Source organism: Furipterus horrens, unplaced genomic scaffold (assembly GCF_987537825.1).
Source record: "Furipterus horrens unplaced genomic scaffold, mFurHor1.1.pri manual_scaffold_17, whole genome shotgun sequence".
Taxonomy (NCBI): Eukaryota; Metazoa; Chordata; class Mammalia; order Chiroptera; family Furipteridae; genus Furipterus; species Furipterus horrens.
The window spans coordinates 94,278,222-94,350,310 of NW_028327187.1; the positions used below are offsets into that span (position 1 = coordinate 94,278,222).

The 72,089-nt window shown below is 38.3% G+C and overlaps 1 protein-coding gene and 1 pseudogene across 1 annotated transcript; both read left to right on the plus strand.

Moving 5' to 3' along the window:
• Positions 1-7,608: 7,608 nt before the first annotated feature.
• Positions 7,609-8,158, plus strand: LOC149991620 (ferritin heavy chain pseudogene; annotated as a pseudogene).
• Positions 8,159-19,786: 11,628 nt separating this feature from the next.
• SAMD10 (sterile alpha motif domain containing 10) lies at positions 19,787-49,969 on the plus strand. The gene is given in 4 exon segments (XM_090264118.1): positions 19,787-19,829; positions 49,338-49,425; positions 49,427-49,491; positions 49,494-49,969. Coding segments are annotated over 4 exon segments (672 nt in total).
• Positions 49,970-72,089: the final 22,120 nt, after the last annotated feature.

The following is a 72,089-nucleotide window of genomic DNA, read 5'->3' on the forward strand; positions in this document are numbered from 1 at the left end:
CCATTTATTAACATTGAAATAAATGAGGTTTAAAATCATTTTGGCAGAAAGCTACTAAATAACCAGATACAGACCTTAAGTATTCAGAGATTGTTTGTTTGCTTGTGTGTTTGTTTGTTTTCAGAAAAATGGCAAAAAGCCTTCAAGAAATAAATTCAGGACTTCCAGCCAAGATGGAGGCATAGACTGACATGATCCATCTCCCTCTACAACTAAGAAGGAATACATCTACTGCAAAACCAGAAATAACCATCAGTTCCAGAAAATAAAGCTACATGGAAGTTCAATGTATGAAGTTATAAACAAGTGGTGCTCATCCAGACAGGTAGGAGGGGCAAAGCCTGGGCAGAGAGGTCAATCTATGCTAGCAGCAGCAACTGCGGCAACAGCAGCAGGATGGCAGTAAGCACAGATGCCCTTATTTAAAAAGAGGTGAGAAACACCTGGTAGCACCCCCAGCTGCAGACCAGACCCATCAGCTCGCGATTCTGGGGAAGGCAGACCCCCATTGCCTCAGGCTATGAAGGCTGGAGGGGGTGGGGACAAAGGAAGAAGCTCCCAGTCTCTCAGGAGAGAGTAAATGGCAAGAATCCATCCTGGACCCCTGTCCCCACACACAAAACACCACAGCGTGGTGAGAAGGGTTGCCTGGTAGTGATGAGTGCACGGGGCTCTGCCCCCTATAGCGTAGGAGGTGTGACAGCCCCGCCCAGGAAGCAAAGGTAAACACAAAACTGTCAGGATGGCACACATCATGATAGAGAGCCTAGTCAGGTAGCTGATCAGATAGCAAATATCTGATCTAGCAGATCAGCAGATAGGAAGTCTTTCTGAGGCTCAGAGCTTTGGTTATAAAAAAGCTTACAGACTTAACAGCAGATCATAAACAAGACGGGGAAAGAATGAAGGCTAGTCCTGCTGAAATGAATGAAAACAGATATGAAACTAGTGGTGAGGGAAAGAAAACCACAAATCAAATCAACAAATTGGAACATAGGGAAGGAACAATAGTCAACTAGTGCAAAAAGAAGAAACAAAAACTGAGGAAAATGAGGAGAGGCTCACAAACCTATGGGACAGCTATAAGCAGGCAAACATCCGAATCATAGGGTTGCCAGAAGGTGCAGAAGAACTAGAAATTGAAAAATTATGGGAAAAAATAATGAAGCAGAACTTCCCTAACTTGGGAAAGGAAATAGACTTATAGGTCCAGGAAGCACAGAGAGTTCAAAAACAAATCGACCCATGGAGAACCACACCAAGACACATGATAATCAAAATGTCAAAAAGTAAGGATAAAGAGAGAATCTTAATAGCAGCAAGAGAGAAGAGAATTATGTACAAAGGGGTTCCAATAAGATACTCAGCTGATTTCTCAAAAGAAACTCTACAGGCAAGAAGGGACTAGCAAGAAATATTCAAAGTAATGAAAAGCAAAAACCTACAACCACGATTACCCTATCCAGCGAAGCTGTCATTCAGAATAGAAGGGCAGAGAAAGTGTTTCCAGGACAAAGTAAAACTGAAGGAGTTCATCAGATCCAAACCACTGTTATATGAAATGTTAAAGGGACTTGTTTAGGAGAAAAAGGATCAAAACTATGAACATTAAAATGAAAACTGTATCACAACAACCAATAACAGAAGCTAGGGAACCGAAACAAAGGCAAACTAAGGAGGCAATGAGAGTGGGAAAAGAATTATATATATGGAGAACATTTGGGGGTAGGTCAGCAGGGAGAGGGAAGGGGGAAAGGGAGGGAGATGGTACAGGAATTAAGAAGCATAGTAGGAGGGAGTGGAGTAGATAGGAAGATGTTGAGAAGAACTATGTGCACAACCAATGGGCATGGACTAAGTGGGGGAACAACTGGAGGGAGGGGCGTCACTGGGTGGAGGGGAACAAAGGGAAAAGAAATTGGGACAACTATAACAGCATAATCAATAAAGCATATTTTAAAAAAGAAATAAATCAAAAGGAGACTTTATTTTTCAAGTATGAACAAAAACTGAAGAATGAAAAGCTCAGACAAAAGGTAATAAATGTGAATAACATATAGGAAACACTATACAAAACCTACTCTAATGAGTGGTGTTTTTCACTGAGTTTTAACATTGGCTAGTTGACATAATTATATTTTTATGAATGAGAAAATTAGCAAATATTTAATTAAGAGTGTGAAAGAAAAGTTTGGGGAATTAAGAATGAAATTACTCATGTCAACTCATGAAGAAAAATGATTACATTAAAAAATATTTTTTCTATTAAATTGGGTCAATATGATAGTAAGTCACACAATCACCAAAAATTTTATAAGGATTATGCTTTTTACCTAATTTGTTTGGAAAAACCTACACTTGATTTTAGTGAAACAAAATACCTACAGTTTCAGCCAAGACATTCGGTATCTTTAGGCTAACATAAATGCACCAAATATATTTCCCTAAACATAACTGTCATGTAGGAAAAGGTATGAGAACTTCTGTAGAAACTTCTGTATCTGTGGCAATAGAAGGAAAGATTTTAAATAAAATATTATTGAATACATATGAATATTTCAAAGTATATTAGTATACATTCTAATATCAATTCATTAACAACTATTTTTATATTGGAGATATATATTCTGTTAGTGAACAAAGTGAACTGAAACAGACTCTTGGGCCCATGATATTAAAGTCAATGTCAGTTGCAATCATTCAGCACAAAGGTGGACATATCTTAGATACTAAATAGTTATTGATTAGATACATGGTGTGTTTATGCCGTTCTAACTCAGTGTTCTCTATCAGTATTTTTTCTTCTGTTTACATCTAAATGAAATACAACAGTGTAGTGACGACCAGAGGGAAGGGGGTTGGGGCTAGGTGGAGGGTAGCAAAGGGGGAAAAAGTGAGGGACACCTGTAATAATGTCAAGGATAAAAATAAAGTTAAAAAAGAAAAAACAAAAAATTATTGGAAGCATTTTCAGGATTATCTCTATCTCTTTATAGCCCAGTACAGCCACACAGATACAGTGTGCACAATTGCACATGTCTTGAATCATGCTGAGTGTGACTGCTGCTAGGGTGGCATGTCCAAGTGTAAAAAAGACAGTTCTCCCATGTCTGCTATTATAGTCACATTGACTTATTTTACCAGCTTCAAAGACTAAAGTTTCCTTTTAAAGTGATAACTGGGAAATGAAAAATATTTTAATAGAATTAAACATCAGCACTTTCTAACTTCAGCATCTTCAGTTACTGAAATTAGTGAGACTTTTAATGGAACTTCATGAAATCAGAATAAGTACACCAGAGTCAAGTATCACTTTACTTTTCACAAGTTAATAAAAAAGAACACAGATGGACAGTATTTAAATAATGCCTTCCACTACCTGAAAGCAACTTACTGTATGAATCATCCTATGAACTAAAGTGTGTCAATCATTTCATAAAGAAGAGTGGTCCAGACTGAGATGGTCCATATATATCAGAGTATAAAGACATAGCATTTGAAAGAGAACTTGAATCTCAGCATACAGAGAAGAGACAGTAAATCTACTCACAGTGAGAAGTCATTATGTTTAAGAGAAAAAGTATAATCTGAAGCATAATTAAAACTTCTCAATTTTAATCTTATATTTTTATTTGCACATATTTACAAATTGTTAGTTTTACAGCTATAAAATCATACCTTTAAGCATAGTTTCTTATACCTAGTTTTATTTTTGTGCATATTAAAGTAAAATTACAAGAATAATTCATCACCAATGATGAATTGGTGTCTTTGATTTTTTTTTTCCTTCTAAGGGGAACCCAGTTTAAACACTTTAAACATCCACTCACTGTTTTAATTTGGAGAAATAATGAGACATAATGAGAAATAATAAAATAAAGCTTTCAATAAGGTCCTCAACATTTTAATTAATGTTTCTGAGCCCCTACTATGTGAAGTATAGCATCAAAGAAATTAAACAGTCTTTGTCCTAAAGGCATTCATGGTCCAGCCAAACTTTCCAAACTACCAAGAGAGGAATCCAGATCAGAGTGTCTCTCTCTGCTATTTACAAGATGTGTGATTTCTTGAGCATGTTACTTACTTAAATTCACAACTTCTTTATCTGTAAAATATGGGTGATAATAATAAAAATTAACTCAGAGAGTCTCTGTAATAATGTAGAGTGAAGAGCCCAGAGACAGAAGGATAATATTAAGAATTGATAGATAATACTGACTTTGGATTGCTTTTCACTGCTGCTTTATTAAATGAGTTTTATATATATACACACACACACACACACACACACTCACAGAGTGAGGTAAGTCATCAACTGCTGCTACTTATGATCTGCTTCCTTGCGAATGTATCATAGAGCTTACTGCATGGATTAATTCTTAAAGAAAGAACATTAAATAACACTCAGCTGCAAAAAAAAAAAAAAAGAAGCATATATGAGGAGTTTATAGGACAGGATTTTATGTTAGGACCTATAAAAATACTTGACATATAATAAGTGCTCAATAGAAATATATTGAATGAATGAATGAAAGTTAATCACTGACACTGAGTCAGAACTTATTGTCTAGTATCAGCTATGTAACTATTAGTTCTGTAACATTTTTAAATGAAGGGAACTGTAAATTAAAAGAGAGTTTTCACAGATTACGGCACTAGAATTTCTATTTGTTGACTTGGCATTTATTATGAATAATACTGTCATGGATAATTTTATATGTCAACTTGACTAGGCCAGGGCATACCCAGATATTTAATCAAGTATTATTCTGTGTGTGCCTGTGAGGGTGTTCTTCCATGAGATTAATATTTGAAACAGTACACTGAGTAAAGCAGATTATGTTCCCCACTGTGGGTGAGCCTCATCTAATCAGTTAAGGCCTAAATAGAACCAAAATGCTGACCCAACTCTGAGTAAGAAGGAACTCCGCCTTCTCAACTGTCTTTGAGTGTGAACACTGTTTTTTTCTCCTGCCTTCAACTTGAACTTCTTGGGTCTTGAACCCATTGGCCTTCGGACTGGACCTATAGCATCAGCTCTCCTGGATCTCAAGTTTGCTAACTGCAGATTTTGGAACTTCTCAGGCTTCATAATCACATGAGCCAATTCCTATTTTACAGATAGACAGACAGATAGATACTATTGGTTCCGTTTCTCTGGAGAATCCTAATACTAATACAGTATAAAAACTGACCACAAACATTTCAAAGAAACATTTATCTTATAGTAATATTATATATTTTTAAATGATCTGCTCTTACATTTTCTCATTACGCATTTGTATTTACTTTTATATTCCTCATTAAAGAAAAACTGTGTGGAATACTTTTGTTTATACATATGTATATTTCCTTCATGAAATTTTGAGTCCCAGCCCATGCTTGTTTATTGATTTCCCTTAGAAAATATATCTTTTAAACCTTAGAGTAAAATTATAAGGATAAATTGTTACATAATATTGGAACATAGTGAGAAACATTCTACAAAATCAAGATTTCTTCTATTTAAATAGATTCTTACAGTGAGGTCTATAATGAAATCTCCCAAAGAAATTTTGAAAGTACAATTATGTTAAGACTAAATACTGATGTAAGGAAATATAGATTAAATTTTACCTCATTGAGAAACTTATCAGTTAGTTCTCTACTGTGTCTAATGTATGATTCTATCATTACAATCAACTCAACAAACAAACATTGCTATTATTCCACTTTTTTACAAAATGAATACTAAGATGTCTCTAAAACTGATTAGAGAAGTTTACATTGTAATATCTGATCCTTTGTTTTCTTCATAAACTCTGATGATAAAATACCATAAGCTTCCAAAGAGAAGTAGACACCTCAAAAAAGGTACAGTAATCAAATCCATGGGAATAAACTTTAATTAAAAGAAGTAGGCATTTTATTCATAATTATCAATGCATCTGAGAGCACATGTAATATTCTATCCCTCTATCCTGTACCTTGAAAACATAGACCACATTTGATTCTTCCATGTATCTCCAGAATCATAGTGTCCAAACATATTTGGAGTATATGTATGGTGCTTGAATTAGTCATGAATAAATAAGTCATAAATACCTAGGTTGGTCTTACGTCTTCCACTATAATATCCTTGAAATGTAAGAATATATTTTCTCTTTTTAATTCCCACATGTGTACTATCTTGTATGTATTTACTTGGACAATAAGGGGAGAAAGATGGCAATGTAATGTTATGTTTTTGTTTTGATCTGCTTGTCCACCAGAATAAGAATCCCATGGGAATAGACGTAGTCTCTCTTTATTACTAATATGTGCTTAAACCCTAAACTAGTGCCTGGCCAGTATTAGATATTCAATAAATAATTTTTGAATGAATGAATGAATGAGTGAAAGGCGACTTGAGATCAGTGGCATGCTCAACCACTCTGGCTCGTTCCTTACAACATAACTGAAAGCTTTAAAACAAGGCTTGCTGAGTGTCAATGAAAGTACAAATGAGGCTGGAGGCGATGAATGCAGCCACGTGGTTAGGAGCTTTCGCTAAGAAGGCACCTAAACCTTGCGTTTCCTCCCAGAGGAAACTGAAGCCTGTACTTACCGAAGAGGAAAGAAACTGCAAGCCAGTTAACACGCGTGAACGCCTCCAGGATGCCCGTGATGGGATCACCGAAACTGTCCACACTGGGGTGCAGACGGGCAGAAGGAATGTGTTTCTAGGGCTGTGCTGAAAGATTAAGAGTACAGAGGATAGAGGGAGCGAAGAACAAGTTCAAAAAGAGTAAAAGACAGAGAGGAGCGAGGAGTCCCTGAGACTTTGGAGGCCATGCTCTGCCTTCAGGGAAGTGGCAACTTCATCATGAATAGAAGGAGAAAATGGAGCGCACAGGAGTAATACCGTCTGGGAACTGAGTGAGGCTATGGGAACTGTCCTTCTGGGGATGCGAAGTCATTCAAGCAAAGCTCTGTGATAGTAAATGTAACCACTGATACCACAAAAGGGCCAAGTTTAATGAAGCAATCACATTAGGACAATATCCAAATAAGTTCCTCAAAGAAATTGTGCATGCCATGAACTCAAAACAGTTGCACTTATATTCCTGACTAACATTTTTAAATATCGTATGCGCCAGATGCCCAGCGCGGAGAAGCCCTGTCAGTCAGGCTGGGATGGAACGTGGAAAGTGCCAATGCTGCCGGCCTCCTTGGGGCCCCCTCACGACCCGCAACCCTGGAAAATGTCAATTCCGCCGGCCCCCTTGGACGCCCCTGGGACCCCTTCATGCCCCCCCACCCTGGAAAATGTCGATGCCACTGGCCCCCTTGGGCCTCCCCCATGCCCTCCCCCGAAAATGTCAATGCCGCTGGCCCGCTTGGGCCCCCTTGAGCCCCCGCCGCTGGCCCTGTACCGGATGCTCCCGCCCCCTTCCACCAATGCACTTCCGGCCCCACCCCAGAGCCAACCGTCAAAGCCTGCGGCCTAACACTCCAGCAGGCCTGCCTCAGCTGCCCTGAACGCCTCCTGCCGGGACACCCCAAGGCCTCGCAGTCTCCACCTTCGGCCCCGCTGCTGCCGCCTCGGCTTCCGTGCCGCCTTGGCCTTGGAGCCCCGCACCTGCAGACATGGAGATCCAACCCGCGCCCTTGTACGTGCGCCAGAACTACCACCCGCTGTGTGAGGCATCCGTCAACGAGCACATCGGCCTGCGGCTCTACGTCTCCAACGTGTACTTGTCCATGGCCTTCCACTTCGACGGCGGAGGCGTGGCCCTGAAGCAGTTCAGCCAGTTCTTCCGTCGGAGGTCAAGCAAGGAGAGGGAGCACGCGGAGCAGCTGATGGAGCTTCAGAACCTGCGCGGGGGGCCGTACCAGACTACAGGACACCGGCAATCCGCAGTTTAAGGGATGGGACAGCGGTCTGAGGGCCCTGGAGTGCGCCTTGACCCTGGCGATGAAAGTGAACCAGAGCCTGCTGGATCTGCACCGCCTGGCCACCGGGAAGAAGGACGCCCACCTGTGCCACTTCCTGGAGCGCCACTTCCTGCACCAACAGGTGGTGTTCATCAAAGAGTTGGGGGACCACGTCGCCATCCTGCGCAAGAAGGAAGCCCCGGAATCTGGCCTGGCCGAGTACCTCTTCGACAAGCTCACCCTGGGTGCCAGCAAGAACTGAACCAGGACTGCCTCCCCGACAGCCGCGGGGGGACTTCCCCTGGTCACCGAGCCCAGCGTGCCTGTTGCCACAGGGCCCTTGCAAAATGTTCTCTTCATTTTTACGTTTGAGTTTTACCGCTTCTTCCAACAAAGTTATTGATTCCTAACGAATAACGGTCTTTGGATGGTTTGTGAGTTCAAAATCCTCACCTTTTAAGTTTAAAACAGGTATGCAGGAGTCCCTTCACTCACCCAACCCCAATCATGTGCATTTTGGGATCTCCAAGGATGGAGGGAGGGGCTATTCCCTGGGACCCTGGATGGAGGGAGGGGGTTTCCCCTGGACCCTGGATGTAGGGAGGGGGTATTCCCTGGGACCCTGGATGGAGGGAGGGGCTGTTCCCTGGGACCCTGGATGGAGGGAGGGGGTTTCCCCTGGACCCTGGATGGAGGGAGGGGTATTCCCTGGGACCCTGGATAGAGGGAGGGGGTATAGCCCTGGACCCTGGATGGAGGGAGGGGCTGTTCCCTGGGACCCTGGATGGAGGGAGGGGGTTTCCCCTGGACCCTGGATGGAGGGAGGGGTTTCCCCTGGACCCTGGATGGAGGGAGTGAGTGTTCCCTGGACCCTGGATGGTGGAAGGGGGCATTTTGTGGACTCTGGATGGTGGGAGGAGGTATCCATGAGATCCTGGATGGCTTGAGAGTGTATCCTGTGGCACGCTGGAAAATGCAGTATTAATCAGCCCCTCGTAAACTGTATGGTTATGGGGGTGGGGTGAGGTGGATGGTGTGGGGCTGGTGAATGTTGATGCATGTCCATGCTAAAGGTGTAAAGCCTGGCCTTAAAATTATAGGTGTGCTTGACCCTAGAGAAAGAGTGAAGAGAATGGGATTGGGCATGAATAAAAATAAAGGGTTTCTTACATTTAACAATATCTGGATAGCAATATGGAGAGCCCAGAAGCCACCCTGGCATAGTACCTCTGACAAATTCATCCTGAGCAACAGTAATGATAGCTGAACCTTAGGTTGGCTTTCCCATAGACATGGGAGTGACTGCCCATGGTCACCATGCTGGCCATGCATAGTGTCCTTACAAAACATCGAAATACAGTTTTTTTTTTTTGCTTCAGTTGTACTCTTTCTTCCATTAAGGTAACATGGTACCCCAGACCCCAAAATATCTCCATAGGACTGAAAAATATCAGGTCAAGGCTGAAGGTCCAATTTCTGATAATGAATATTAAGTTGAAAAAATTCCCCTGCATGTTATCAGTGACTCACTGCTTTGAACAATGTAGAGAGTGGGGAGAGCTGAAGCTGGGAGACCAGTTGAGAGCTCTTGTAGCTGGCCCAGGTGAAAGACAATGGGGGTTCAACTATTGTGGTGACTGAGAAAATGAAGCGATGTGGACAAATTCTGGATGGATCGGATGAGTTGACAAGCTTTGCTTATGGACCAGAGGTGAAGAGTGAGAAATGAGGAAATTAATATAGGTTCGGGTGCTTAGAATTGAATACCTGGATTGATAGTAGTGTTATTAATTAATTTGGGAACATTTGGCAAGGGGCATACATGGGGTAGAAGGGCGGGAAAGCCATATTACATATAATCTGAGATGCCTATTAGACATCCAAGTGGAACTATCATATAGATAAATCTGAGGCCATTAAGCTCTTTATAGACTCAATGTTTCAAGTTTGCATCGGGGCTAGGTGTGTAGGCACCCTTGGCTTAGCAACTAGCAAGACTTTGTATGTATAGAAAAAAAATATGGGTTCATCATAAGCTATATTGTTTACACACTCTAGGCAGAATGAGACACTTGCCAATTAGGGAAGGTGGGAACACTTCCCAATCCAAAGTTCCCAGATACAAGGCCCAAGATCCAACCTCACACAGAGGCCTTTCTAAAGACAGTGGTGTCAGTCCTGCTATGTTAACTCATTTATGCACAGTCAGTGTGACAGCCTTGGTTCCCATGCTGTCCCCCCTCCCCCACCTGCTTGCAGCTGCTGGGAGTTTCCCATGATAGTCAGTGCATCAACCCAAGCTCTGTTTGGTCTTGATCAGCCCTCCAACTTATAGCTACAAGATAAATGACTGAATTCAATAGTTTCTTTTTTCTTCCTTCTATAAAACAGCCCCCTCCTTCCCTAGGAGTCCGAAGTCAGAGCCATTTGCGGCATGGATTCCTCCCTGCTTGCTAATTCCCTCAATAAACTTCTTTTTGTCTGCTTGCTGTGTCTTCATGGTTCTCTGAGCAACTCCGTTCTTACAAGGTGTTATTTACCCAAATGGGCATTTATCACCTACTCACAAGTAGGATGAGCACGATATAATAATAATTGGGGATACGTTGGCTGCCTATGCAGCCTGTATTTCTTCTGGAGTCGAGTGATTCCTCTGAAAAGTATGATTTAGTAAATCTTTTTTTTTTTCTTTTCTTTTTTATGTGGGAGCTGCTTTATTGAAGGGTTGTAGAAAATCTACTTAAAAAGATGAAATCCATCCAGCAAAATTCTAGTTCTGTTCTGGGAAGCCAACAGTCAGGAAGGATGTGTCCCTGCTGGTGATAAGGGTCCTCTCAGAGTCCACTGGGATCACCTCATCCACAGTTAGTCATGCCAAGGAAAAGTGGCTGCCACACACAGTGATCCCGATGTAGAAACCCAGGCGAAAACAGGCATTGAAGCCAATATTCTGACAACAATCTAAGCCAATTTAAGTTTATTTACTCATTCTTCATTGAACCCTTTCATTTGAGCCCTGTGAAGAAAGTTGAGACCTATTAATTACAGGTTACATAGCAACATCTCTTTCACATTTCCTTTCCTGTCAAAACAGACACTATATGTAGGAGGCATGGATTCTCAGTTTCACTTGATGGTCTTCATTAATACTATTGTAAATCTATGACTGTCTACAAAGCATTTGCATATGCATTATCTCACTTGATCTTCACAGCAACATTAGGAGCAATAAGCTCTATGGGAATTTAAATTTGACCCTGGGGCTCCGTTCCAGTACAACTTCTTGCAGAAGGTGGAATTTGAGTTGAGCCTTGTGGGAGGAGGCATGAAATGCACTGTTCAGGGAGAGGACTGCATCCCTCCACACCTAAGGCATGTGGCCCTGAACACAGTGCTGTTGGTGTCAATGCAAGTGCACAGACCATGCCTCCCTCTTCTTCCCTTTTACCCATTTCCTGTGGATGTGCCATGTCCTCTCCTCTAACTACTGGAACCCTGTCCCAGGCCTCTTTCCATATGGGAACATGGCAGAGGGTTGTGTGGGGCACTGCCTAGACTGGGAGTTTGGAGACTGAAAATCTAACCCTAACTTGCAATAGCTGTATGGTATTTGACCATGTAAGCTATTAAAAAGGGAGGGTGGTTGACAAGTTTATTCTTTAGATGACTTCTTTCAGTGTGGGGCTATTTACAGATATGTAGACAGGGTTAGGGAAGGATGTTGAGGCACCTAGGGACCTTCAAGAACAGCAGCCTTTACCATACCTGGAAAGAAAATAATATGGGACTTTGTAGAGGTAGAGCGGAGGGATAGTAAGGGGTGGGGATAGATTGGGAGAGTTGTATGTTGAAGGTGTTTGGAAACGGGGACATCTGTCCTAGAATCCCCCAGATGATATCTCATAAGCCACCACTTACTACTCTGCCTAGAGTGAGATTGATCAGATCTCAGCAGCCACTGCATCATGAGCACTAAAGATTAGGTAGAAGGTGTCTGCCTTTCCCCTCCCCTGTTTTCTTTTTTTTTTTTTAAGTATATTTTATTGATTATATTGTTACGATAATTCCAATTTTTTTCCCCTTTGCTCCCCTTCGCCCAGCACCCCCCTTCCCCGACAATCCCCTCCCCAAGTTCATGCCCATGGCTCACCCTTTCATATATTCTTCTTCTTTTTTTAAAATAATTAATTAATTAGTTAAATATTTTAACAATAAAAAAATAACAATCCCTCCCTCTCAGACTTAAGACCCTTTACAATCTTATAAAGGACAATGGACGAAGGTCTCGAGCTCCTCTAGCTGCTTCAAGCTGGACATGGTCGTCGTCCTACCTACCCGTGGGTCAAGAAATCCCTAATAAGAGTGGGGACGTGGAGGGGTCCCCTCCCCTGTTTTCATTGAGTAGTGGCTCATGGATGTGGACGCCATGGACGCCTCCACGTACCTCTTGCATAAGTTCTGAAATCATAGCATCTTGAGGCAGACACAGTCTCCCGGGAGGAGTGGGGAATGGACCAGGAGACCCGAGGCTTATCCTTCCAACCCCATTCTCCACCGTGACTTCATGACATGTCCCTTGTTTTTCCTCACTTAATACAGTCCTTGCTATCCAGCTCCCCCAAATTCATGTTGATGGACTGTGCACTTTTGTTGATTACCCGCCTTTCAGTTTGACATCTGCACCGCTCCTCACAGCATGACATTTTCTGGGGAAACCACATGAAAATCTAAATGTCAGTTGTGTCTCCGTCTCGACCACAGATAGAACCACTTTTCCTGTTATACCATACAGGTCCCTGGGGAGGGCCTGCACAGAGAAGCCACCCAATATTACTTGTTAAAATTTAAAAACAGGTTTAAGGGCACAATGTATTTCAACTGGCTGATTTGCAAAATGGATACTCTATCAGAGGATTGATTACCAGAGAGCATTTGTGTACAGGGATAGAAATAAAGGCCATTTAAATGAATAAAGAATCAAATTAATGGCAGCTAGAACTTTTCACTTTGCAAAAAGAGCAACCAAGTCATGCTTTAGGGAGTCTGGGGGATATATTCCCTCTGTTCCTGAACCCACTGAAAGTCAGTCTCTGTTCTTCTCTGTGTCCCGGGAGGTGGAGCCCCACCCTGTGCATCACCTCGGTTCCTCTGCACTCTGGCTTCTGTGGCATTTGGCCAATGGGAGGTGCCAGTGGAGCCTGGAGGGCAGGAAGGGAGCAAGGTCATGGAATGTACTCCTCTCACCTCTTCCTCATTAGAGCAGTTATGGCAGTGGCTGTCCCCTCCACAGGCACAGCTCCTGCCAGTGACCCCTCCTGCAAGGCTCCCTGTCTCATCCAGCTGCCAGAATGCCCATGAACGTGTATAGATGCTAGGCCACATGGCCTCACAAATTAGCAACCATTCACATCTGGAGGATGGCTGGCTTGCATTGGTGAGACGCTACCTGATGTAGTGTGGAGAGAAGAGGACACAGGCAGGGACACTACAACTGGAAAGGGGAGGCAGATATTATACCTCAGCCTCAGGGAAGCCCGGACAAAAAGGCACTTGACTCTCAAGGGTCAATGGGGTATGGAGATCAGGGACAGAGAGGATCCTGGACAGGATGAGTCTCCTGACACTCCACTGGGCCCAGCTCTCCCATGGTGATGTAATTCACAGGGACACAGTCCAGCAGGGGTGTCTCTGAAACTGAGCCCGAAAAGGTGAACACATGCCTGTTCAAGCTCATCTCTGAGTCAGGCACCTGTCGGGGCTTCCTAATGTCCCTTATTCTGCTTCACTCGTGGTCTTTGTGATGAGCGTCCTCCCTCTCCTTTCAGGAGACATTTGGGGTAACAGACAGGAGATCTGTGAGCGTCCCTCAAGCGCACCTGATAATATAATTGTTTGGTACAAAATAGGGGGATGTTAAGAATGATATAGAAAAGGGTGAAGCCGAAGAACTTACATGCAAGACCCATGGACTTAAATAATGGTGGGGTGATTGCCTGAAGGAGTTGGGGTGCTGGATGGAGGGGAGCAAAGGGGAAAAATTGGGACAACTATAATAGCATAATGAATAAAATATAATTAAAAAATCAACAACAACAAAAAAGACTTCAATTTTTAAACAAATGTGTACAGTTGTTGCTGAACATAAACAGACTCCCAATGGCAGAAATAGTTTGATCTGAACAGATTGATGCAATTACTGTGTACCAAGCCTCTTACTGGACTTGGGGGCCAGGGAGTGGAGGCTGTGGGTGTTTTCTTGGTTCTCTCTTCCACCTGGGCTTTTCATCTGCTGGGGACACACCAGTGCTCTTTGCACTTAAATCCCTGTTTGCGGAGCTCAGAGCACTTGCTGAGCAGCCTGCTAATTTACCTCTCTGTTGAGGTTATTTATTGTTTCCCTGGCTAAGGGCTGAGGGACTGATGTTTATCAGCTTTATGCCCTTGTCTACTGGTGACTGGACTACTGCCCACAGTCAGAGAGAATTGTTCCCATAGAGCATCAGGGCAAGGCCTGAGGGCACTGAGTAAGGATTAGCATTTTAGAATGATAATATTCTCAGAGACATTATGCATTATAGAGGAAATGGATGATTTTCCTCTTGGCTATATCAAATCTAGCACATCTCTATGGTTCACTTTGTTCCTTAGATGCATGTGATTCACATTTGTACTTTTCACCTTCTCTGGTTGGTGTATACTGTCACATAGTGACATTTACTACAAAGGTTTTATCTTACTGAATTTCCAAGAGCTGAAAGCTATTTAAACAGGTAATTAAAGGCATACATATTATTTTGGATGAACTAACAAGCCAGTAGACAGAAACTGTTGTCCTGTACTCTCTATGTTGTCCTGAGATTTGCAGGTATCTGGGAAATGGTGGGTGGTCAATTTGCTGTATAGCAGTTGGGATTGACCATAAAGCATTTTTTCCTGAAATAGGTTTTAACAGAAATGTTTTTAGAATAAAATAGTCTGTATATTTGTTTAAAATATCGTTGGGGACTACTTCTGAGCATTGGGGTTGCAGTTGGGCACATGGAGAAACTAAAATAATATTCTGGAAGATCAATACATTGTCTGTGTCCCGAAGGGCAAATCAAAGTAGCAAGGAAGGATTGAAATCCAAGCTAGTGTTAGAGAAAAAAAATCAGAGGCCCAAAGAGGTGTTTCTCATTCTGTAAAAACCCATGATACCAAACTTAGATTTAATACCTGATCTGATTGCACTTTCAACTTCTCCCAGAAACATAATTTAATCAGCCAGTCTGAAAGCTTGGTTTCCTTTCAGAGTGGTTGTTTGACCCACTGCAAGTCATATCAGTCTTTCAGGACTTTAGTTTCTTTACCTTAAAGAGAGTATTGAATTAACAAACATCTGTTGAGCACCTATTATATGTCAGGAACTGTCAAAACTATTGGAGAATGGTGGATCATTGAAGCCACGCGTTAGCTTCATGAAATTAAGGTCCAGAAGAGAAGACAGCATTTTTATAACTAATAAGGATAGATATATGATAGTAAAGTTTGAACAAATACTGTAGATGAGGAGAAAAATTCCTCAAGGTCCCTTTCATCTTTGTAGTAATAGTGGTTCTGACTGTTCCTTGAAACCACCAGAGGGGGCAATACAAACTTTGTTCTCTAAGAATTGGAGTTTTCTCCTGTCAAATGGTCCCTCAGGGACCAGTTCATGGATTACTTTTGTTTTTCCCACCATGGAACTTTATCACAGCTGGATTGGCCTCCCAGTCGGCATTTATCAAAAGCATTTAATGGCAGATAAACTAGCAAAGAACACCTGAGATAAGGGATAACAGATTAGAAAATATTTTGAGATTTAAAAGAAAACAAGAACCTAATATACCAAAATTTATGAGATGCATTTAAAGTAGGGCTCAGAGTAAAATTTACAGCTATAAATACCTACATTAAGAACAATAAAGATCTCAAAAGAATAATGAAACTTGCCACCTTCAGAAGCTAGGAAAAGAAAACCAAACTAAACCAAAGCAAGCAGAAAGAGGAATAAAAAAAATTAGGGTGGAGATAAAGAAAATAGGGAACAGAAAACAACAGAGAAAATCAGCAAAACAAAAATCTGGTTCTTTGCATATATCAAAAATGGACAAACCATTAGCTACACAGACTAGGAAAAAAAAGAAAGACTTGTATTTCTAAAAATATCAGGAATATAAGTAGGACATTACTCCTGACCTTACATAAATAAAAAGGAATATAAGAGACTGTTATGAGGTACTATATGTCAACAAGTTATGTAAGCTAAATGGAAAGGATAAATTTCTATAAACACAAACTACCAAACTTTCTGTTTTAAGAATTAACACCAGCTCTTCTCAAACTCTTCCAAAAAATAGAAGATAAAGGAATACTTCCTAACTCATTCTATAAGTTCAGTATTACCTGATGCCAAAGCCAGACAAAGAAAACTACAGAAAAATATTCCTTATGACTATAGATGTAAAAACACTCAACAAATACTAACAAACTGAATCCTGTAGCATATTAAATGAATCAAATGGGATTTATCCTGAGTCCAAGAATGATTCCACTTATGAAAATCAATCAATATTATATAGCATATTAATAGATAGAGAAAAACCCACATAATTATCTCAATATATGCAGAAAAAGCATTTGAAAAAATCTACTACTCTGTTTCACGATAAAAACACTCCACAACCTAGGAATAGAAGGGAATATTCTCAATCTGAAAAAGGGCATCTGTGAAAAATCCACAACTAACATGACACTGGTGAGAGACTGAATGTTTTAACCCTAAAATCAGGAATGAGACTAAGATGTCTTCTGTCACCGTTTCTTTTTAACACTGTGCTAGAAGTTCTAGACAAAGCAATTAGGAAAGAATAATAAATAAAATACGTCTTTTCATATGTCTATTGACCATCTGTATGTCCCCTTTGGAGAAGTATCCAGTTAGGTTCTTTGCTCATTTATTAATTGGTTTGTTTGGGGTTTTTATTGGTGTTAGGGTTGAAAGTTCTTTATAAATATTGGATATTAACCCCTTATCAGATGTATTGGTAAACATGTTCTCCCATTCTGTGGACTGTCTTTTTATTTTGTTGACGTTTACCTTTACAATGTCACTAATTATCAGATTAATGCAAATTAAAATCACAATGAGATATCATTTCACAATTGTCAGAATGGCTATCATCAGTAAGTCAACAAACAACAAGTGCTAGTGAGGATGTGGAGAAAGGGGAACCCTCATGCACTGTTGGTGGGAATGCAGACTGGTGCAGCCACTGTGGAAAGCAGTGTGAAGATACCTCAAAAAAGTAAAAATAAATCTTCCTTTTGGCCCAGTAACCACACTTCTTGGAATACATCCGAAGAAACCCAAAACACTAATTTGAAAGAACATAAGCACCCCTATGTTCATTTCAAAGCTACTTACAATTGCCAAGGTATGGAAGGAGCCCAAGTGTCAATCAGTAGATGAATGAATAAAACAACTATGGGACATTTACACAGTGGAATACTACTTGGCCGTAAAAAAAAAATGAAGGAAGTTTTACCTTTTGTGACAGCATCGATGGACCTGGAAAGCATTATGCTAAGTAAAATAAGCCAGTCCAAGAAAGACAAATACCACATGACTTCACTCATATGTGGAATCTAATGAACAAAGTGCATTTCTCAGAAATAGCTAATGACATTGATTAATGTCATTAATAATGAAAAAATAATGACAGACTCATAGATGGAGATCAGGATGACAGCTAAAGGTTGGAGGAGGGTTAGGGGGTGGAGGGATTGAGCAAAAGAAAAAGGACTCATGGACATGGACAATAATGTGGTGATTGCGGGGGGAGGGCAGTATAGGGGACTAAATGGTAATGGAAAAAATAAAATAAAAATTAATTAAAAAATAAAATAAGCAAAAGAAATAAAATGAATCCAGATTTGAAAGAAAGTAGTAAAACTTTTGTGTTTGCAGATGACACGATCTTATATATAGAAGCCCCAAATAATCCGCAAATACTATTAGAGCTAGTAAATGAGTTTAGCATAGTTGCAGGATTCAAGAACTCCACAGGTATCTGTTTTATTTCTATACACTTGAAATGAACAATCCAAAAATGAAATTAAGAGTACAATTCCAATTACAATAGCATCAAATAGAATAAAATACTTAGTATTAAGTTTAACCAAAGAAGTGCAGGAATTGTATACTGAAATTTACAAAGCATTGAACTTAAATAAATGGAAGAGAACCCTGAGTGCATGTATTGAAAATTTTAATTTTGTTATGGTGGGAAAACTCCCCAAATTGATCTTCAAAATCAATACAATCACTATCATAATTACAAATGTGGTTTTTGCATAAATGGACAAGCTGATCTGAAAATTCATGTGGAAATGCTAGAGGCACAGAATAGCCAAAACAAACTTGGAGAACTCACATGTTCTAATTCCAAAGCTTACTACAAAGCTACTGTAACATCATGGTACTGGTATAAGGATAGAACATATAGGTTAATGGAACAGAAGTAGAAACGTAGCAAAAACTCATACATCTATAGTTAATTGATTTTTGACAAAAGTATCAAGACCATTCATTGAGGAAAGAATAGTCATTTTAACACATGGTTCTGGGAGAAGTGGATATCAACATGCAAAATAATTAATTTGATCTCCTATCTCATACTGTGTACAGAAATTATTGCAAAATGGATCAAAACCTAAATATATACATTTAGCTATATCTAGCTGCAAATATAAAAATCTTAGAAAGAAATATTGGTGTAAATATTGGTAACCATGAGTTAAGCAACAGGTACATAAATATAACAAAAGCACAAATGATTAAAGGAAAAAAAAGTTAGAACTTCAATGAAATTAATACTTTATGAATCAAAAGATATTAACAAAAAAGTTGAAAGACAACCCCAAAAATGGGTGAAAATATTTGCAGATTATATATTTGATAAGGGCCTAGAATCTAGGATACATAAAGACCTCTTTTCCCTCAATGACAGATAAATAGTCCAATTGAAAAAAAGGTCAAAATGCATGAATATGCACTTCTTCAAAGAAGATAAACAAATGGCTGATAATCACAGACAAAGATGCTTGACATCATTAATTTTTAAGAAAATGTAAATCAAAACCACGATAATGTACCACCTCAAACCTACCAGAATGACTATGACAAAAGAAAACATAAGAAGTATTGGCGAAGATGTGGAGAAACTGTACCCCTCATACATTGCCAGTGTGAATGTAAAATGGTGCAACCCCTGTAGAAAACATTTATCAGTTCCTTAAATTTTGTTAACAAAGTTCTCGTTATGACCCAGTAATTGTACTTCTATGTATATGCCCAAGAGAATTTAAAACACACATTCACTTGAAAAGTTAGATGTAAATGTTCACAGCAACATTATTCATAATAGCCAAAAATGTATGCTAAGTAAAAAGCCAGATTCCAAAGGCCACATATTTCATACAGTAATCCCCTCTTATCTACAAGGAATAAGTTCCAAGAAACCCAGTGGATTCCTGAAACTTCAGAGTACCCGATATATTCTGTTTTTTCCTATACGTACATGCCTGTGATAAAGTTTCATTTATAAATTAGACATAGTAAGAGATTAACAACAATAACAAAATAAAACAATTACAAGAATATATATAATAAAAGTTTTGGGAATGTGGTCTCTTTCTCAAAATATCTCATTTACTGTATGTATTGTGTGGATACACTAAACAAAAAGATGATTCACATCTTGGGCAGGATGGAATGGAACAGTGTGAAATTTCATCATGCTACTCAGAATGCGAACTTAAAACTTATGAACCGTTTATTTTTGGAATTTTCCATTTAATATTTTGGACCATGGTCAACGGAAACAGCAGAAATCAAAACCATGGAGAAGCGGGTACTGCTGTAAATCCATTTATGTGACATGTCCATAGAGACAGAAAGTAAATTAGTGGTTACCAGGGAAGAGGTAATGGAGTGACTGCTTAATGGGTACAGCATTTATGTTTGGGGTAAGGAAAATGTTTTTGAATTATTTATGGTGATGATTGCACTACATTGTGACTATAATAAAAACCACTGAACTTTATGTTTTAAATGGTTAAAATGGGGAATTTTATGTTGTATGAATTTTATTTCAATTAAAAAGAAAACATAATTGCCAAAATGATAAAAAAATGTAATTCAGCAAGTAGATGACCTCTTTGAAAAAAAGAAACAATATTAATCAATAAACCTGCCAAGTGAATATGAAAAATGCACCACTTTCTGCAAATCTAGGAAGAGAATGGGCATTTTAAATTCTCCATTACACTGATGCTCAGAAGAAAAAGTAAAGGCATCTCATTTTATAAGAATTTAATTCAGGAGTGCGAAAACACCTCAGCCCGGGGACAATAGGCTCCAATCACGGGGCAAGCTATCAGGCCACCTGCACATGCAGGGACGCGTGCGTGAGGACACCTCGGCTGGCTCCAGCGGGCAGCAAGGGAACGCGCCGTGCCGGCAACCGCGGGCGCACACCATTGCGGCAACCGCGGGCGCACACCATTGCGGCAACCGTGGGCGCACACCAGTGCTGCAAGAAATAAGAACCTCTGAACCGCCACACTAGACCAGCTGCAGACGCAGAAAAAGAAGGCGACACACCAAGGCTATAACGGAGTACAAAAATCCCTTTTATTTTCCCCATTTTTTCTCTCTTTCTTCTTTCTTTCTTTCTTCTTTATTCTTTCTTTTCTTTTTTCTTTCTTTCTTTCTTCTTTTTTCTTGGGATTTTATTTTTTTTAATTTTTTTAATTTTTTTCTTTTTCTTTTCTTTCTTCTTTCTTTCTTTCCTCTTTTTTGTTGTTTTTTTTTCCTTCCAAAAGAAAAACAAACTTTATCTCTAACGTGTTGCGTATAACCTCTCCTTCTCATCCTTCCTCTTCAATCGTTGTTTATTTGTTTCTGTGTCTAGTTTAGCCCCCCTATCACTCTAAGTAACAGAATATAATTACTATATAAACCCAATACAATACAATCCCACTTTCTTACTATATTATGCATTTTCCATCCTTTTCTTCTATTTTTATTAACATACAATGTAAATATTACCTACTGGCTTGCATAGTCTCAACTATTATTAATCCATCACCCCCTCTACCAAAAATTATATTTTTCCTCCCTAAAAACAACTCTTATCTATTCTTCTTATAGTATAAAAGCTCTAATCTCTTTACATTTATATTAATACGGGCTCGTTGGCAGACGATAGTGGGATAGAGGGTGGAGGATTTTTTTGAGGGTGTGGGTCTCCTGCCTGGGCTGTGTGTTTATGTTTTTCACAGCATCTCCACAAAAGGACTCAAGACAAAGTGGATAGAGTGACTCCCAACCAACTAGCCAGAAGGAAGATCCTACCAAAGAACATCTGAAATATAACCAGACAGCATAAACAAACGACATAAAGGGTAACTCAAGAACATCAGGCTCAGGAGATCAAAGAGACTGCACCACTGAAACCCCCAGATCTCCCATAAAAAATCTCATACCACAAAGGAGGGAAGTCAAAGCAGACCATCCCCCCCCAAAAAAACAAACAAATAAATAAATAAATAAAAACAAGAAGAATCCAACATGGTAAGATGCAAAAATAACCCCTCAATGAAAAGAAAAGAGGAATCCTCAGAAAGAGAGATAGATGAAATAGACATAGCCCAAATGTCAGACATGGAATTCAAAACAATGGTGGTAAAGAAGCTGAATATACTCGACATCCTTAAAAACAACTATGACAACCTCCAAGGAAGTTACCAGCAGCTCCAAGAAAATTACAGGGAACATGCAGAGAACTTGCAGAGAACTATACCAGCATAAAAAAAGACATAGAAACTGTTAACAAGAACCAGGAAGAATTAAAGAATTCAATCTCTGAACTGAAAAACACAGTAGAATCAGTCAAAAGCAGACTAAATGAAGCAGAGGATCAGATTAGAAGTTAGAAGATAATGTAGAGAAAAACTCCCAGACAATACAGCAAAATGAAAAAAATTTAAAAAAATATGAAAAAGATGTAAGGGAATTACAGGATAGCATGAGAGGATATAATATCAGGATCATCGGAATTAGAGAAGGGGAAGAAAAGGAGCATGGAATCGAAAAACTGATAGGAGAAATAATAACAGAAAATTTTCCGAACCTGACGAGAGAAAAAGTGATACAAATTCAGGAAGCACAGAGAGTTCCAATGAAGAGGATCCCCCAAAAACCCACTCCAAGGCATATCATAATTAAAATGGCAACATTTCAAGACAAAGAGAGAATCCTAAAGGCAGCAAGAGAAAAACAGCAAATAACATACAAGGGAGCTCCGATAAGGCTATCGACCGATTTCTCAACAGAAACATTACAAGCCAGAAGGGAATGGTCAAAAATATTTCAAGCAATGAAAAACAAAGGCCTACAACCAAGAATACTCTACCCAGCAAGGCTCTCATTCAAAATAGAAGGTGAAATAAGGAGTTTCTCAGACAAAGGAAGACTGAATGAATACATCTCCACCAAACCAGCATTGCAAGAGATGCTAAAGGGTGTGTTCTAATAAAAAAAGAAGAAAAGAACAAGAGAGGAGAAGAACAGAGGTACAAAGGGCAATGAATAAATACACGTCAATAATAACCTTAAATGTAAATGGATTAAATGCTCCCATTAAAAGACATAGGGTAACGGAATGGATAAGAAAACAAGACCCACATATTTGCTGTCTACAAGAAACACACCTCAAAACAAAAGATTTACACAGACTGAAAGTAAATGGATATAAAAAAATATTCCAAGCAAATGGACCGGAAAATAAAAACCGGGGTAGCAGTCCTCATATCAGACAAAACGGATTTCAAAGCAAGGGGAATAAAAAGAGACAAAGAAGGACATTTCATAATACTTAAAGGAACAATCCATCAAGAAGATTTGACATTGATAAACATATATGTACCCAACATAGGAGCACCCAAATACATAAAGGAAATATTGAAGACCACAAGAAGGATATCAACAACAACACACTCATAGTAGGGGACTTCAACACTCCATTATCAACAATAGACAGATCATCAAAGCAAAGAACACCAAGGATATACAGGAATTGAACAACACACTAAACCACATGGACTTAACTGATATATATATAGAACTTTCCACCCCAAAGAAGCAAAATATACTTTCTTTGCAAATGCACATAGGACATTTTCAAAGATAGACCACATGATAGGACACAAAATAAGCCTCAACAAATTCAAGAAAATTGAAATCATATCAGGCATCTTTTCAGATCACAATGCCTTGAAACTAGAAATCAACCTCAGAGAAAAAAATCAAAGACACCCAAACTCATGGAGATTGAATAACATGCTATTAAATAATGAATGGATTAACAATGACATCAAAAAAGAAATCAAGAAATTTCTAGAAACTAATGATAATGAGCACACAACAGCCCAAAACCTGTGGGACACAGCAAAAGCAGTCCTGAGAGGGAAGTTCATAGCAATACAGGCATATCTGAAAAGGATAGAAGAATCTCAAATAAAAAACCTAACCATAAAGCTACAAGAACTAGAAAAACAACAACAAAGAAAGCCTAGAGCAAGAAGAAGGAAGGAAATCATCAAGATCAGAGCAGAACTAAATGACATAGAGACTAAACAAACAATCCAAAGGATCAATAAAACTTGGAGCTGGTTCTTCGAAAAAATAAACAAAATCGACAAGCCTCTAGCCAGGCTCATCAAGAAAAAAAGAGAGAAGACCCAAATAAACAAAATCAGAAATGAAAGAGGAGAAATCACGACTGATACCACAGAAATACAAATGATAGTTAGAAATTACTACAGACAACTGTATGGCAAGAAATTTGACAATCTAGAACAAATGGACAAATTTCTAGAAACATACAACCTTCCAAAACTGAATCAAGAAGAAGTGGAAAGTCTCAACAGACCAATAACAAAGAAGGAAATTGAAACAGTAATCAAAAATCTCCCTGCACACAAAAGCCCTGGACCGGATGGCTTCACAGGTGAATTCTACAAAACCTTTAGGGAAGAACTAACTCCTATCCTCCTCAAACTGTTCCGAAAAATCCAAGAAGAGGGGAAAATCCCAAACTCTTTCTATGAAGCCAGTATTATCCTAATCCCCAAACCAGGTCAAGACACAACAAAGAAAGAAAACTACAGGCCAATATCACTGATGAACATAGATGCTAAAATCCTCAATAAAATTTGGGCAAACAGGATCCAGCAATACATCAAAAAGATCATACATCACGATCAAGTGGACTTCATTCCAGGGATGCAAGGATGGTTTAATATTCACAAATCAATAAATATAATACAGCACATAAACAAAATGAAAGACAAAAATCACACGATCATATCAATAGATGCAGAAAAAGCATTTGATAAAGTACAATACCCATTTATGATGAAAACACTCAGCAAAATGAGAATAGAGGGAGCATACCTTAACATAATTAAGGCTATATATGAGAAGCCTGAAGCCAACATCATACTCGATGGACAAAAACTAAAAGCATTCCCCCTGAATTCAGGAACTAGACAAGTTTGTCCACTCTCTGCACTCCTATTCAACATAGTGTTGGAAGTCCTAGCCACAGCAATCAGACAGGAAAAAGAAACAAAAGGCATCTAAATTGGGAAAGAGGAAGTAAAAGTTTCATTATATGCAGATGACATGATAGTATACCTAGAAAATCCTATAAACTCCACTAAAAGACTACTCAATATAATAAGTATTTGGCAAAATCGCAGGGTACAAAATAAATATACAGAAATCTAAGGCATTTCTGTATACCAACAATAAAATATCAGAGACAGAGACAAAAAAAGAAAATCCCATTTACTATAGCAACAAGAAAAATAAAGTACCTAGGAGTAAACTTAACCAAAGAGATAAAAGATCTGTACACTGAAAATTATGCAACATTGAAGAAAGAAATTAAGGAAGATACAAATAAATGGAAGCAAATACCATGTTCTTGGATGGGAAGAATCAACATCATTAAAATGGCCATACTACCCAAAGCAATTTATAGATTCAATGCAATCCCTATTAAAATAACAATGACATATTTCACAGACCTAGAACAAATACTCCATAAATTCATATGGAACCAAAAAAGACCCCAAATACACAAAGCAATCTTGAGACAGAAGAACACAGCAGGAGGAATCACAACATCAGATATCAAACAATACTACAAAGCCGCTGTAATCAAAACAGTCTGGTACTGGCATAAGAACAGACATATAGATCAGTGGAACAGAATAGAGAGTCCAGAAATAAACCCAGGCCTCTATGGTCAACTAATATTTGATAAAGGAGGTAGGAACATAAAATGGAGTGAGAAGAGCCTCTTTAACAAATGGTGCTGGGAGAACTGGATAGGGACCTGCAAAAAATGAAACTAGACCACCAACTTACACCACACACGAGAGTAAACTCAAGATGGATCAAAAACTTAAATGTAAGCCGAGACACCATAAAAGTCCTAGAGGAAAACATAGGCAAGAAAATATCAGATATCGCACGTAACAATTTCTTCACAGGTACATCTCCTAAAGCAAGAGAAATAAAGGAAAAAATAAATAAGTTGGATTACATCAAACTAAAGAGTTTCTGCTCAGCAAAAGAAAACATCAGCAAGATGAAAAGGAAACCAACCATATGGGAAAACATATTTGCCAATGACATCACAGACAGGGGACTGATTTCCAAAATATATAAAGAGCTTATACGACTCAACATCAAGAAAACAAGCAACCCAATTAAAAAATGGGCAAAGAACCTGAACAAACACTTCTCCGAAGAGGACATACAGAAGGTCCATAGGCACAGGAAAAAATGCTCAACATCATTGGCCATCAGGGAGATGCAAATAAAAACCACAATGAGATACCATTTTACACCAGTCAGAATGGCCATCATCAACAAATCAACAAACAACAAGTGCTGGTGAGGATGTGGAGAAAAGGGAACCCTACTGCACTGTTGGTGGGAATGCAGACTGGTGCAGCCACTATGGAAAACAGTATGGAATTACCTCAAAAAACTAAAAATGGAACTGCCTTTTGAACCAGCGATTCCACTACTAGAATTATACCCGAAGAATCTTAAAACACCAATTCAAAAGAACTTTTGCACCCCTATGTTCATTGCAGCCCTGTTTACAATAGCTAAGTGCTGGAAACAACCTAAGGGCCCATCTGTAGATGAGTGGATCAAAAAACTGTGGTACATTTACACAATGGAATACTATGTAGCAGAAAGAAAGAAGGAACTCCTGCCATTTGCAACAACATGGATGGAACTAGAAAGAATTTTGCTTAGTGAAATAAGCCAGGCAAAGAAAGAAAATACCATATGATATCACCTAATACAGGAAACTAAAGAACAACACAAACAAAAGAACTAAGTAGAACAAAGAGCAGAATAGTAGTCAATGGGGGGGGGGAGGGAGAGAAGGGGGATAAGTAAGGGAAGGGTTTATTCAAAGAACATATATAAATGACTCATGGACATGGACAACGGGGAGGGATATGATTGCATGAGAGGGGTTGGGTTGGGTGGGGTAGAGAAATGGGGAGAAGAGGGGACAACTGTAATTGAAAAACCAAAAATATAAAAAAAAAGAGCAAAAAAGAATTTAATTCAATTTATATGCGGTCCTTCTCTATCTTTCCCATCAGGCCATTTTAAATACAGATTTGAGTGAAAAGTAGCAGCTTCATTCCTTCCATTAACATTTCTTTCTGCCACAATCATCTTATATATCTCATGGCTAGGCTAGTGGCTAGTGACATCAGACTCATTTCAATTTGGGGCCATGGCTCTTCTGATGAAAGATAAGACAGAAAAAGAGAATGTTGTCCACCTTCCAAGACAGTGCTGGTGGCACAGACATGTGGTTGGATTTGGATGTATCCTGTTCTACATTATAATAGATAAGTTGAATGAATTCACAAGAAGGATATATGTTTGTTAAATGCATGGATGATCCAGAAATGAAAGAATTGGCTAATATGCTAAATGACAGAATCATGTGTCAAGAAGACCTTGACAAGTGAATACATTAGCTGAAATTAGCAAGGTGATGCATTCATATCTTGTGAGAATACATATGAATTTCTTAACTCAGGATTTTAAAAAATCCACTGCATGTATAAACAGGTTGGAAAATCCTAGCCAAGTAGAAGCAACAAATGAATAAATAAACAAAAATCTGGTATTTTAGTTGACTTCGAGCTCAGTATGTCCTAGTTGCAAGACCATTACTATGAAACTCTAATTTGAAAAATATGGTGAAGTTATCTAGAGAAGTTGCCTTGGAGGATGAAAGTCCAGAAATAATCTTGGGTTTCTTTCGATGTATGACCCAATGGACTGCATACACCTTATTTGTGTCAGGGGATACCAGTAGCACTGCATACAAAAATATAAGAAATTAGCACCAGAGGTTATGATTACATGTCTCTTTTCCATAGACTCCTCGTTTATTGAAGTGCCTCACTTTGTTTAAAATAGAACTAATAAGAGCCAGCTCCCAGCATTTACATAGGGATATATTTGATAGAGAAGGCAAAATTACATGAAACTCAAAAGTACTATAAGATGCTAATTTTAAGTCATATCTTTCCATAGGTTCATCCTCAGTCGGGGCATAGTATGTTAGCTCTGTTAGGAAAACAGGCTCTGGGAAGTCTCAAACTATTGGGGAAATATAAGTTGACTTAGGCAACTTGTATCTTTCCTCCAGATTTGTCAATGTACATATTTTGATCAAGTAATTCTATTTCTATTAATGTTTTCTATAGAAATATTTAAACATATTTACAAAAATATATGTAGGAAGAATGTTTGCTCTAGCATTTTTTTTTGTAAAAGCAACATATTAGAAAAAATTAAAAAGACAATAATAGGGAAATAATCTAGAATTATTAATGAATTATGGTATACCAATACTGTGGAATATTGTCTTAGTTATTTCAGGTGCTATAACAAAATACCATACATTGGGTGGTTTAAACAACAGATATTTATTTCTCACAGTTCTAGAGGCAGAGAAGTCCAAGATCAAAGTGCTTGGAGATTCTGTTTTTGGTGATGACCCTCTTCCTGGCTTGATTATTGCTGTATGATCACATAGCAGAGAGAGCACTCTGTGATGTCTCTTCCTCCTATTATAAAGGCACTAATCCCACCACAGGAACTCCACCCTCATGACTTCATTGAAACTGATTTACCCCTTTCTGGGTTCCTGGATCCAATTCCAATGTGTATGTGAAGGGAGGGAGGAGGAGTAGTTTCTCCCACAGCACAAGCAATTCTCAAATACCAACAGGGTGTCTGAAAGTTCAGTTCAATTCTGACACTATTTACCTAGATATAGCATCAGATTCCACAGTTTAAGGGCTCAGTCCTACATGACTCCCCACCTTTCCCACTTTAGATGCCAAGGGAAGGCCCAGGTTGCCTGTGCTTTTGACCAGCTGACTATAGAAAGAGGTCCTCATGTCCCCTTCCTTGGGTTCGATTAATTTGCTAGAACAATTCACAGAACTCAGTAAACCCATTTACTCACTAGATTCCAGGTTTATTATAAAAGAATAAAACTCAGGAACAAGCATACGGAAGAGACACAGGGCAAGATATGTGGAAAAGGACATGAAGCATCCCCATGTGTTCACTAATTGGGAAGCTCTCCCAACCACCTCATCACATAATCATGATTGATTAATCATTGACCATTGGTGACTGAATTCAATCTTTAGCCCCTCTCCAGGTCCTGGAGGTTGGGGGTTGACACTGAAATTTCCAACTCTCTAGTCACAGGTTGGCTCCACTGGCAACCAGCCCCATTCTTAGGAGCTTTCCAAATGTTATCTCATTAACATAAAAGACATCTTTTTCACTCTCAACACTTAGGAAATCCAAAGGGGTTGAGAGCTGTGAGCCAAGAACCATGGAGGAAGACTAAATATATGCGATGAATGACCAAATATATATTTTTCTTATAAGCCACAATACCATACCTCCCAAAGACCCCACCTATAAATATAACATCGTGGATTGGGGCTTCAACATAGGAATTTTTGTGGGACACACACACACACACAAATATTCTGTAACAGATACTATACAGCTGTTGAAAAGAATGAGGCATACTGACAAGGGAAGATGTCCATTTTAGAAAGTACAGCATTGAAAATGTAGTCAATAATGTAATAACTATGTATGGTGTCAGATTAGTACTAGACTTATCAGGGTGATCCCTTTCTAAGTTATATAAATGTCTAATCACTATGTTGTATGCCTGAAACTAATATAAAAATAAAAATATATTTAAAAAATGCATTTCACTAATATATAAAAATAAATTCAGTTTATGCAAAAATTTACTTTTATTAGTGTGAAGAGTGCACATACTATATGCATATATGTAGTAGGAAGATCATTATCCATGAGTCATATTTTGCATATCTTGTATCAGCTTTCCTTCTGAATTATAAGGACATTTGTATGGTAAACTGCTTGGAAGGTAGAAATTGTCTCTCCCTCTGGGGTAGACAACAAAGGGCAGATTTGTTTGCTGTTCAGAATAATATCTCTTCCTAGGGCAAAGGTTGGGCAGAATTGCCAACAGCTCACTTTTAAAGATTGTGGTTTCCTAAAGTCAGGGTTCCTCAAGTGTTCAGATGTTACTTGGGAAAAGAAAGGGTGCTTCAGCTTCTCTGACTTAATCAGTAACCAAGAGAGAACAAGAAGGCTTTCTCAATGGCAAACAATGGGGGAATGGGATAGGGAAGTAGTCCCGCATAAGAGCATAAGATCTACAAAGTATCCAAACTAAAGGTCAATGATTAAAAAAAAAAGAAAAGCAAAACATGCAGATAAAATGCATCTCAAAGAGTTTCAAGGTGATTTGCTTCTCTTCCTGAATATGCCTCCATTTTTTGTAAAACTGTTAATCCTTGAAATGCATGTACCCTACCTAATTGAACCTTCCAAGGCACCAGATGTACTTTTTTGCTCACTCATCTGCCTGTATAAGTGCCCCTCACTTTTCCGAAGTTGGAGCACTGTTTCAAGGTTTCTTGAAGCTCTGCTCATGGGCTCTAGCCCTTGGATAGGCCCAAATAAAATTCTAAAATTTTCAGAGATTCAGGTTCTTTTTGTTAACATGCCTGTTGCTGCCTCTCTGTGTGGATTTGTGGGGAAGGAGTATCAATTTTTTTCATTTGAGATGATTAAGGGTAAATCCTGCGATACCAGCAGCTTCATTAACAATTATTACATGGTTTTTGCATGTATACACCCAGAGTGATGAAGGGGTTCAGAACAAGTGTCTCCAGAATATGCTACTTTAGCATGGCAGATTATTTTGAGCTGAAGACAGGCAAGGTCCAAAAGACTCAGGAAGAGCTTTTACCTCCCCATTAACTGCCTACAAGAACTTAGATGGCCTGGTCCAGGAAGAACACTATCACTGGACATAACTGTAAAGAGTATAGAGTAGGTGTGACGGGCTGGGGGAGCTCAGCAAGGTGTGTTTGTTCAAAGCCCTCTCTGTGTCCCATTGTCTCTGCATGACATGGAATACATTTGTTTGCCAAATGTGAACAAAAAGGGGGATATACAATAATTATGACAAACACAGCAAATGAAAATAATCACATAGGATGGTCTGGGAAGAAATTCCTAACTGGCAGGTCATAGCAGGTAGTCATGTCCCACCTCCTTAATCTACCACCAATGGATTTCATGTCCCTTATGCCTTCTCCTTTGATTGTAATGTATAAAATAAGCTGCAAAACAGCCAGTCTCTGGAGCATTTTCTCAATCCACTGAGATTTTGCTTTCCAGCACATGTTTTCAGTTTGGCTCACATAAACTCATAAAAATTCTCTATAGCTTTGGACATTTCTTACATCAACACAGACATTTGCTATTCCTGTTACTGGACTAAAGGGGTATATTTGCTTGCATGTACCAATGCTCAAGAAGACATGAACAGGAGTCTTCAGCAAACAAAGTAAGGGTTTATTAGTTAAGGAAGTGACCCATGTCTGAAGTCACAGGTGAGTTAATATTCAAAGACCTGGCTCCCTCTTGGCTTCCAGGGGATGGGTTATATAGGGGGAAATCATTAGTGATAGTGACTAAGGGAGTTAAGGTTGTGGTCAGGGTCATGATCTCTGCTGATTGGCCCTCACAGGAGAGGGGGTAGGTGATCAGTGCATCTTGCCCTGATGTCAGCTATGGCATCACTTCATCTGGTTTTACCTCTTTTCCGGGCCTGCAGCTGAAACACAACTGAGGCCTAGATGTTATCTCTAGTTTGACAGAATCTCTGTCTTTGTGATCAACAGACCTGAGACTTTGTTCTTAAGGTTATTTGATGCTGATCAGAACCTCATTGTCCTAAGGGCTTAATGATTCAGGGAGTGGACATGCAAGGAAGAAGGAGGTAGGTGAGTCAGGGTGCTGGATAAGGCCAGTTTGAATCAAAGGGAAAGAAAAGGAAAAAAGTCACATTAAAGGAATGAAGTTTATATGTGGTTACATTCCCATCTTCCTATGAATTTTCCTCCTCCTTTCTGAAGCCCCAGACCCCTACTCCCTTCTCCTCAGCTCAGAATGGTATATAAGCCTCAATTGCCTGACTATCTTTGAGCCTCTCATGTCTTTGTGGGCCTTCAACAGATACAAAATTTAATTTGTTTGTTTTTCTCCTGTTAGTCTGTTTTATGTCAGTTCATTTATTAGATCAGCCAAAAGGAAAGAGCTAGAAGCAATCATTGAAAGGAAGTTACAAGGGAAATAGAGGTAAAATTTTGATCAATAAAAAGGAGTAATTTCCAAATGTTAAAACCAACGACTAGGAAATTTTCCCATTAGTAAATCACCATTGATTTTTACAAAAGATCCAAGGTTCTCTTTACTCATTATTCCTTTTCCAATAAAGTGTTATGATGAAGGCAAAAAGATGTGTGCTCCCAATGTGCAAGGTTCCTCATCTGGTGGTCAATCCTTGACTGGATTTAGTGTTCTAAGTGCTTAAATACCTTTCTGAAATGAACTTGATCTTTCCTTTCCCTGTGTTCTCCCTCTTCACCCATAGGGTTTGACTTCATCTGAGAAGCTCTATGTTTTATTCCATTCACATGCCTTTCCTTATTCACAGAAGTAGGATCAAAGGGCCAGGATTTAACATGGAAATTGAGTACAGCCTTCTGTCTAGTTGAAATAGTAAACACAACTTTTGATTGTGTGTCTCTTTAAGCCAGAAGGCCACTCAGCCTGCTTGATTCTGGATCAAAGGATAATGCAGCCCACCAGGTAGTCTAGATCGTCTGGCAGTAGTGTTCTACTTTGAGGTTCAGGGCCAAAGCCCCATTGAAAAATAAAGGATGTCTGTATTTTCTGTGCCTCTTATGTATGATACCTTCCTTGGAAAGGTGATAGGGAAGATCTTGCTGGGCTAGATAGGACTGAAGTATTTCTGGGTTCCTGGCCCAGCACTGTAACACCATTCCTAAGTCATTTCTGTTTCCCAACATGTATTGACAAGAATTTAGATAAAGATGACCTTTTATTGGGCCAGAGAGGGTAGAGTAGGGGCCTTGTATGAAGTTTCTACAGAGTATTCCATTTATATAATAATTGTTTTTGTTTTATATTCACATATCACAAATATTAGTAAAATTAAGGTTTTGAAATGGATGGAGGAATAACAATCTAAATATTAACTGCAAACACATGCATTTTCAAATATATTTTGTTGTCTCAATGTCTTACAAGCCAAATTACAAGTGAATTCTATGTGTGAAAGGTGATTGAGAAGATAAATATCAAAGCTCAAGTGTGTACCAAAATTGTTTTGTCACAAACATAGCACCTTATGTTCACAGCAGTAAATAATACACTACTTTGTTTCCTTCCTGTCATTTTCCATTCTTCCCCTTTCCCATGTAAGAAGCAGCCATAATACCTGCATGTTTCTTAGAGTAACTTTACTGGAGTTTTCTAACCTTTGCCATTGGTATCTTTAGCTTCCTTTTGAGCCCATTTACATTTTTCTGCACAATTTTAGTTTTTTGTTATTGAATTTATTAGGGTGACATTGGTTAATAAAATTATATACAGTATACGACTTTATAGTACATCATCTTTATACTGTATTGTGTGTTCACCACCTCAAGTTAAGTCTCCTTCCATCACCATTTATCCCCCTTTACCCTCTTTACCAGCCTTGCCCTTCCCCTCATAATCACCATACTATTGTCTGTGTCTCTGAGTTTTGTTTTATTTTTTTTTGCTTAATCCCTTCAGCTTTTTCACCCAGTCCCCCAATGACCCTCCCCTCTGACAGCTGTCGGTCTGTTCTCTGTCCCTATAAGTCTGTTTCTTTTTTTTTTTATTCACTAGATTCCACATATAAGTGAAATCTTACCTATTCCAACAGCATGGTTGGACTTGGAGAATATTATGCTAAGTGAAATAAGCCAGTCAGAGAAATACAGACACCATATGGGCATTATGCTATTAAAATTTCCAGACAGGGACAATGGGAGTTTGCCTGTCCTCCTCCAGAAGTGCTAATAGAATCTCAGTACTTTGTGTTAACACTTGAGAAATGTGGATCAATGATTTACAACTCCTTTGTAAAGAAGTCACTCAGATGATTTGAAACACTCTTGAGCAGTGCAGTGAAGGATACAGGGCTGTGGATCTCAGGAATGTCTTGCCAGCTTTGTGCACTCAGGATGAGGTGTGATACATCCATAAAAATGGGGATAAAGGACAAAATAATAGAAGCCAAACTTGCAGCATATACCTTCATTTCCTCTAGTGTGAGGCTGTACAATATAATGGTATTCTGTCCTTATGGAAAGAGACATTTAGTTGGAACTGAATAAATGATAGAACAAATAGATGTATTAAAGAAACTACAGATACACACATACATACATAAGCACATATACCATACACACTCAGTATAATATATGCATGTATTAATTATTTCTTAGAATAGTTTTCAAATTCCAACCTATTTTTGAACAGGAGTCAGCAACCTTTTTCTGTGAAGGATCAGATAGGAAGTATTTTAGGCTTTGTGGGCCACATAGTTACAATTACTCAACTCCTTCACTGTAGCTCTAAAACAACCACAGGTAACACATAAACAAATAGAAATGGTTGTTGTGTTCCAACTAAGCTTTATTTATGGATGTTGAAATCAGAATTTCTTACAATTTTCATGTCACAAAATAATCTTCCTTATAAATTTTTTGACTATGTAAACATGTGAAAAACACTGTTAGCTCATGAACTATACAAAAACAGGTGGAAGGCTGCATTTAGCATACAGAGGATAGTTTGCTGACCTTTGCTTTAAAGGGTCATCATCCATAAGATGAAATAAAATTTGATGCTATCTAAAAATTAAAAATATTTTAGGTTTGTGAACCATCTCATAAACATAAGTCATCCATCCTACTATTTTGAAGTGCTAAAATAATCACTAGGTGGCCCTGTACTCTTTGTTTCCTCTGTATTTGTTATAGCATTTCACCCATTCCCTGCCATCTGTTCAGCACTAGATGGCACCAAGGACTGACAATGTTCTTTTTTTATCGTTTGAAGTTGCTATTTCTAAACATAAAAATTATTTATTTTCCCTGTATAGCAGGAAATACATAATCCATCTCTGTTCTTATTAACAGAATGCCAAATAATTGCTTTAATGTCAGCTTAGAAAGTGGAACTTACATATATAACTTATAAAAAGGTGCATTTTTGTATAATAGGTTAAAATAATGCATTTGGCCAGTAGAAGCTACTGTTAGGAACTAAAGAAAATTAACATGACACATTAAAGTAGTTCTCCATTATGTAATTCTAAATAATATTTTGCAAAATATGTAGACATGAAGTAATTTAGTAATTTAAAACTGAAGTTGATGTTACTGTTTCTGTATTTATAATGAAATAAATCTTTTACATATGAAATCCAAATAAATAATATTAATATACCCTCAGTGAAGTAGAATCAATGTTACAAGCCATCTTGAATTTGTATGTTAACACTTCTTTCAAAATGTTATTATTAGCATTGTTGATCGGAAGCTTCTAATTCTATTACTGTAGAGGCAAGATTGCATTTCTTATAATAGCTTGCTAGCTTTCAAATGGCAAAGTTGCAAGTACAGACCACTTTGAGTAGACTGGATTTTACTAAATTAAAAATAATTGAGCTCATTCTCAGTAACTTGCCACAATAGCAAACTTTCAAAATGTAATAAAAGTGCTGGAGTAATATGTAGACAAATAAATCACTGGTACATTTTAAAATGAAATGTTCTTAAAATGAAGAAAGGAAAGCTTCAATAAATGGTGCCGGGAAAATTGGAAAGCCACATGCAAAGGAATGAAACTAGACTGCTATTTGACACCATACACAAAATTGATTAAATATTTAAACATAAGATCTGAAAAAATAAAATACATAGGAGAAAACATAGGTACTAAACTTATGTCCCTTGGTCTTAGAGAGGCATTTGTGAAGTTTTAGGCAAAGAGAGGAAAATAAAAAATAAATGAATGAGACAGTATTGAACCAAAAAAGCTTTTCTGCACAGCAAAAGAAACTGCCAACAAAACAAAAAGACAACCAACTAAATGGGAGAAGATATCTACAAATCATACCAAAAATAAGGGGCTAATATCCAAAATATATAAAGAACTCATACAACTCAAATAAAAAGTTTCAATTAAAAAAGTGGGCAGAGGACCTGAACACACACTTTTCCCAAGGAGACATACAAATGGCCAGGAGATACATGAAAAGACCCTCAACTTCACCAGCTATAAGAGAAATGCAAATCAAAAGCACAATGAGATACCATTTCACACCCATTAGAATGGCTATTATAAATAAGACAAGTACTGACAAGTGTTGAAGAGGAGGTGGAGAAGAAGGACCCCTTATTCACTGCTGGTAGGGATGTAAACTGGTACAGCCACTATGGAAAACAGTATGGAGGTGCCTCAAAGAATTAAGAATAGAGCTACCATATGACCCACCATTCCTTCTTCTGAGTGTCTACCTGAAAAATTTGAAAACACTTTTTTCTTAAAGATATACGCAACCCTATGTTCATTGGATCAAGATGTGGAAACAACCTAAGTGTTTTTCAGTGGATGATTGGATAAAGAAGATGTGGTACATATGTACAATGAAATACTACCCAGCTCTAAGAAAGGGTGAAATACTGCTTTTTGTGACAACATGGATGGATATTGAGATTAGTATGCTAAGTGAAAAAAATCAGACAGAATCTCATAGACACAGATAACAGTATGGTTGTTACCAGAGGGGTAGTTGGGAGAGGGGTGGATGAAGAAGGTAAAGGGAGTGAAATATGTGGTGATAGAAGGAGATTCAACTTTGGGTGGTGAGCAAACAACGCAACATAAAAATGATGCATTATAGAACTGTACACTAGAAAGTTATATAATGATATTAACCAATGTCACCCCAATAAATTTAATTTAAAAATGAAATGTTTTTGAAATATTTATGGTTGGCTCATTTTGCCTTCTTTACCACCTTCTTAATTTAGATCTCCTTCAAGTGGAAGAATAGATGAAGGAATCCAATTCTGTCATTTTATTTTTCTGCCTAATCCATGCTCTAAATTCTTTCCTACATGCTGTTTTCCAAATGTCGTGGGATTAGAAAGCTGTTTGTTTTTACTCAATTTTAAGTGTTGCAGCATATAAGAAATGAATTGCATTATGTGTGTGCACACCCGGTGCATCTCCAAGAGAAAGAATATTAAAAATAGCTCATCAATCAACAGGCTTAAAATCTAATAAAAATGTTTTTAGTGTGATACAATTTATTGCAGCAGGGTTGAGCAAAGCATATGTAATTATCTTTGTGTCTTTATTCCTTTTCATTTTCACATAAAAAATGAGTTTTCCTTTGATCTTTTTATTCATGTGTACATTGAATCAAGAAACTACATGATACATACATTCTGGGACTGATAAAATGCTGTTATCAATTCAAAACAATGTCTATTTATTATCACAATTATATATCAACACAGTAATAAAGGTTACATATTATCCTTGAAGTAGCATCTCTAATGATGTTAGCCTTGTTTTGCATTGTACATAATCTCATCTCTCCTTGTCATCCTCTAACTAAATTATGTTCCTTTGAATATATCTGAACACCTTATTTTGATCAGTCAGGGCATTTTGTTCCACCAAGGAAACAAACTCTGCTCTTTCTCGGATTTTCAATTGATTTTTGTGGAGGTGTATATTAAAAACAAAAACAAGGACGTATGCCTGCATTTTAAATTTCACTTTTTTATTTTATATATATTCTTCTCATTGAAATTCACATTTAAACTGCATCTACACAGCATGAAGTTGGAAATGTAGTTGATGATTATCTAGTAGATTTAGATATATAAGTCTAAAAATAAAATTGAGGTAACAATGATTATCTAAACTATTTTCAGACAAGTTCCCTCAATATTATTAAACTTGTTTCTTAGTTACGTGCAACTGACATACCAACACTATGAATGAATTCAACATGCTTTCCTCTCTGTTCTTACACTTGGTGTACTAAGCACAGTTGTAGTAAAGTAGCATAAATCTATGGATAACTGTCAGTATAAATCTATGTTCCATTGCTGAATTTTCTCTTTAGTTCTAATAGTGTCTCGGTTTATTACCTTGCATTGTTTCCATAAGTGATATTATCTGAAAATAATTTTGTTTTCATCTTCTCTTAACTTTCATATCCATACTTCATATTGTTTCCCCATCTTATTGCAATGAGTAGTACTTTTAGTACAATGTTATAAGACTTGACAATTTTATTCCTGCCATTACTGTAAATTACTCTAAAACTTTGCATCTTATATATTGTACATATATTTGTTATAGGTGCTAGTAGATACACTTATGAAAGTTAACCACCAAAAATATTTATCATGAATGGTTTTTGCATTTTATTAAATGGTATATTGACATGTATTGCTAATGAAATGTTTACTTCATTTAACTTGTGATTTTAGTAAATTTATTACCTTAATAATTTTTCTAATGTGGTGTTATTCCTGCAATCTTGAGATTAGGCCTTGGTTGTGATATAATTTTTACAATAAACTGTTGATTGTGTTTTGCTGATGATTGATTTAGGACTTTAGTATCTATGTTTATAGGTATAATTAACCAAAACTTTTATTTTCTTGTCATTTTCTGTCTTGAATGTCACAATAATGACTGACCTTAAAAAAATCAGTTTAGTAGTTTCTCAACTTCTTTTCTATGTTCTGAAACAGTTTGTATACAATTGGCATTAGCTGTCTTTTGCTGTTTTTTAAAGATTTAGTAGAACCCACCTGTAAGTCCATATGGCTCTGATGTCTTTTTGTTAAAGAAATTTAACTATTCTCTCATTTATTATACATTTTCTTTTTTGTTGAACATCTTGTTAATTTATATTTCCCTAAGAACATTTTTTATATCACCTAGAATTGTATATTTATTCCTCTCATTTGTTCATAGTATTATCTTGTTCTTAGATTTATTTTGAAAATCTTGTTTCCATTTTCACTGCTGATGTTGTTTGTACCCACCCCCTTTCTTTGAAAAACAAAATATTTGACAGAATGTTCTGTGTTTCATTTTTTCTTGCCCCCAAAAGAGAAATTTCTAACTTATTGATCAATTTTGTGTGTTTTTAATTAAGTTAATTATTACTGTCTTCCTTCTATTTTGGGTGCTTTATTTTTCTTGTTTCTTTTCCATCTTGAGTTGAAATATTAATTCTTTTTTTAGGCCTTCTTATTTTCTAGTAAATGTATTTACTATGCCTCTCCCTTTCATTATTGCTTTAGATGCAAAACTCAGGTTTGAAATATAGTCCTTTCATTTTTCCTTTACAAAAGTTTTGTGGTTTTCACTTTTACCAACAAATTATTTGTAATGTATACCTAATTTTTTAGATATTTTTATTAGTGTTTTATATATATACCTTTTTGTCATTGATTTTTCCAATTTTATTTTTCCATAAAGTTTGTTTTGTGACTTTTTGTATGGTAGTTTTAAGAAATTTAAAATTTTATTTGTACTTTTATTTGCATTATTTTTAATATTGTATGAGTGCTTGAAAATAAATTTTATTTTCCTTGCTCTGGGTTCATACATAATGGATGTATTAATTTAAGGCTGGCATTGGATTATTTGTATCCTTAACTCAGTTAGTTCTTTGAACTTCTGGTTTCTAGGAGGTATGTTTTACCTTTTCCAGATTTCAGTTTCTTCTTGTAGTTCTATTAAATTTAACTCAATTAAACTTCAAATGAAAGGCTTCACTTATAGCTGCCTCAGCCAACATGGAGTGCACCAAACCCTATACAACCTCAGCAGAAATATAGTTACTATTTTTCTAGCCTTATAGAAAATGTTAATGAAATTAATTGTTACTCCTTCCCTCTCTCTACTTGCCCATGAACTTGCTTAACTTACGCTAGATATTCTGCCGCCATTATCAATGTTCTCAATGTTTGTTTTGCCCTGAGAGTGCCAAGAACCTCAACTACTTAGCCTTTCAGAGGTTTCATCAATGTAAGGCATTTCTCAGCCTCAGATTGTGACAACCTAACCATGTCTTAATCCTCTGCCTTGTCATCTCTCTTAAAACTGCTTTTGCTGCAGCCTTTATGTTTTGGTATTTGTATTTTCATTTTCTTTTCCACTTCTTTTTTGACTCATTCATTGCCCATTCCTTCTATTTCCTGGATCTGTTTCCAGGCCTACAACTAGGACCATGGTCAGTGAGTAAGCTGCCTGAGTTGTAGACCTGTCATCTTAAAATTGCTCTCCTCATTCTAGGACTGCAGTGAGGTTTTACAACCTTCTATCTGGATCCCACAGCTCCCACAAAGGCACTTTTGTCCAAGGATGCATGCCAAATTATTGTCGTTGAGAGAGGGATATGAAAAAGGAATTCCTTATTTGACTATCTTGCTGATGCCAATCCCTTTCATCTTACATTTTAAGCCCTCAGAGACTTCCTTACTTTTCACATTTTCACTACCACTTATCTTCCCAAATCAAGGAATCTGTTTTTCTTCTTATTATAACAACATCTCATAAATATATTACCTACGAATACAATTATTCTTATTTCTCTGATTCTAGATGTTTGAAATTCAGTGACCAAAATTTGACTGTTTTTATGGCTCCTCCTTTCCATTTCTTCTGAGTCATGCATAATGGCTATTTGACTGAATACATGATAGTCAAGGGCAGAAAGAAATATTTAGAATAGGGTCAATTTGTTTAGTTCTTCCTAAATATCATCCTTCCACATTCCTGGTGCTCACTGCACTGCCATTTCTTTTTCACAACCTGCTCTTCCCTTCACTCCTTACCTCTGCAAAATCAAGCACTTTCAAGAATGAAACACTTTCTGGTTGTTATCAAGATAAAGAAAATATACCACTCTATTACTGAGCAGAAGCAACTGTAAAGTTGAATTGTTAATTTTAGAGCTATTTAGACTAGTGGTGGCATAAATGATTTTGTAGAGGTCTACGGAGAAATGAGACCCCAGAAAATTTGAACTGACAGCCATGGAAGGGATACATGTGGGAGTAACTTTTAATTGTGTATTTAATTGACCTTGAATGAAAATGAGTCTCATATTTGGCACTGAGTACAATTACATAAAGATTCAAATATATTATTATCCAAAAAAGTTACTTAAGCTATTTTACGGCATTATTTTTTAAAATATGCTTTACTGATTATGCTGTTACAGTTGTCCCAGTTTCTTTTCCCTTTGTTCCCGTCCACCCAGTGACCCCCTCCCTCCAGTTGTCTCCCCCCTTAGTCCATGCCCATTGGTTGTGCATATAGTTCTCTACATCTTCCTGTCTACTCCACTCCCTCCTACTATTCTTCTTAATTCCTGTACCATCTTCCTCCCTTACCCCCCTTACCCCTCCCTGCTGACCTCCCCCCAGTATGTTCCCCATACCTATAATTCTTTTCCCACTCTCATTGCCTACTTAGTTTGCCTTTGTTTCGGTTCCCTAGCTTCTGTTGTTGGTTGTTGTGATACAGTTTTCATTTTAATGTTCATAGTTTTGATCCTTTTTCTCCTAAACAAGTCCCTTTAACATTTCATATAACAGTGGTTTGGATCTGATGAACTCCTTCAGTTTTACTTTGCCCTGGAAACACTTTTTCTGCCCTTCTATTGTGAATGCCAGCTTTGCTGGATACAGTAATCATGGTTGTAGGTTATTGCTTTTCATTACTTTGAATATTTCTTGCCAGTCCCTTCTTGCCTGCAGAGTTTCTTTTGAGAAATCAGCTGACAGTCTTATTGGGACCCCTTTGTGTGTAATTTTCTTTTTCTCTCTTGCTGCTTTTAAGATTCTCTCTTTATCCTTAATTTCTGACATTTTGATTATAATGTGCCTTGGTGTGATTCTCCCTGGGTCCAGTTGTTTTGGAACTCTCTGTGCTTCCTGGACCTGTAAGTCTTATTTCCTTTCCCAAGTTAGGGAAGTTCTGCTTCATTATGTTTTCCACATAATTTTTCAATTTCCTGTTCTTCATCTTTACCTTCTGGCAACACTATGATTCAGATGTTGGCCCACTTATAGCTGTCCCAGAGGTTTCTGAGCCTTTCCTCATTTTCCTCACTTTTCATTTCCTCTTTCTGCACTGGTTGACTGTTTGTTCCTTCCCTATGTTCCGATTTGTTGATTTGATCCCTGGTTTTCCTTCCCTCACCACTTGTTTCATATGTGTTTTCATTCATTTCAGCAGGACTAGCCTTCATTCCTTCCCCATCTTGTTTAAGATCTGCTGTCAGGTTTGTAAGCATTCTTATAACCAAAGCTCTAAACTGTGCCTCAGAAAGATTTCCTATCTGCTGATCTGTTAGATCAGATATTTGCTGTCTGGTCAGCTATGTGAATGAGATCTCTATCATGATCTGTGTCATCCTGACAGTTTTGTGTTTACCTTTGCTTCCTGGGCAGGGCTGTCACACCTCCTATGCTATAGGGGGTGGACTCCATTGCACTCATCACTATCAGGTGACCCTTCTCACCACGCTGTGGTTTTTTGTGTGTGGGGGCAGGGCTGGAAGATGGATTCTTGCCATTTACTCTCTGCTGAAAGACCGGGAGCTTCTTCCTCCATCCCGACCCCCTCCGGCTTTCACAGTCTGAGGCAATGGGGGTCTGTCTTCCCCAGCATTGGGATCATAAGCTGATGGGTATGGTCTGCAACCAGGGGTGGTCCCCAGGTGCTTCTCACCTCTTTTTAAATATGGGTGTCTGTGCTTAAGCTGCCACCACAGCTTAACCTCTCCTCCCCAGTTTTGCCTCTCCTACCCATCCGGATGAGCACCACTTGTTTATAAGTTCATACATTGGACTTCCATGTAGTTTTATTTTCTGGAACTTCTGGTTATTTCTTGTTTTGCAGTAGATGTATTACTTCTTAGTTGTGGAGGGAGATGGAGTTTTTCAGTCTAGGCCTCCATCTTGGCTGAAAGTCCTTTTATGGTATTATTATCATCACATAATATCTACACTCAATTTTTTTGGCAATACTAAGACAACCACCATCCTACTTTACAGTAAAAGAAGTAGAAAGTAGTGGGAGATAAAATAAAGTGTATTCTCCATTAGTATTTTTAGTAATTTATTTTCACACAGTATGAAAGACCAGATTTATAGTTAAGAGAGATAAAATATATAATTTAACTTGGCTTGTTGGAAGTACATACTTTACTATAGTTTTTTATTGGAAAAAATTATACTTAGGTCCATAAAAATACTAGCATTATAAAAAGTTTTATATCATAAAATATTTATTAAATTTCAAATAATCCCAGACTGAACAAATTCTAAAGTATTGTATTATCTGTGAATAATAAAACAATTATTTAATTACATATACACACAGAGACTGTCAATGTGTTATGATTATTCTGACAAAAATAAATTTTGAATTATTATATATTAATGGAGTATTGAATTTTAGATTTGGAGAGTCTTTCCAAAAAATATTTTAAAACACTTATTTTTAATTATTTATGTATTTGTTATATGTATATAATATATATATATCCTTAAAAACAATGCAGTTTTAGATTATACAAAATAAAATTGCTTAAATAACAATGTGTGTAGATGATACAAATTAGAGATGGTAACATATTACAAGTCCATTTTGTTAATAGTAAAAAGTACCATTTTATCTACAATTTAGTTTAAATAAAAAACATGCCATTTATATTTGTTTTATTCTGCTTGAAAATGTTTTTTCATTTTTAACTGCTTGCATTTTATTATTAATTCTCATGAAGTATTATAATTTTTATACATTCATAAATGTATATTTAGTTCCCACTTCATTTGTAATCATAAAACTTTGGAATCAGGATAAACAGACTGATGTTTCCACACTGTGTTTGAAGGCATTGAGATATTCAGACATTGGAACTCTTCCACAGTATGTTGGTAGCAGATCAAAATGAAAATAATGTCTCCTGAATCCTTTTCATATGCATAATAATTTAACCCTAGTCTTCATATAATTAGTTATTTCCATTCCAGGCATGAAACGATAAAGACCATACACACTTCTGAAAGAAAATACTATGACCGCCTAAACAGCTGTTCTCTTTGACATTGCTCTTTGACATTGGTATCAAAAATAGTATTTTCCAGATCAGCAAAGTGAAAAATAACTAAATGATAGAGTTATGTATTCTCTGAGGGACAAATAAACACTGTGGGCAGTAAACAGTTTGCTACTGCCATTCCACTCCTCCCCTGCTCTCATCATTTACTCTCATGAGTTTAAATGTCGGCTCCCTGGCAACAATATTGCAAGGCCCATGAGGCTACTAGTTAACTGCAGGCTGAGTACATTTGCAGGAAAAGCATGCCTGCATCTCTGACTCAGTTTCCTAGTATCTATATTTATGTTATTTACAGCCTTATTAAATCAGTAAGTTTCCTACATGTGTTTTCACTTTGGAGAGAGCTAAGGGAATTATTGTTTTCAAGAATGAAGTTTATTTTTTCTAAGGGCACATGTCCCAGGAGTCCCTTCAGACATTTTTTAGAAGACTAAAAAGATAACAGATATAAACAGAAAAACATTGGCTCATATAAAAATAGAATCCAGCTGAGGTCCTATGTATAAGGGGAAATGGAGAGATTTAAAAAGTTTTAAGGTAAGAAATAATCACTGTTTAATATAAGAGAAAGCAAAGGTATTTTCTTAGACCCAGGAAATATACCAGGCTGACAGATGCTTGTCATAATTAGCAGTGATTTTGGGTGAAAATAGGGAGTTCTCTGGGCATGTGAGAACTGTGAATTATTAAGACTGCATGCAGATCAGCTATTTATAAGTACATTTCCATTTATAAGTGTGTAGTGATGACTTTCAGAATATGAGCCACAAAATATCTGGAAATGCTTAATGCCACAGACTATCTGCCTCCATTTTAGGCTGAACTGAAGGAAATAGTGTCCTGTTCACAGGAGGGGAGAGTCCCAGGGTACAGATCAGAAACCACCTCTCTGAAATCATGCTAGGTGTAACCCAAGGGAAGTAATTTGGAGTAATGACATAAGGCATGGTAACAGCATTCTCTGAATTTTTTTGTCAAGTGCAAAGAATGTTCCAGGGAACACCAGTAATGTTCTTCTAAAATATCTTAGAGCTCTTATGAAGGAAATAATCTGATTTAGATTGTTTTGATTTACCAGTAAGTAATAAAGATTTTTAACTTACTAGATGTATGGTCTAATGTCACAACAGACTCCATACCTACATAACAAATTCTGGGCTGGCATGTAGATAATAAAGGCCCCCTTGAGCTATAGATTTTTGAATAAAATTTGTGGACAATTTTTCAAGTTGCCAAGCACTAGAAATACAATGATGCATAAAAAAGGGAGAAGGCATAAAGCCTGTCTCCTTTATACTGGAAAGAATAGTGCTCCCATTGATGTAGGGAAGAGTAAAGGCATAAGTCCCTCTTCCCAACATGGAGTCAGAGCAGGGAGAGGGCAGAGAGCTGTGCAGGCCACAGTAGCACCATATTGAAGTGTCAGCCAGTCTCCTGAGAACTTCATTAATTCATTATTTTAGCACCAACAAGGAGGAAGACACTGAACATGAAACAGGAAGGTAGTGGGCTAGAAACTGTGAGTACAAACAATATGAAATAGTTACTGGAAATGGAACTTCTGGAATGACTAGTAAGAAGCATGATAGACCCTTTGCCTAGCAAGACAATTTAACCAGTAAAAATTACATAACAAAAAAATATTTTAAAGTCTCTGTAAGTTTTCCTAAAACCAGTGAGAGTCTGTGGCATTTGAGCCACAAGCTGGTCCATTAGCCACAAATTTCCAGTTCTACCCCAGGCAGGTGCTGCAAAAAATATGGTGGATCCCTCTCACCCTGGCTTCCAGTCTGGAACTGGATTTTTATCACAGGAGAAGAAAGTTACAGGTTTTTCACACTTTTATCATTTCTAAAATGCAGAACCTCTCTTCTGAGAGAGCAGAAAAGAGGACTGGTCTCCCTTCTCATACTCAGTCCTACCCATATGGCGAAAGCTCTACCTCAGGTACTGCAGGCCAAGAATACTACCCCCAATTGTCTGAGCCCCAGCTCAGTAGTAGAGTGAAGGTTTCATGCCTGGAGGGCAAGCTGAGAAGAACAGGGCTAATAATTCAGTGCCCCAGTGCCCATTCTTAGAATGAAGTTGCTACTCTGGAAAAGTGAGTCCTTACCATCAGCTCCAGTGCAGTAGCATGGGGGTTCTTCCCAGGAGTAAAGGCAAGCTGGATGGGCCAATAACTCCTCAGCTCTACCTGAGGGGATAGATGGATGTTATTTGGGACAGTGAGTGGAGAACTCATGTCTCAAGGTGTTGTTGAAAACAATGGAGGCCTTGGTGGACTGGAGGTGGTTGTTCTGGTGTGAGCAAATTGGCAGAACAGCCAGAGATTTAATAGTGAGGACCACATAATGAGCCATGAAGAGCCCTCCTGGGATCACAGTCTGCCTAAATTTTGTGAAGGCTGTGCATGTAGATTGTGCTGTACCCATTCAGAAGCAATAAGAGCAAGACATAAGGCAAAGACATGAGATCCACTAATACAGGTCAGAAGTGTTACTGGCATAAGGACTTAAACAAAACTTCTGATAAAACACCGACTTTTCAATGAGCTACTATAACTCAGGCATGACTCCTATGGAGAAATGCTTAAAAATAATATAAAAGTCATCCCCAACAGTCTGGAAGAGTGTATACAGGCCCAGGGCTGAACTCTATCTAGAGTTATCAGAGAGGGAACATTCCAGCTACTGGTGCCTGGCTGAAAGTGGGACAAAAAAAAAAGTTAATTTTTTGAACTCGGCAGCCTCCAAGCTATATAAACATCCCATGGTAAAGGCTGAAAATCTAAATGGTAAAGGTTGAAAATCTAAGTGGCTAAGAGGGTTTAAACACAATTTTTGACCAATAAATGCTTTGTAACAACATAAGGGAACTCTAGGTAACCAGACTGGAAGATAAAATTGAAGGGAAGTAACTCAGAGCCTACACTCTGAGAGGACAATAGACGTGGCAGAAATAGGTGAGCCAAGTTATTAAATAAACAAATAAGCAAAAAACAACAACCATAATCTCCTCCAGAGAGAGATTGGTATCCAGAGTGGCTACAATAAATTATCTAAAATTTCTAGCTTTTAATAAAAAATTATGAGACATACAAAGAAACAGGAGAGTGTGACCCATACATGGGGGGCGGGTGGGGAATGCTGGCAATAAAAACTGCCTATAAAGGGCCCATGACAGTGGATTAATTAGATAAAAACTTTCAAGCATCTATGTAAGTATGTTTAAAAACTAAAAAGAACCCATATTTAAAGAATTAAAGGAAGGCATGATGATAGTGTTTCATTCAATAAAGAACATGACTAAAGATATAGAAGTTATTGGAAAGAACAAGTGGAAAACCTGGAGTTGAAAAGCATAATAGTTGACCTTAAAAGTTCAATGGGGGGGACTAACAGCCGTATGGGTTGGCAAAGAAAGAATCGGTGAACGAAAATATAGATTGATGGAGATTATACAATCTGAAGAACATAAAAACAATGAAAAAAATGAAAAAGGAAAAGAGAGAAAGTGACTAAAAAATAAGAGCTAGGAAAAAAACACCAGTCTACAAATCTTAGAAGCTCAACAAACTCCAAGTACTATAATGCAAAGAGACACATCATAGTTAAAATGTTGGAAGTCAAAGAGAGGCTTTGGAATGTAGCCAGAGGAAAATAAATGAGTCATCACTTTCGAGGGAACTCCATTAGATTAACAAATGCAATCTTAACAGAAGTAATAAAGGTCAATGATGTCAGCAGGATGGCAGACTAGGAGGGCCTGATGCTCATCTCTGCCACCAAAGTAATAAAAACAATAAACACTGACATATTGATGAAATTAGTGCTGAGAGAGTTCCAGAGTGAACGAAGGAGGCTGCAGGAAACCTGTAGGACACAAAAAACTCAGGATCGCCTAATAGAAAGGTGTAGGAAGCTTTTTCCATGTATTAATTCATCCTCCATTCTGGCAGAACTCAGCATCGAGAGCAATACCTCAGCTGCAACCATACCCCATGTGGGAAAAAGAAAGTGAAAGGACTCCAGTGACCCTTGTCACCACTGCAGACACCTGCAGTTTTGCTACTAAGTACCCCTGCAGTCTTCACTGATGTTGAGATCAGAAGACAGAAGAGGTCAGAGTCTGCATCGCCACAACCATCTGCCCCCCAGAAGTCAGCACTGTGTTCCACTCAGAGAGGGAGCCACCACCACTGTGTCCCCTGGAGAAGGACCCCTGCTGTGAACATCCCCACCAGAGAAGGAGTCACTGCTATGTGCTGCCACCTGCAAGGGGTTAGGGCTGCCACTGTACTCCTTGCCCTGGAGTTGGAGCCAGAGCTGTGCAATAATGACACCCCCATTCCTGCTCTGCCTTAGATCCGGAGCCACTGCTAAGTGCCACTTTCTCTGAGAATGAGCCTCTGCCTTACCCTCATCAGAGAAAGAACTCTGCCACATGTTGCAGAAGGAAGAAAATAATAAAGAATAGAGCAACAAGTCAAATAGGGAATAGAAAAATAATACAAAAATCAACAAACTCAAGAGTTTTTAAAAAATAAATAGAATTGACAAGCCTGTAACTACACTACAAAAAAAAAAAAAAGAGAGAGAGAAAACTCAAATTACTAAAATTAGAAATGATAAAGGTATCATTACAGTGTGCTTCAGTAATAGAAACGATCATACAGGAATATTATAAATAATTATGTGCCAACAAATTGTAAAATATAGACAAGGTAATTTCCTAGAAAAAAAATACAACCTATAAGATTTAAATCAAGCAGAAATAGAAAGCCTCAAAAGACCAATAACAAATAAGATACTAAATCAATAATCAAACCACACTGAAAATCTAAAAGCCCAGACTACAGGGCTTTACAGTGGAATCCTACCAAACTTAAAAAAAAAAAATTAGTTATTTATTTGTTTATTTATTTTTAGAGAGAGGGGAAAGGAGAAAGAGAGGGAGAGAAACATCACTGTGTGGTTGCCTCTCACTCGTGCCTGCAACTGGGGACCTGATGTGCAACCTAGTCATGTGCTCTGACTGGGAATCAAACCAGCGACACTTGGCTCGCAGGCTGACACTTCGTCCACTGAGCCACAGTAGGCAGGTCTACCAAACTTTTAAAGTAGAATTAATAACAATCTTTCTTAAACCTTTCCAAAAAATAGAAAAAACACTTCCAAACTAATTTTGAGTCTAGCATTATGCTGATACCAAAGCCAAAAGACACCTTAAAGGAAAAAGTACAGGCCAATATTCCTGATGACAAAGTCTATTATTGCCCAATGTTGCTTTGAAATAAATTGTGTCACCCGCCCAAAAAAATCCACATGGTGAAGTCCTTACCACCATTGTGACTGCATTTGAAGATAAGGCTTTCAGTAGGTAAAATTAAATGAAGTCATAAAGGTGAGGTCCTAATCTGACATGATTGGCGGCCTTATAAGAAGAGGAAGAGGGACTGCACTTAGCACTTGGGGCTCAGTGGCAGGTGCCTTGCTGAGCCAGCTAGGGCAGGGCAGTGGCCTGTGTTCCCTGATGGCTACATGAGCCACCATACACTGAGTAAAGGGTGTGTGTAAGGGCCTGGGGCCACGGGCCCCGTATTCACAGAGCTGAGAGCCAAGCTGAGCCTCCCGTGGAGCCCTGCTGGAGCTGTGCCAGTAGTACTGGGATGTGGACACCACTGCCCACTTCAGCTTCTGCCGAATACTTCTGGAACACACAGTGTCAGCTGAGTATATCCCTGCCACCTGACTGGGACAGCAAGCACCAGCCTCACGTGGCCTAACTCACTCAGCCAGAGGGCAGCTGGCAGCCAGCTAGTCAAGCTCCTGCAACTTCCTGGTATAGAGGTTCCCCCAGGCCCAGCTGTACTCTGACCACTGTGGCTGTACCACACAAGTCCCTTACTGGGTGGCCTGATGAGGATGAGGCCTGTGGTCCTGTGGAGTCAGCAGGATGTCTTCAAGAAGCACTGTCCCCACAATTACCTCATCTATCTGGAGGCCTTCTCCCAGCACGCCATCACTTGCTGGGCAGCGCTATGGATGAATGCTGAGAAGCTGCAAGGGATGGGGTCAGTGCAGGAGGCACAGCAGCAGGAGATGCTGCAGCAGGTGCTGCACTTGCAGGTTTGCGAGAAGGGATGGAGCCTGCAGCTGCTCTTCCGAGCTTCCTTTGGAAAAGTGTCCAAGTTGCTGCCTGAGGCTTGAACCACAGGCCCCAGCACCATGATGGAAACCTGTAACAAAGACAAGATAGAACTGACCACACAGCCCCTCTTGGACCCCGGAACCAGGACTGCCACCTCCAGCCACCTCTGGTTGTGCACTCTGGGCTATGCTTGGAATTGGATGGTTAGGGGGTGCTTGAACATTGCCCCTCCTCCCGGAATCCGAGCCCAAGCCCAACCCCTGGTGCTGCTGGCGGCATTTGGGGCAGTCACATGAGCCAGAGTGGGGTCTGGATATTCCTCAAGACTCTCAGGGAGTGTATATTCATATTCCCTTAACCTACATTGACATCCATCCCCCATTGCCAGCTGAGTCCCATGTCCTCTGGGCATTCTGTCCTCTCCCAGGGTAAGAGGTCTGTCTGCCAACCCACTAGTCCAGTTCCATACCCTCACCCAGCACCTAGAGGACTGCCCACAGAGGTGGAATAAACTGCTGAGGTTCACTTTGCTGTGTACCAATCCCCTGCCCCTGCCTAGGGCCAGCAGGCCCAATCCCCCACACAGATGAGGGTCATTAACTCTGTCACGCCAATGCCTTCACTTATTATTTATGAGACCCTCACCACAAACAAATCTATTCATGGAACTGAGGAGAGGTAGGTCCAAGGGTGCCCAAGCAATGGGGCACAATAAGTACCCCCATACCCAGCACCCAGAGCAGGGTTCAGCTGTGCCCTGGGCTGGCTTTGGGACAGGAGGTTGGTTGTGGCAGATTACACATGGAATTTGGACACATGGCCTGGTGACCCCCAACCCATGTACCCCCCATGGGAAGCCCCCTTGCCCTGTCTGGCTTCCCTGAGTGTCCTCACCCAACTTGTACCATGGTGCTTTCCTTTCCAGAGGGTCCTTGCCATCTTTGACCCCTCTTCTCCCTCTTTTGTCACACCCTCCTACCCCCACCCCAAGCTCCTATCTTGTCTTCCTTGTTTTGTATTCACTTTTTAATATTCTGATTAAAAAGGTCAGAAATAAACCTGGTTCTCAAGTGCTTCCCTACCCACCCCAAAAAAAAGAAGAGGAAGAAAGAAATCTCTTATCTCTGTCTACATGCATACACTAAGGAAAGGTCATGTAAGTACACAGAGAAAATGTGGTCACCTGCAATCCAAGGAGAGAGCTCTCACCAGAAACCAGCTCTGTGGCACCCTGATATTGAATTTTTAGTATCGAGATCTGTGAAAAATAAATTCCTATTGGTTAAGGGACCAGTCTGGTATTTTGTTATGGCAGCCTAAGCTGACTAACACAAGTGTATATGACTTTGAAACCCTGTGCAATTCTAATTCTGCCTTCAGGCTTTGGTCTCATGTGACAGATACTGTGATAAGACCAGATGTTATCCAGGTCATTTGAGCAGTGTGGATACTTCCTGAATATGTCCAAATGATTTTGGTCCAGAAATGACAATCTAGTATCCACAAAGTCAGAATTCACTGAAAAATTAAACTCAATATAAGTTAGCTTCAAATTCATGTTCTTTTTTCATTCTGGTTTCTATACTTGCAAGATTGAATTTCTATTTATTATGAACATCAGACATTCAAGAAAATTGGGAAATACTTTGGAAATCATGGAATACTGTATTCTATCTCCATCCTGGACACTGAGAGGCTAAAGTACTTCTGGAACATTGTTCAAACACTCTGAGCCTCAGATTGGTTGTCTTATAATGAAGACTAAAGGACAATCATAACTGAATAATATAGTTAATAATATATGATAATAATAGAATAGAATAGAATAATATTGTATGTAATTTGTTTAAATTATATAATATATATTTACATTCATGTCATATAACATTATTATATAACATAGGAGATATGCGTGTGTGTGTGTGTACCTTCTAGACAGAGTAGGTATCCAGCCATTTAATATGAAAAATAGAAATTTTTATTGAACAAGATACAAGAAACATTGTACATAGAACAATGATGCCTCAGTCCCCTTCAAAGTAGGCACCTTGGGACCTCACACAGTTCTCTCAATCACCACTGAGGCTGTCCTATCTCCAACACCCCAGCTTGGTTGGAAACATTCTGTCCTACAGAGGTTTCATGACCACGGTGGAGAAACAAATTTATCCAGGACACTGTATTTTGCCTGGAGGGATGGGAGGTGGCTAATCTCTCTAGGGAAGAAGAGCGCCAAACTTCTGTCCCCCATGCCTTTTATTGAGGGGATTCAGGAGATACAAGGTTAAAATTTATGAATCATCAATAAGCCTTCATATGCTTGGGTTACAGTTGACAGTTACTGATTATAGATATCAATATAGAGAACACAGTGACCACTCCGTGTCAGGGTTTGCTAAACATCCTGACGCCATGCTGACATCAGGTGCAAGGCTTCATACATTTTTAGCTACTTATTGTTTATAGTTAACTAAGAGATAAGAAAAGCAGAGCAAGCTCTAAAGCATAATATGCACTCTTTAAATCCAATTCCCATGGGAACCCTCTGTGTGGCCTTTGGTCCTATCTGCCTCACAGCCTTTTAGTTTTCCGCTGACACTTAGAGGCCTTCCCAGGGTGGGGCCCGGCTCATGGCTTGGGCTGAAATTCCCCAAACCACAAGGGGTGGTCCCCCAACAGTCATCAGCTGCCCCATCATATTTTCCTGAATCTCATCAACGGTCTGAAATGCCTTCCTTTTCAAAGGTGATTTTAGTTTTGGGAAAAGCCAGAAGTCACAGGGTGCCACATCTGGGCTGTAGGGGGGCTGAGTCACCTCGGTGGCTTGATGTTTCACCAAAAAACAGCACAAGATGTGATGCCTGACCAGGCATGGTGTCATGATGAAGCTGCCAGTCACCAGTTGCCCATAGTTGTGGCCTTATGAATCATCTGAATAGTTTCTGCAGAAGAATGTCCAAGCTTAAGGCAAAATTTGATGCAGATTCATTGCTCAACTCATGCAATCATTTTGAATGCCATGACCACACAGTACACATCCTCAGTCAATGGCGTCTACCGCCCCCACTGACTAGTACAGTGAAGTTGTCATTGTTCATGCATGTGCACTCCAGTCCACTCTCCTTGGCTGCCAGATTACATCAATGCGGCGTGAACTGTTTTGTTATATTAACAACGGCTGGGCATTTTCCAGGCAGAAATTGCATATTAGGTTGAATAATGGCCCCCAAAAGTATCCTGGTCTTAATCCCTGGAACCTGTGAATATTAACGTATATGGCAAAAAGAACATTGCAGATGTAATTAAGTTAAGGATCTTGACATTGGGAGTTTATTCTGGGTCCTAAATTTAATTACAAGTGTTATATAAAAGCAAACTAGTGGAAAATTTGACTATAGATGAGAAGAGGCTGTGATGATGGAAGGAGAGATTGGAGTGATACACATTGAGGATGGGAGCAGGGTCCATAAGCCAAGAAATACAGGTGTCCACTAAAAGCTGAAAAGGGCAGGGAAATAAATTATACCCTAAAGGCTTCCAGAAGGAACCAGCCCTGTAGACATCTTGACTTCGCTTTGGTCCAGTGAAACTGATCTCAGAATTCTGACCTTCAAAATTGTAAGAGTGTAAATACGTGTTGTTTAAGCCACTGAGTTTGTGGTAATCTGTTATAGAAACAATAGAAAATTAGTGTGTACATGTATGTATGTAGCTAATTCTTAAGTATCAGTTGTATACTTTCAAATCTATTTATTTAACAATGTCTGCGATATGATAGGTGTTTGATAATGTTAGTTCCACACTTTGGCTTTAAATCACACATATGTATAACCTTGAAATTATACTCATCAGATGGTTTACGTTTGAAGTATAGTGCACTACTTACAAGTTTATGAATATTTTGACAGAAGAATAGGTAATATTGTCATGGTGAATAACACACATATATATTAATATAGTCTTTGGACTTCAACATAGCCAATATTTTAAAAATATCTTCTTTGTTTCTATGTTTATCTTTAACACAGCATTTTTTCCAAATTTTGGAGAGAACACTAAACATGTTTTATTAATATATTGCTGCAATGTAGGCCATATTTATCTTTTCATATTAAAATTAGAGGTCAGATTTTCACTTCCAAGTCTAAATAAAAAATATGCAAAGCTCTTATGGAAACATAACCAGTACAATTTATAAATCAAGGTCTTTATGTTTGCTTGACATTAATCCATGACAAGGTGCACTACTGTATGCACAATACAAAATGTAAATATTTTAACCTTGGAAGATTAAAATCTGAAGGAAACATGGCAAATCATTTCATGAGATCATGGTTTGGGCTTTGTATTTATAACAAGTTGGTTTTGAATCCTAATTCATGTGCTTACCCTGTTTCTGGCATGCTAAGAAAATTACTTAACCTTCTTGGACCTCAGTTACTCCATCCAAAAATGAGATAGTGGCAGCTATTAGTCCTCTGGTTTGCTATACCGAGTAGTTCCGTATACCTGCAATGCATGGCACTGAGCCTGGCCCTTTGCAGTCCTTAGCAAATAATATTGTTCTAACTTTAGAAAAGTTTAAAAATTAAATTTCATAAGCAAATAGTTTCTAATCAAGAGTTTCGTAAACAAGCAACTAATTTCAGAATGCCTCCCTTCTCCTGGAATTCATGGAGAGAAAAAAAGAAAGAAAAAACTTTAAACTACATTTTCAGCGAAACTAGGAGACAGAAAACTCAAGACTTTCAGTTGCGTATAGCTGATATCAAAGGTGAAGTTGCACAGGAAAGAGGTGATGGTGAGAGAACTGAGTGGGAAGAACAGGGTGGACAGAGGGATTCAAAAGGCTGGAGGACCTCAGACATACCAGCAAATAGTTGGTTCCCAGATGGGAGCCTCCTATCTGAGAGGGACTACTGTGAACATAACTGAGCCTGAGCACCTCAAGAGCACTGGGGAGGGAGAGAGACGAGGTTCAGAAAGTGTTCAGGAGCCCAGAGGTGGCAGAGAGCAGGACCTGACAGCAAAAAACAGTTTCTAGGAGTGAGTCATGATGAAAGAAAGGGCTGTACAGGGAACTGGGAAATCCAGGGCTGGCAGGAGAAGTTCACCTGAACCAGGCTGATCTTTGGAGTCAGAGCAGCGCTGGCTACAGAGGTGACCCTTTTGGAAGACTTCACGGTAGTGACAGAGGAGGGATGTGTGAGCTGTGAAGCTTGGAATGAATATCCTAGCACATCCCTGTATCCCCAACACCATCTTCCTGCTAGAAGACTAGGGAAGTCCATCCCCTTTCAATTTCCATTCCTGCAACATGAAAGGAAGAAGGGGAAGCTCTGCCTGCACACTAGGACACTGCAGATAAAACATGAATGAGAGCGACAGCAACATTGGTTCCTATAGATTATAGAAATCCTCATCTGCAAATGCTTTCCAAATGCAGATGGAGATCCTAACAACATTACAGCAAAGACTTTAAAAAAAGAAAAACAGAAAACAAATAAAAACAAATGATTGGAAAAGCAATTATAGTTATGCAGGAACATAGAACACAAAGAACTCAAAGAAAAGGTGGTCAGAAGATGGGAAGTGATGGCTTTGAAATTTTAAGCTATTTTTCTAGATCATAGATAATAAGTGGAAGAGATGAGATTTTGACAAAGAGCTGAGTAGTTGAAACCATGTGCTTTTTCCCTTCAAATCAGTCTAGGAGAGCAAAAATCCCATCCCTTCATTTGCCTATTGAATTACTTCTTGAAAGCTAAAGAATAGGCTACTTACTTAACATCACATTATTAGTGTAAAAGCCCTATTAGCATATAGTCTTCCACATTTCTACCAGTGATTTTTGTTTTACTTAAAAATCACTGCTTCAAATTTCTGTTTTCCAGAAACCACATTGGTGAATGTTCTTTTTTTTTTTTTTTTAAGTATATTTTATTGATTATATTGTTACAATAGTTCCAATTTTTTCCCCTTTGCTCCCCTCCGCCCGGTGAATGTTCTTAATTAATTTATTTAATATATTTGTAACTACCAAATGTTTTCCTATAGAATTTTATGACTTTTGAGGTTACATATAACTTATTCAATTTTTCAATGTAATGTTGTGTCCTTTGAATTATACCTCATACACATAAGGTCATCTGTAAGCTTATTCCACTTCTCACCTTCTCTCTCTCTTTGGATTTCATATTTTGTTAATTAAATCATAAATAATTTCAGAACATTATGCATATTTTATTCAGATATCCTTAGTTTTTATCTACTATCCTTTTTCTGTTCCATGTTACATTTAGCTATAATGTCTTTTTACATGCTTCTTGGCTGTGGCAGTTTCTTACACATTTTTTTGTAAGAATTTTTATGAGTTTATTTGAGCCAAACTAATGACAATTGCCTGGAAGCAAACTCTCAATTGACTGAGAAAATGCTTCAGAGAATGGCAGTTTTGCACCTTATTTATACATTACAATCAAAGGAGGAGGTGGAAGGGGGTTATATGAAATCCATTGGTGATAGATTAAGAAGGTGGGGTTGGATAAAAAGTAAAATGAATAGACACATACTTCTTTTACATAGGTGGGTATGGGATAGTTAACAGTCAACAATTAACTCAAAAACACTAACAATGAGGACATTTAGTGTCCTGCTCTAGTGTGGTGGTTGTGCCCTGAGGGGTCTGAGAAAAAAAAAAAGATGGTCACATTGTGAAAACTGAGAAGTATAGTGTGCCCTCAAACTACAAGTAAATGTTATACTAGACGCAAAATACAAAGGAGACAGCAAAACCGGGATCATGATAGCTTATAGGTTAGAAATGATCCAGAGTGCTCTTCTGAATGAAGGCCTGTAAGACCTGACTGCCTCCCATTTACCTGCTTTTCACTTCTGAGAAAATTTCAGCCTTGACTTCCATCCAAGGTTACAGTCTTGCTCTATCCCCAACAGTCCATCATTCAGCAAGACAAATGCTGAGTCTGAGACTTCCTAAGAATGAATCTTCCTAGCACCATGGGACCACATTATCCAAACAAAAGGCTGGTCATCAGTGCATCATTTGGATTGATTTATGACTCAAAGGGGGAAGTGTGAACAAAAAAAGAGGCCACATACTAAATCTAACAAGCTCAGCGGTAGGCCTGCATGGCGGCCTTACAAATTCAGAGACCTAAAGTAACCACATAGGATGGTCTGAAATTAAAACTTCCTAACTAAAAGCAGTTTGTGGCAGGCAGTCCTGTCCCAGGCCAGTGTCTTCCCTGACTAAGGTCAATCTTTTCCTTAACTGAGCTTATTTGTCTTTTTGCATCTATGATACCATACCTTTGGGATATCAGAGTATTTTCTTTTTTTTTTTTTTCTTCTTGTTTTCAATGAACTTGATAGTTTTAATAAATACTGGTCAGGTATTTTGTAGAGTATCCCTCTATTTGGATTTGTCTGATGTCTCTCTCATGATTAGCCTGGGGGGGCAGGTATGGGATTTTGGGATGAAGACCACGGAGGGCAATTGATATTCTTAACACCTTATATCAAGGGTACATACTTGTCAACATTATTGATCATGTTGAGGTTGACATTGATCACCTGGCTGATATAGTGCTTAAGATTCTCCACTGTAAAGTTACTGTTTTTCTCTTTTCATTATCATACTCTTAGGAAGGAAGTCACCGTGCACAGTCCTCACTCAAGGAGAGGCAGTTATGCTCTACCTCCCTGAGGCTGGAGTATATAAGTGTATTATTTGGTATTTTTCTCTACGGGACATTTGTTCCCCCAATTTTTTTATTTATTCAAGCACTTACTTATCTTAGTATCAACTCATGGTATTTGTTTTATACTTCAGATTATTACCCAAATCAATACTACCTTGATTGTTTTGTTGCTCTCACATTGTTTCTCCTTTGGCCATCGCAAACTCTTTCAGTTAGCTCCCATGCCCCTTTGACATGCCTTATCATTGTTTTTGTTTTTTTATGTCTTCTTTGTTTACTGGCACTGTAAGATGCTCCAGATTCATCCTGTATATTCCCCACTCCAACACTGAATCAGCCATTTCTTTAAGGAACCTTAATTGCTTTTACTAGAGTATGGTATTAGAAGCCAATATCTGGGATCCAGGTGTGCTCATTGCTATTGAAGTGAAGTTACTTCTGGGCTTTCTCAGCTGACTGGGGAAAGGAAATATATGTGTTTATACTAATCCATATATATAATATTTCTATATGTATCTATATTAACCTAAAAGTATATTTACACTGATATCTCCAGCTCTAACTCCTTACCACAAAGATCATTCCAGCTTCCTCCTTTTGTGTGTGTGTAAGCACCCACTCCAACAGTGAGAAACCTGGCTCCCACCATCCACTTGCTTAATTGTTCAATTCTACTACACATATATAGCTGTACCATACTGGTTAGCATACATATCCCCATACACTTAACTCCTTTTAGCATCAATTTCCTCAAGGTGATTCATGTAAATCCCTTCACATCAAAGTCTGGCATGAAGCGATAATTAATAAGAGGAATAATAGCCAGTTTGACCTCTTCGACCAGTCTTAAGACTTGATGCCTCAATAGTACAGGCAGCTTTAAGGAAAAGTACTGAAACCCTCTGTGATTCAGATTCATTATCTGTAAAATGGGGAGGTTAATAATAGTACTTTATGAGCTGTATTGAGGACTCAAGAAGATAGTCCATAAAACATACTGCAAATGTCCAATGAATGCTAGCTCTTAGGATTATCATTATTATATCTACAAAACATTGACCTAGTCTGGTTTATGCTTTCTTTGAGTCCCATAAGAGTTCGTGGAATCTACTGCCTAAAAAAAGGAGACTATACACCATGAAAAGACACCCCAAATCCGTTAGCAAATATGTGTATCACTTAGAGTAGAGCCTCCCAGCTCTGCTCTTGCTTCAGCTTCTGAGAGTTTGGGGGCCTCTTAATGGGCTCCTGTAGTCCTGCTCATACTGGGCACATACTGCTCCACACAAATAAATACAATGAGTCTACAATCTCCCTTTCCACCCACATGGTAGAGAAAGAGAAGCATGGAACCAGTGGGGTAAATGAATATGTAAAATAGCAGCACAAGATAAATATAGTAGTCTATGCTCTCCTCAATTTGGCATAGCAATATGTAGCTTCTTGGGTAAACAGCAGTTGGGGGATGCCTCATAAGATGCATAAAGGAAAACAGAGTGTTCATCATTTAAATGATAATCACATTTTTCACTGTCTTATTTTCATACAAGAAAGATAAATTATTTTAAGCAACATCTATTGTCTTGCTCTCTGGGCTTTGGCTGGAGCTTTACTGTTCTGGGATAGCATTTATTCAAGTTTCCAAGTTGTTTTCCAAAATTGCTATAGCACCTGTGACAGAATGGGTTACTGCTTGAGTAATATGCATCCCCCAAAGTTATTACTGTTCAGACTGAAGATGGTTTTTCACTGCTTCAGGCTCAGCCATGTCTGAATAAATCTCAAAAGAAAGGTCATCCAGCTTTCTAACCCATTTCCCAAAGAATCTCTCACCTCCCCTGTCATCAAGCATTATACTTTCCTAATAGGCACTGAGTTTACAAATTCTTTTTGAACAACATCTGTTAATCATGCTACTGTGCTCTGTGCTCCAGGAGGCTGATCTCAATGGATTGTATCAATTGGGCCCCCTTGATTTCTGCTTCTGGTTGGGTTTAGGTGAAGTGAGACCCTAACAGGGAATTAGAGTCTATATTCTCTAAGCTTCCTGTCTCTTGGACCAATAATTTGCAGTGGCTGCTTTCTTTTCCAAAGGACTTCAGTTCCTTTTAGATAGCCCTTACCTATAGCAATCAATTCTCTTGGGAATTCACTGGCTGACTCCCTTTGTGTCTTTACACCTAGCTGCTATTTGTGCTTCATTGTTACTAGCACCAAGATCCTTTCTTTACCATCCCTTATCAGTCCCCTATCTCTGCCTTTCACTTAATTGCTTCTTTATGTGTGTGCTATCTACTTTACGTCATAAAACTAACTGATAAAGCTCCATGCATCACACAGTGCTTAGCCCATAATCAGTACTTAATAAATGCTTTTTGCTATTATTTTTTTTTACATGGACAATGTGGTGAATATGTCCAAATTTGATTTTGTCCAATTTCAAGGCAGAGGTATTTTTATCTCATAGTATTTCCACTACTGAATAATTTTTAGTCATTGTTTGCCTAAACAAAACTTAAGTTTAAAGTGTACAGTTGTGATGGCTACAAGGAACAGCATATATGGATGTAGTTATAAAAGATCAAAGCTTGGAACTGAAAAATAGTAAAAAATTTCATCCATATCAACTCTAATTGTGTCAATATTTTTTCATTGTAGGATAATTTGGTAAAACTACTTTTGCTTCCCAAACCAGTGTGGCTCAGTTGGTTAGGCATCATCCTACTAAGTGAAGGGTTGCCGGTGTGATTCCCAGTCAGGGCACATGCCTCAGTTATGGGTTCAGTCCCCAGTTGGGGCACCTACAAGAGGCAGACAATAGATGTTTCTCTCTCGCATCATATTTCTTCTCATGTCTTTCTCCCCCCTTCCCTTTCTCTCTGAAAGTAAATAAATAAAATATTTAAAAAAAATTACTCTTGCTGAAACTATTCATCCAGTTGGCTGAGGCCTGGGATTCTTTGCATTCCCACTTTATTGGTTTTAGAAATGTATTTATGTTATTTGGCTTTAAGTTTCTAAGACCCATGTATACATGCTTTTCCACTTAATCATCATGACACAGCAGACTCTTTTTTCTTTTTTCATGTGCCTAATCTTTACTGATAAATGTGTGATTTCCTTTAAAGCAGGGACCACATATATTACATTTCATATCAGCTATAGCTCTTATTTTAGTATCTGGCCTATGACAGAAGAGTAATCAATATTTATTGAAATCATAAATAAGTGTAGAATATTATATTTAGAGGATAAGATTATGTGTATTTATAAAATGTTTAAGTGATAATAAAAGGGGAGGCAATTCAGTAATGAAGTGCTAAATAACGTAGTATAGAGTTCAGAGAGAGAATACTTCATGGAAACTAGAATAGTCATATAGTAATTAAACCATCCAAGGCCATAAAAAGAAAACCATGAGCTACACCTTTAAGTTTGTAGGAGATCTGACTAAGAAAAGAGCTTCAGGCAGGAAATGTTACACAATTGGCTAAAGATGATGGTTCTAGGTTAGTCATACTTCATGAAAAGAGTGTGGAGAAAAATCATGATGAACAAAAAGTTGGATATTTGACAGAATGTTGGACTGAAAAGGAGGAAGAAACCTGAGCAAATGAAGGTTGTTAGTGTTTGGAGAATCACAAAGTTTGAGAATGTGCCCTCAAAAACCAGGCTTGATCCAATAAGTGACTGGCAACCACTGTAAGTGTGGGGGAACAGAGCAGGATTGGGGTGTAACTGCCTTGTCCCTTAATGGGAGGGTCATAGGGTTGGGAGGCTAGAGAGGACACAATCAACTGTAAATAATACGGGCTGCATGGTCTCTTTCAAACTGGTCGAAATGAATAAGAAAGAAGTAATGTTTCTTCATGTCTTCCCCCTCATTCTGGGCTCCTGGGTATAAGTGAGGCAGTGGACCATGTTTGGAGGCTAGAAAGTCTGTGGGTACATTGAGGCAATGCAAACTATCCCTTGGGCTTTACTTCTTTGGAAACCCCTGTCTTCTTCTTGTAAATTTCCACAATCACAACTATTTGTGTATAGACTTCTGCAGAGAATGATTTGAAAAGAAAACCAAAAACTTTTATTTGGAGAGAGGCACAGAAAACCTTTTGTGCCCAAATCACTGTATTTTATGTTAGTTCAATGAGTGAAATGTGGCAAGATAGTTGCACAGAATAAAGTGACAGTGTTATAATCATGATATTTTTCCCTCCATAAAGCCAGTCCTATGAGCAATGTGAGCCTGACTAAATGGCAAACACATTCTTTTTTTCTGGAGGAGACCGAGAGTGGCACACATCTTGAGCAGGGGCACAAGCTGTAGAGCAAGATATGCCATAGTAAGGGTGGGTGACACTATGAAAATAGAAAATAAGTTACCCTAGTGGGCTTGCCACCCCAGCGGATGTGACTTCCTTCTCTCTGTCATGCCTCCTGTTTCCACCACTAGTCAAGCTGAGCAACTAGTCCTGCCCACGGTCCTAAACTGTTTTCAGAACAGGCAGCAAAACCCACCTGCATGCTACACAGGTGCTTGACTGATGGGAGCCAATGACTGCACCACCAGCTGTGTTTTCATGGTGGTGAGGGGAGAGAATGTCACTATTGCCTAAGGGAAGAGAAGGAAGGTAAACATGTCACCAAGTCAAACTCTACGCAAGGTTAAGTCCAGAAGGGAGCCTTCTGGGGCTGTTTGGAGATGAATCTCTCAGTATCCCGGAGCACAAAAGTCCTCTTCATTCCAATTCACAGTGCTATCCGGTGACATAAGTTTCTCGGCATTCTGGACATTTAGGGAACAATCAGCCAGACAATATGAGAGTGCTCACAATGAGGCGCCTGCTGCTGAGATAACGCCCAGCTGTGATTTTATTTCTCTCTGTTTGGGTACTGCAATTCATTCTCCCTGCATTAACCAAAATAGACTGCCAAAGAAATGGCCGGTTTGAAAGAGCACACACTGAAAGCAACATTCCCGACTCCTCTTGAGATCACCGCGGCAACAGGAACATATTTCTGAAGAGCCAGAGTAAAACAGCAGCAAGTCGACGAGATGGGACATGGTCCTGCCAGATTGTGGCATCAGCTCACATGAACACACAGAACTGTGAGGACGAGGGCGGGAATGAGATGTCCACGGCATATTTGTGGATTCCTTGGAAACATCAAATGTCAAGTACAATACACACCCCACAACAGACACTGATCTTTCAACAACTCACAATAATTCCTTCTTTGTTTCCTCTCTGTTCATTTTCCACTAGCACAAAGTAAAAAGAAGCACATTGGTTTCCTTTTAAAATTCTAATAGAAATCACTATGTATGCCCCTCAAAAAATGGGTTTGGCTCCTAAATAGAGAGCTTTGCTCATTTTCCCTCCTAATATGGATGTGATTACTCAAAATACAGTGTTATTGTTGTCATATTTTTGAGAAAACAGTTATTACATAGCTGATTTCTGCAACAGAGTTTCCTTCTTTTATAACATTTTATTTCTGACATGAAAAAGGGTTTTGAAAACTTTACTTATTTTTTTTAATTGAAGGTAGGTTGGTTTATAATATCATGTTAGTTTCAGGTGAACAGCATTATAATTCTGTATCTGTACACACTATAGCATGCTTACCACAAAAAGTCTATAGCTTCCATTTATCAACATATACATGACCCCCTTTATCCATTTTAACCTCCCACAACCCCCTTCCCCTCTGGTAACCACCAATCTATTGTGTGTATCTGTGAGTCTGTTTTGTTGTTTACTCATTTATTTTTTGTTTGTTTGTTTTATATTCCATATATGAGTGAAATCATATGTTTTTGTCCTTTTCTGCCTGACTTATTTCACATAGCATATTACCCTCAAGAGCCACCCATATTGTTGTAAATGACAAGATTTCATAAGAACATGTGATACACACACACACACACACACACACACACAATAGAATACCACTCAGCCATAAAAATATGAAGTATTGGCATGGTAAAGTTTTCAGTAAAATGGATTAACAGGTCACAGCTGCCTCACTGCACCCTTGTCACTTAGGCGGTGGGGACAGACAGTGGCCAGCAGGAGGAAAGCATCCGTTCAGGAGGTCTCAGACAAGGATGAGTTGGACTCTAACTTAGATTCTTCCTTCTCTACAACATCTAGATATTTTAGCACAGTGCCATTTTAGAATCACGAAGTCCATTTTTAAAGCATCACTGATGTGCATTCAGTCATTAAAGATAGCCATTTCCCCTCATTTAAAAAATTACCCTGCCTCTCTTGTCATTTAATGCCTTTGATGCTTGACTTGGTGCTTTCAGTCTCTGTCTATTGCTCCAGTGAGGGGCTGCTGGGGCTGAAGACTGGTTTTTAACCCAAGACCTCATGCTCCAGCTGCTGAGGTGACCGAAGGAGGGTATAGGGATCAAAGAGACCTACTCATGCCCAGTAGATGGGAACGAACATCTGATTCCCAGAGCTATGGCTGGGCCACCTCAAGCTGGAGCAAGCACTGGAAGAAAGAGCTGGTGTGTCAGGCAGGATGAGAGTAATTGTAAAGATAAAAGGCATTCTCCTGGCCAGGCAGGACAGCAGAGCGGGTACCTACTCAGAACTGGGGGAACGCAAAAGACAGACTGGAAACAGAAGGGGCTGTAGCTTCACAATGAACAAACGGGTCATTCTCCATTGTGTGTTGCTGACATAATGCTGGAGTGAAAGATTTCCCACAGTGCAAGAGCGCTGAAAGAGGACATTAAGAGAATTGCAATCATTTATTTTGCACTAGCATCTATTTTATTTTATTTTTTCATTAAAACCATCTTGAAGATATAATCATTCTTCCTCTGCCTCATTTTCTCTTACTTTTTTTGGTTGTTGACTTAAAATTTCTTAGTAAGGAAGAAAAAAACCAAGTATAAAGAAATTTTTCCTGATAGATTTGGAATATTTCTACCACTCATATTTGAGCCATTCATATTACCAGTATCCTTAATTTCAGGAGTATCTTCTTATGGACCAGACAGTGGCAAGAATGGAAATAACAGTGAGCCTCTAGAAGCTTTTATATAACTCAGAATGTGGGTTAGTTTAGAGCTGATATAAGAGACTGTGAGGACCATTATGTGAACTGGGTTGGGGGATACATTTTCCAAGTCTTCTCTAATTAGAAAACTTTATTTGTAGTTCAGAAATTATAAATTCCCTTAGACTTTGTTGTGAGCATTGGAAGAGGGAGTTCCTGTATAAACTAGCAAGTACTTTGCTTCTTTCAAAATACTGTGATGAAAGCTAAATGAGTTATGGAAACAGTCAACCAGGAAGTTGATCTACTTGCAATCAGAGAGTCAATTGAATTCAATTTAGCAAATATCCTCTGAGGATGTGCTATTGTTCTAGGAAAGCATGGTGATAGGCATGCATTTTGTAAGTGAAATTGAAACATTATTCCCATGGTTGTTCAGTCTTTGGATCATTTCACATTTTTATAGGCTATAACTTGTTCTTCACTGAGCTGTCCTCAGTGTTTTAAGATGAATTACGTTTCCCATTTCCTTTTCTTCATTTCATGGTCTTGTTTTTTTGCTGCACAAAGGACCATGTTCCTTCTCTTGTGTTCTCTGTGATCTTAGGTAAATCATATTATATAAAATATGTAAAGTTTATTTTTGGGTCTGATAAATTGGGCTTTAAATTTGTCATCAAGATTAAATGAGAAAATGCATGTGAAATTGCATATGGTAAATAATGTTTAATAGCATTAAACATAAAACTTAGCCAATGAAATAATATTAACAAAAGGTATGCAGCTGAATGAATTTAGGAAGTTTATAATCTCTCTGTGCTGCAGTTTCCTTATTTGTAAAGTATGAATAATAATAATAATAATAATGTCTGCTTATCAAGGCTGTTGCAGGGATTAAATTAGTTAATATATATAAAGCACTTTAAGACACTTACTAGAGGTTCTGATTCAAGATGGTGATGTAAGGGGATCTTGAACTCACCTTCTCCCATGAAAACAGCTACATATAGAACAATTTCCTCTGAAAAAAAAAAAAAAGCCGTAAAAACTGGCTGATCAACTCCTATATATTGGGTGAACAAGGAAAGGCCCACATTGAATCCACTAAGGGAAGCTGGAACACAATCTCACTATAAACCATACCCCCGGTGTGGCGACCCACAGTTAGGAGGGAATTCAAAACACAGATCTCCCTGAGGAGAAGGCTTGCACCTGAGAGATGAGCTCCAAAACATCTAGCTTTGAAAACCAAAGAGATTCACATCCACAAGATCCACAAGCCTATAACAATCTGAGAAGTGGCTCTTAAAGTGCTCATGTACTTGGATTCACCCACCGCAGGGCCCAGTATGGAAGTGGCCAAGCCAGAGGCATCCAGACTTTGTGTGAGAGCTACTCATTTGCTTGTCTTGGAGCATTGACCTGAGAAGGCATCTGATTTAACTCACATTTGGGGGCCTGCTGGGGTGCTCTCTGGGACAGAGACTGGCTGGTGGCATCTTTGTGTTATCCCTATGCCTTGTTCCAGCTAGCGAGTACCATTATTTTTTTAATTCTAGGTTTTTGTGTTCTTTTTTTCTTTTTTGCTCCCCCCACCCCCCAGGCTGTCACCATCTCAACAGTGTATGGAGGTTCCTCAGTAAACTAAAAACAGAACTACCATATGATCCAGCAACTTCATTTCTGGGCATTTATACAAAGAAGATAAAAATCCTAATTTGAAAAGATATCTGCACCCTCATGTTCACTGCAGCATTATTTACAATAGTCAAGACATGCAGACAACCTAAATGTCCACCAATGGATGAGTGGATAAAGAAACCGTGGTATACATATATACAATGGAATATTATTCAGCCATAAAAGAAGGAAATCCTGCTACTTGCCTCAACATGAACAGACCTTGAGGGCATTATGCTAAGTGAAATAAGTCAGACATAGAAAGACAAATACCTATGGTCTCACTTATATGTGGAATCTGAAAAAACAAAAAACTGAGCTCATAGAGAGAACAGATTGGTTGATTGCTAGAGGCACAGGGTTGGGGAGCAGGCAAAATGGATGAAGGTGGTCAAAGGTACAAATTTCCAGTTATAAATTAAATAAGTCTTGGGGAGATAATGTAAAGCATGGTGACTATAGTTAATAATATAGTATCACATATTTGAAAGTTGCTAAGAGAGTAGATATTAAAAATTATTATAAGAAAAATATTTTTTCATAAGTATTTATAGTGATGGATGGTAATGAGATTTATTGTGGTGATTATTTTGCAGTATATACAAGTTTTGGTTCATTATGTTGTACACCTGAAACTAATATAATGTTATATGTCAATCATACCTCAGTTTAAAAAAAGTTATTAACCTTCAGTGATTGTTTTTGTTTGGTAATTGTTACTACAAATATTCACTTCCACATATCATTTTTTTTCCTCTGGTAAGAAATTTTGAAATATTAATTTTAAAGGATAATTGATCTACTATCTATGTCACTTGAACATGTGTTCATCTGTCCATACCTTCTATTTGTCCAATTCAGTTGAAGAGAGTATAGACTTTTATTGTCCAAGAAAATAGTCACTAGCCACATGCAGGTAATTAACATTTGAAAGATGGATAATTTAAATTGAAATCTGCTATAGTATAAATTACAGAGGGGATTTTAAAGACAGTATAGAAATAAAAGAATGTAAAAATATCTCAACTAATTTTACTTTTCTATTTATTTTTAATCTTTATTGTATTTTTTCCACTACCATTTAGTCCCCTTATACCCCTCTGCCCCCAGCAATCACCACACTGTTGTCCATGTCAATGAATCCTCTTCCCTTTTTGCTCAATCCCTCCACCCCTCATTTTAAGTACATTAACTGTTAAAATGTTAATATTTTGGATATATGAGGTTAAATTAATTGTATTATTAAAATTATTTTCACCTGATATTTTGCCTTTTTAATAGACTACTAGAAAAGTTAAAATTACATATGAGGTTCATATTATATTTTCATTGGACAGTGCTAGTACAAACAATTAATCATAGTCATTCCCCAAGGTAGTTACTTTACAATAAGAAGAATTCATGTGAGATCATGCAACTTAAAAAGATTACTACTTGATATTTTCAATAGCCTCTTCTCAATCTTGGTAGTAGTTCCTTTCCAGCCTATTTGTTACAGTAGAGATGAAGTATTCATGCAGAAACCATATATTGGGCACCTTCTGTTTGTGAAGCACTGCATTAGGTAGTGTGAAGAAGACACCTTATTCCATCCCAGGTGCTCATGTAACTTAAAATCTAGCAGATATTGTAAATAACTCTATCAATGATTATTTCATTACAGATGTGATGAGAGCTACAAAGGAAATACACAGGATTATGGCGATGGAAGACCTAACCTATTTAGGGTAGAGAGGTGGCCATATTGAAGGGCCAAGCATTTTTTTTTTTTTTTGCCAAGCATTTTTTTTTTCAGGTAAAGTGATATTTAAGCAGCATGATTTAATGTATTACTATGATAGTACATTTTGGAGATGTGTATCTTGCATTCCAAATCTGCTCCTGCCATTTTTAAGCAGCATCTTCTTAGGAAATGTACTGATAAACTCAATAGAATTTCAGTTTTCTCATCTATAAAACAGGAAAAATTATATCTACTTTATAGGCCTAATGTAAGGGAAAAATGAGAGAAGATATGTTAAACATCTTGCATTGCATGGTGTCTGGTACATTAGGCACTCATCAAATCTAACTCAAGCTCTGGCTGGTGTGGCTCAGTGAACTTAGTGCTGACCTGTGAACTGAAAGGTCTTCAGTTTGATTCCCAGTCAGGGCACATGCCTGGGTTGTGAGCCAGGTCCCCAGTTAGGGGCAGGTGAGAGGCAACCAGTTGATGTATCTCTCACAAATCAATGTTTCTCTCCCTCTCTTTCTCCGTCCCTTCCCCTCTTTAAAAATAAATAAAAAAATATTTTTACAAAATCGAAATCCCCCTCTCATCTTTGTTTTATATGCTTCTGACTCTATGCTTGTTTTCTTATTTTACACAATCCCCTTGCCAACAATGATACCAGTCATTGCTATGTTGATGAACCCTTTATCAATACCTCCAAATCTATTTCTAATTCAATCAATATTCAAAAAGTATGACAGACATATCCACATAAATGTACCGCTATATATATGTATATATTTTTTATTGATTATGTTGTTACAGTAGTCCCAATATTTTTTCCCTTTGCTCCCCTCTGCCCAGTACCCCCCTTCCTTCCAGCAATCCCATTTCCCTTAGTTCATGCCCATGAGTTGTGCATATAAGTTCTTTGGCTTCACCCTTTCCTATATTATTCTTAACTTCCCCCTGTCTATTTTGTACCTACCAATTATGCTTCTTAATCCCTGCACCATTTCCCCATTTTCCCCCTTCTCCATCCCAGCTGATAACCCTCCAAATAATCCCCATGCCTATGATTCTATTCCTATTCTGGTTTGCTTAGTTGGATTTTGTTTTTATTTTTTAGATTCACTTGTTGATAGTTGTGAGTTTGCTGTTATTTTAATGTTCATAATTTTGATCTTCATTTTCTTAAGTAAGTCCCTTTGACATTTCATATAATACTGGCTTGGTGATGATGAACTCCTTTAGCTTTACCTTGTCTGAGAAGCACTTCATCTGTCCTTCCATTCTTAATGAAAGCTTTTCTGGATAGAGTAATCTTGGTTGTAGGTCCTTGCTTTTCATCACATTGAATACTTCTTGCCAGTCCCTTCTTGCCTGAAAGTTTCTTTTGAGAAATCAACTGAAAGTCTTATAGGCACCCCTTTGTAGATAACTCTCTGCTTTTCTCTTGCTGCTTTTAAGATTCTCCCTTTATCTTGAAACTTTGGCATTTTAATTATGATGTGTCTTGGTATGGTCCTCCTTGAGTCTAGCTTGTTTGGGACTCTCTGTGCTTCCTGAACTTGTATGTTTATTTTCTTCACCGAATTTGGGAAGATTTCCTTCATTATTTTTTCACTTAAGCTTTCAATTTCTTGCCCTTCCTCTTCTCCTTCTGGCACCCCTATGATTCGGATGTTGGTATGTTTAAAGTTGTCACAGAGTTTCATAAGCCTCTCATTTTTTTCAGTTCTTGTTTCCTCATTCTGTACTGGTTGACTGTTTTTTTCTTCCCTATGTTCCAAATCATTGACTTGAACCTTGGTTTCCTTCCCTTCACCATTGGTTTTGTGTGGATTTTCTTTTATTTCATTTAGCATAGCCTTCACTTCTTCCCTTATGCATTTGCCATACTTAAGCATATCTGTCAAACCTGTGACCATCTTTATCACCAGTGTTTTGGACTCTGCATATGTTAGGTTGGCTATCTCCTTGTTGCTTAGTTCTCCCACTGGAACCTTGATCCATTTCCTCTTTTGGGCCATACTTCTCTGTCTCCTCAACTTGACAGGCTCCTGTGTTTGTTTGCCTCTGTGTCTTAGGTAGAGCTGTCCCTCCTGTACATTGTAAGGGGTGGAGCCTTAGGTATTCATCAGTATAGGGCAACCCCTTTCACTACGTTGCAGCGCTGTGTGTGGGGGAGGGGTCTGAGGGAACAATGCGGCTCGCTCAGCACTTGCCCCATTTCCAGGAACTTCTCCCACTTCTGTATGAGACTTGTGCCCCTTAGTTGTTGCCCTGGCCATCATTCCCAGAGTGGGTGGGTCTGCAGATATTCTATGAGTATGGAGGCCCTTTAAACAAGTGGACTCTGCTGAGAGACCAGCAATTTCTTCCTCTGCCCAACACCCACTGTTTTGCACAGTCAAAGGCAATGAGGCTTTATTTTCTACAGTCATGGGACCATGAGCTGTGTGGTCTGGTCTGGTGCTGGGAGCACTCCCCAGGTGTCCCTCCCCACTTTTTAAAATGTGTGATTGCACTTTCCGCCAGCTTGCTACTGCCACCACTGTTGCCACCACCACACCGCATCCTTTCCGCCCCCGCTCCATCCCTCCTACCTATCTGGATGAGTATTTCTTCTTTCTATCTTTGTTGTTGGACTTCCATGTAGCTCGATTTCCTGGAACTTCTGGTTGTCTCTCGTTTTGAGGTAGTTGTATTGTTTCTTAGTTGTGGAGGGAGATGCAGTGTTTCTGCCTAAGCCTCCATCTTGGCCGGAAGTCCCTATATATTTCTTATAGTGCAGGTCTGTTGGTGATTAATTATTTCAGCTTTTGTGCAACTGAAAAGTCTTTATTTTGCCTTCATATTTGAAAGGCTTTCTGCTGTTAACAGAATTTTAGTTTTACAGTTTTCTTTCTCAGTGCTGTCTTCTCACTTGTATGGTTTCCAACAAGGTATCTGCTGTTATCCCTAAACTTATTACTCTTTACATAATCTGTCTTTTTCTATGGCTGTTTTTTATATTTTCTCTTTACCACAGGTGCTAAGCAATTTTATTCTGATGTATGTTGGTGCAGTATTTTTATGGCTCTTGTGCTCCAATTTTGTTGGGTTCCTTGCACTATGAGTTTATAGTTTTCACCAAATTTGGAAAAAAATTTGGTCACTATTTCAATAAAAGTAAATAGTTTGTGTATAATTTCTTATTTAATAAAAGAGACATTTCAAATCAAGTGGTAGTTCTGATGGCAAATAAAGAGGTATTTTTTACCTTTTACCTTTTAATTTATATGGTTTCCAGTATTCTTCAATAAAAATGTACCACTTATGTAATTTAAACCATAAGAAAAAAAAAGGAAGACAAAAAAAAAAAAGAAAGAAAAGAAAGAAAAGAAATACTCTGGAATTCGTCAACATAATAATTGAAAACTGTTCATTCTAGTGTATAATATTTTGACATTTACCTCAAGAAAAAATGTCACATTTTTGTAGTTCAAAGAGTAAGAGCTCTTGGATAATTATTTTGTTTTATTTGGTAAGCCTTTTAAATTATGTAATTGTTTAAATTTAACACTGTATACTGCATGTTAGAAATTTATTGCTTACAAGATGTAAGTTATAATTATGTGCATTTTAGCCTAAATCATGGGTGTGCCTTGTCTTTAGTTTTAATTTTCTGTTTTCCTTGCCATAATTTTTAAACTTATTTATTTTCCAATCTTTTAGATTCTTTTAAGCTTCTTCAACTTGTTTTTTGGAACAACATGGAGTATAAATATACAGATTAATTAAAAATGTGATTAATAGTTAGTTCTATAACATGGATATACCCTGTCTATCTTGGAAGTCTGTTTCTATCATGGTACCTAGAATATTCATGACAAATGATCAAATTATACTTCCACAAATGTAACAATTCTTAGTCTTTAACTCCCCATTTCTAAAATTTCAACAAATTTCTTTCCTTTATATTTGGGAAACAATACACAAGGCAGGTGGCCATTATTTTCAGCCTTACACACTGAATTACATTTCAGTGTCTCTGTTGGAGAC